Genomic DNA, 72,089 nt, shown 5'->3' on the forward strand with positions numbered 1-72,089 from the left:
ATCCTCTAAAAGGCAAGTATAGAAGTCCAATAAATCTCTTATCTTCAATATGATTGAAAATAAGAAAGTGATTGAAAGTCTCTATGATCAAAAGTTGATCAAATGACATTAATCTCCATCCATTTCATATAGAGTTAAATAGTTTATTAAACTCAAATATGAATAATGAATGAATAGAATTAGCAAAATCATGAAAAGTGCTTAAAAGTTAAGAAAAGTATCATTTTGAACCTAAGAGAAATGTTCTAAGTGGCTCAAATGGGAAGGGTTTAAGAATATATGAGGATTGCATTAAGAAGTTATAGGCTAAGAAATGCAAACAAGTAGCTACTTTTCAAACTTAGAACTACTTACATGCTAAAAGTTGTTATGAACAACAACTGTTTCCATCAATTAAATGGACCAATTCCAATTGATTAGAAACTTCCTCATACAGTTGGAAGGTAAAAGAATGGAAATGTTCCAATTAAAGAAGTATATTATAGAAATTCATTTAGCATATTACTACTTCTTGGACATGTGGTGTCATGTTTAGTTCACCCTCATTGAGAATGTGGTTAAACGAAATGAAAAAGTATGGCTAAGGGAGAAATGAATCTACAAGTTTAGAAGCAAATGTTGCTACTTCACAAGAAGAATCTGCAAGTTTAGAAGCAAAAGTTACAACTTTACAAATAGAATAGCTTGCATTTTCCACCTTACCTAGTAATTGGCTAGAATTAAATAAATTTTATTTATTCTTGCCATTATTGAAATACCATTTAATGTTAGTAATGACTAAGCATTGAATATTTGAAAACATGGAGTAAATGTTATTCTATGCTTTATTGAGTCACAATGTGTTTTGAAAAGCTAAATAGAATTAAAGTTCTATATGATAGAAATAATTAAACCATTTCTATAAGTATATTAATTGTCTATAATATGTCAAATGATTCGAATGAAAAATGAACATTGCATGCGGAAGATACAAAGGGATGGACTTTCAATATCATTAGATTGTGAATCTATTGATATATGTGAACATCATTCTAATTTGAAAATTTTGACGAAGTCACCATTTAGAGAAATGATGACATGAACTCAAGGTCAAATACATATCGATGTAAGAAAACCTAAGGTTCAACAATTAAAGACGAAAAATGATACTTCATTTGTGATATGATCACTTGTGCTTAGTTGAAGCTAAAGTGTGAAAATTTGAAAAGTTTGAAAGGTTCAGTATGAAGTTCACTATCAACTTGACAAGATAATGATACATTACAATATGATTGTAATTATAAATTTGAGTCAAGACATTTACTTGGCAATATATATTCAAAATATTGCGATATGATCGTAATAATGAGAATTTGAGCCAAGACCTTGATAAACATCCAAGTGTTGTGAAATCGTTTTACAACAAATTCCAAAGGAAAACCTTGTGAAATGTTTATGAAAGGAGCTATCAATCTATATAAGATATATTTTGATAATGGATGAGAATTACCTATCTTCCAACCCATTATTCAAGGAATTTACTTTTAAATGAGCTACAAAACTAAACAAAACTACATATTTCAAATCAAAATGTAGCAAAGGCTTCATATGTGATATGGATAAGAAATGTTCTTACAAAGTCTTTCTACAAAGCAAGGAATAATATGTATTAAATCGTTTAATGCATGTACAATTCCTATATAGAGCATGGGGTAATATTACACAACACATATTTAACACAAAATATTTTTTGCTCAAGTAGGTGTCGTTATGGAAAACATGTCATTTCCAAAAGGTCAAGTGGAAGTAGTGTAAATCTCAAAAGAGTTCGAGAAAAGCAACAAACAAACATGGTTCAAACCATGGTAGGTTCACCCTATGCTAATTACGCCTCTTCAAAAGGCAAGTGGGAGTATATGAATCTCGAAAGAGTTCGAGAGTCTTGAAAGAGTTCAAGAAAAGTGAATTTGAAATCTTGAAGAAATTCGAGAAATAATCGAGTATATGCAACAATATGAGCATGATTCACCTCATGTTATAAATGACAACGCGTGGTCTCATTAAGTGTAATAGGAATAACATCCATGTGTCGAAGGTAGTACATTCCAAGTGCACATCCTCTACTGTCATTTCTCATTAAAAGCTAAACAAAGTTGTTGTATAAGTTTCAATTGTTGCATAAAAACCCACAATAATGACTAACATACGTGAAACTTAGCTAAAGAAATATGATTTCATATTGGCTAAGAGTTCTAAAATATTATTTTGGAACATGATGGTTATGCAAGTAATAAAGATGATTTGATAAGTTATAACTTCAAGTGGTTTAAAAACCATGGAAATCCTAAATAGATTCTAAGTCTATAAGAAAGTGTATGATACTTGATTAATTTGCCTAATTAGGTGAGACTCATTATAAGCAAAATAGAAAAGAAAGGAAAATGTTTTCTAACCAAAGCAAAGGCTTGTTAAAGGATTCAACTAATTTCTAGTATTACTATGACTACTATGAAACCTTTACATTAGTCATGTTGCCAAGATATATTAAAGATATTTTAGTGATTTCTACCTTGTGAGATTTGGTAGATGGATTTCAAAACACTTTCTTAAAAATTTTCATGAAAGAAGATTTGTATACAATACAATCACAATAGTTTTGAAAATCTAATAATCCTAAAGGATGCGTAAGAGGTTCATTTATGGATCAAATAAAGCATCATGGAGTTATAATTCTTATTTTTGTGAGTTAATCAAATCGTTTGATGTTCTTATAAGATAAAGAAAAGGTCTTGAGTATACAAGATTTTTAGTGGGAGATAAGAAGTCTTCTTAGTCTAGGACAAAGAGCAATTATACATTGCTTAAAGGGTCAAGTAATGGCTAATGCATTTTGTATGAAAAACCTTGAAGAGGAAGATGAGTACAGTTGGGAGTCAAGATCTATTGAGATAGGTCTCAAAGGATGTTTAAGTTTGTTAAGAAGCTTATATTGATAAGATTCTTATGAGATTCAACATTATATTGAAAGGAGTTTCAATCCCATACAACATGTCACATTGCTTAAAGATTCAATGCCTTGAGAAAGGTTGATAAAATTAAGGTTTTGAGTGATGCTCCTTGTGCATTTTGCAAAAGAAGCATCATGTATGTCATGGACTATACTCGTATATTTGATTCACATGTTTTAAGAACAAGTGATGGTAGATTTCAATCGAAATCCAATGTAACGTTGGAATACAATTAGAAATTTCTGATTCCTAGTAGAAGGATGAAAGAAAGTTATTAGTGTATGGAGATGAATATTATTATTAAAATTTAGAAGTTGCAAAATTCATATTTATGAGAATGTCTCATGAATTATACTTACTAAACCCCTTCCATAACCAAGGTATGAGAGTCATACTAAGGTTCTTGGATTGATGCAAGTTATGTAATTTAAGTTGTATATGTTTTGAGAAAGCATATTACATAAGTAATACATCAATTTGCAGAATTATGTTTATCAATTGAAACAAAGTTTCAATCTTATTTAATTATGGTTTTTGAAATAAAATAATATGTCCAAACTAATTATGAATCGATGGGCTTATCACGTTGATGACCTGGTGAATGAAACCCACAGGTGAACTAAATTCATACATTATTTAAGTTCCTAGTTCGAAATCATTAAAGTGGACATAAATGATTTCAATGAATGAACTAGCATGTAAGATTGATTGGATAGCGTAGTTTCATAGGCTATATAGGGGCATAGTGATGCTCGGTCAATCACATGGATATGCATGAAGGATGCATGATCAAACTATTGACCTACTTTGAAGTTCAAGTACAGAGCATTTGGATATATTAGTGGATTCCTTTGACATGAGTGGAACATTGATTCAATTCAATGATTGATTTAACTATGGCACATTCAAACGTCTACCCGAAACTGGAGATTATAAAGGATGTTTCCCGGTTGCTTCAAGAGTAGAGTGGGAGCTTTAGTTGCCACAAGATTTGATTGAGTCTACCTATTTAATTAGAAATGTGTCATTGCACCTTGAAGAGGGAGAATTCAGTAAATGTGTGGCCACGCTCAAATGTATTACTTAGTAATCATTTGTTTTGTAATTCTAACTCAGATTTCAAGAAATGATTTGTAGATTAATATGATCTTGACATGTGATGCAATCATATTATCAAATTGACACATATTGACTTAAGGAATTTGAATATTTCACACTTGTCTTAGACAAGTGGGAGATTGAAGGATTTATGTCTTCATCAAGTGCAATTACTAGATATATAATGGATCAAATTACGGAGATAATTAAGTTCGTTCTTTTGGGTTGTCATTGTATATTGCTATATGTGATTAATGATCTTTGGGCTACTCAAATAGTCCAAAGCCCAATAGAATGGATCCTATAAGGTCACACAAAGGGTGATAGATTGAACAAAAGAAAGAAGCCCATTATTGGGCCTCATGGAATGGTCGTCCATATGGGATAAAAGGGAGAGTATTGTAGGCTTGGTTTGGACTCTAATTACACATATGATGTATAAATAGAGGCCTTGCCTAGGTTTTGACATAACAGACTTAAGCAGTCAATTGAGAATAGAATTGCTAGCAATGCAACCAAATCCTAGCCTCACACAATCTCTCTCCTTACTCCATTCCTCCCATCCGTACAGCTGTACGACCCCTAGTGCAAGGTGGCGCACAGTGGTGGTGTGGTGGTGTTTATGGTCGGTTTCCTCCTCCCCTCTCCGTAGAAGGTAGCTCGAAGCGTTCATGCCCAGGCCAACTACCTAGCAGTAGTGGAGGTTCAATCCTATCTCGTGGACTAAGTAGAGGAGTAACACTTAGGGATCTATTATCTCCCTAATTGTCAATCAATCTCTTACGGAAATCACGCGTCAAAGGTATGTACTATGTGATTCTTTATGTTTTATGCTTGTAGATTCTGTTTAGGTGCGAACGAATATGATTCACGAAATTTCGCACTAAAGTACCTAAAACCCTACAGTGACACCTTACCCAAAACCATTGCCCCCTCCACATGAAGTTATGCCTGGTAGACCTAGTAACACGAAGAGAGTTGGAGAAGATCAAGAAAGAAAAATTGTGAAAAGGGCAAAGAAGAAAAATAGGTGTGGAGGATGTAGTGGTGGTCTTGGTCATTACAAGACCAAATCATACTTCAACCAAATAATGAAAAAAGTGCCTAAGGGAAAGGGAAGAAATGTTGATGCTTTTCCTAAGGTCTCAGGTTCTCAGGTTTCAACAACGAAGATTACCAGCTCTCATGAACCACTGCTTCTATCACAGCTCCTCAAGCCAGAGCTTCCTTCCACTACTCAGAGAATGGGGAAGAGAGTTGCTACTTCTGGTCCTACCTCAAAGGATAAGTCTCATGTTCATGCTTCCACTACTCAGAGAAAGGGGAAGACTGTTGCTAGTGTTGCTCTTATAAGAAAGGAGAAGGGTCATGTCCCTGCTGCTGCACCAAGATAAAAAAAAAAAAAAAAAAAAAAAAAAAAAAAAAAAAAAGACGGTTGCAAACAAGCCTAGATGTAGGAAGAAGAAAGGACTTGTAAACCGATCTCAACCTGGTCAAGCATCACAGACTTTAGCCTCTATAACTGGACAGCCACCACTAACACAGTCCCAAGAACAACCTACTCAGAGTAATTATCCATGAATTTTATGCCAATTGCTCTATATCTTGCTACATGAACTTATTCACTACTACATAAACGAGCTAATGCAACCCCAAAAAATCGTTGCCATAGGGCTAAAAACCATTGATTTAGACCTATTGTTACGGTTCATAAACCGTTGCTATTGCGGCCATTGCACTAGATATAATGCGACAGTTATTTAAGCTAATGCAACAGTCTTATAACATCTACCTTTGACCGTTGGATTAGACCCTAATGCAACGGTCAATATGATCTAATGCAACAATGCTTGCAATACTCCATGACCTGTTGCATTATATCTAAAGCAACACTTGTATGTTCCTAATGCAACATTTCTTGGCCTTTACTTAAACCGTTGCAGTAGGTTTACCAATCATTGTCATGTACTAATGCAACGGTTTAATTATATAGGAATAATAAATAATAAATAATAGTGAAAATTAAATTAATATTAATCTTCCCTATTTATATTAAATTAAATTTATTATATGCGTACAAAATAATAAATAATAATGAAAATTAATATTAACAACCATAAAATCATCAATCTCGATCTTATATATATATATTAGTTGTTTTGGGGGTTTTTGTCCCTCGGGAGAGTTACAACACTGAAACTGGATTCAACTGAGGATGTCTGTACCTGCAAAGCAAACGGACCGCCGGATAGTCGGTGGTCCGCCTCCGAAGATTAAGTTAGTAAATGTTCGGAGATAAAATCCGCCTCTGCTTGGATTCCAAGCTCAGGTAAAGTGCTGTGTGTTCTTTGAAAACGACAGCTCTGTGGTAAGTGACGTATTGTCTCGTATTGCGTGTATATTCTCTCTCTCTCTCTCTCTCTTTTGTTGTTCCCCTTGTCATAAATGACATCATGTCTTGTGACCTAGGAGAATCTTGGACTTTTTGACTTAAAGAATCTCAAAATTCCCTAAGCGTTTTTCAAGCATCTGACACTCGGCTACCAGTTCGACTGTTCTTTAGTCAACCAGGCGTCTTTCTCCCTTCTTCTAAAGGTAACGCCTGTATTTTCATTTTATTCTTCATTTTTTCTTTGTTTTCGAAAAAATGGTTCCCCAATTGCATGCGGCACGGCGTAGGATAGTGATCAGCCGGTCACCGAGGACGGCTGAATCTAGAACTAGCAGTGCCGAATGCTTGGCCAAAGATCCTGCTTTGCGAACTTTTCCGAATCCGACCGTTTCCGTGTCTGTGCAGGACACTATGGCCAGGACCAAAAGAACAGCAAGGCAGTGTAGCTCCGATGGAGTTTTCTACCATTCGGACGGGTCAACTGTTTATTCAGACGGCTCAATAAGAGTGCCTCAAAGTGAGTTGTCGGAACACCCTGACAGCCCTTCCTATCTTCCTCCAACCCTCACCTATTACCATTCGCCCACATCTAGTGGAACTCCCAGTGATGGAATCCTGGGGGAGGCAGATGAGGAATATCAATCCGGGCCTTCTGGACAGGCGCCGGAAGAGAGTCTAGGGGAGGACCCCGCTGGCACCAGTCGACGGTCCCCTAGCTCTGATGAGAGCTCTGATGGCGAGTCGGCCTCGTCATCTTCTACAGAGAATGCCTCCGTAACTTCAGAGGAGGCTAGATCAAACATAGATTCTGCCAGAGAGTCCCTGGCAGTGGATAGGGGGGAAAGCTGGGCCGAGTCGAGTGCTTCTAGGCGCTTTGTCGGTCCCTAACGAGGGCGACACCATTTTGTTGTTCCGCCAGGCAGGCAGAGCGCCATGGCATCCGGCCTTGCCAATTTTAGGCGCAAGGTCGTCCTAGGCTATGGCTACACTTTGTCGGTCCCTAACGAGGGCGACACCATAACCTGGCCGAGCCTGGCCAGCTATCAAGACAAAGCGGAGACCAGCTATCAAGACAAAGCATCCAGGCTGGCCTCCGCTTCCCTCTCCATCCGGCCGTGGAGAGGATCTTGGACGGATACCAACTGGGTATCTGGCAACTTGTACCCAACTCCTGGATCAATATTCTGGGGTACGTTGCCGCCTGTGAGATGCTGCAGGTGGAGGCGAGCTTTGAAGCGTTCGCCCACATGCACTATCTGAGCAGGGCGCCTGCTAGGGGCGGTGAAGGCTGGTACACCTTGACCACTTGCAAGGGGTACATGATGGCTGTTGGCAAAGAGAACAAGTGGAAAGACTGGAGGACTAAGTTTTATATAGTCAAGTCTGTCGACAGCCGCCTGAACCAAAAGTATAACAGGTGGAATAAGGATCCACCTCTCCTAGCAGGCAGGAGCGCATTGCCGCCTATTCCCAAGCAGGCAAAGGAGGAGATCATGGACGCGGGGTTGTTTACCGTGTCCGTGTGGACGACTGATGAGGGGGATAAGGAGGTCACCCCTCAATGCTATCTCCCTTTGTACAAGTGGTTTGAAGAAGGGACATTCTTAGTCGCATGTGGGCTAAGTTCTGAGATGCCGAGAGGTAGTCGGTCGTCTGTTTTATATGCAATTTACTTCTGCTTTTCAGTACTTGTTTAATGATGCTAATCACTTGTTCATTTTTGCAGACAAAGCAATGGAAAAGCTCTCGGCCACAAGGAAGCCGGCTATATCTGCTGCTCGATACAGGTCAAATGTTTTAAATAGGGCAGAAGTAACCACTCACACCAAAGTGGACGAGCAGAAAACTGGCGGCACCTCCAAGGTAGAAAATTGTTATACTTTCATTTCTGACCAATATTAAATTTGCCCGAATGATTTCTAACTTGCGTTTATCTTGTGTTGATGTAGGGTGCGCCTTCCAAATCTCCCTCAAAACCATCCGACCCTAAAATCCAAAAGACAATGGCGGGTGATGTGAGTGCATCCGGCAAGGGCGGCTGGAAGCACGTTGCTCATAAGCCCCAGAAGGGCCCAGACGCCTCTTCTCTCGATGCTGAAAAGGAGATCAGCAAACCGGATGCCCAGAGGGCATCGAAGGGTGGCTTTAAGCAACCCACCACTGCTATCGGCTCAGCAGGAGAGAAGAGGAGCCTGGGGAGAGAGGAGGAACCGAAGGACGACGGTAAAATCCATTCGCCCCTATTGTTCTTCCATGTAGATGTACTTGAGTTATTTTTTCTAACTTTCTCTCCTTCTCAGTTCCTGTGCAGAGGCCGACTGTAGTCCAGATGGCCAAGTCCATGCTGAGGGCGGTTGATCCTGACGACAAGGCGTCTGTTAGAGGAGTCGACACCCTTGACTTGGATGGCATCTTGGGGAACCTCTGCGAGGTATGAGTCTTAGCTCAAGCAATTTTCTTTTTTTTTCAGCTTTATTTCTTTTTTCGCCTGGTTTTAACCATTCGGTTCTTTTGCAGGCCATGCTGCGCGTTCAAGGGCTCAAGCAACCCCTCAAGGAGAAATCCAAAGAGGTAACAGTCGCCAAAGCTCAGGCCAAGTCCGCCTTGGATCGAGCACAATTTGATATTGCTCAGAATGAGTATCTGACGCTTAATATGATGTATTCGCAGGCGGAAGCCAATATGCAGGTGAAGAAGGACCTGGACTCGGCCCGCCTGCGCATCACTTCCCTTAAGAAAGAGATTACAACTCTTAAGGAGAAGCTCAAGCCTCTTCAAGATGCCAAAGCAGAGGCCGAGAGAGCCAAGCAGAAGGTGGGCCGCCTGGAGCAGCGCCTCAGCAACCAGGAGCATCAGCTGAAGTCCAAGTTTGAGTCCGTGGCTGATCAAGAGAGAGAGGCTCTTGTTAAGAAAATGATGAGCGATTATGAAGCCATCATGCGGGACACTTGGGCGGCTGTACAGCCGGACTCGGACTATCAGATTTGGAAATCCAAATTTGACGAAGCCAGCAAAGCATTCGACGCTCGCCTTATTGAAGAGGCTGAGAATGCTGAGGCCGAGGAAAGTTCTAGGTCTGACTCTTCTGGGGAGTCGTCCTCGGGCGGCGAGGAGGAGGATCAGGCGGAGGAGCCAGAGAAAAAGGAGGAAGAGCAGCCGAAGGACGATAAGCCGGCTGCCACTAAAGAGGCTCTCCCCTGATCACTTAAGCTTTTATGCTTTTCTGCGGCCGAATGGCCATGTACTTTTCTTTTCCGGCCTGTGTGCCGAGTATTTGTATCTTTACCAACCGAGGGGTCGGGTAATTTGACAATCTTTCTGGCTTTGCCAGATAACAATCTTAACCAATCGTCAGGTGACGATTGGTCTTTTTAATTTGAATCATTCGGCCATTTGGCTGAAGTTATCCATATAGTAGTCCTTTGCATTTTGAATTTTTCATTGCATGTTTTTGGCTAAGTATAGTAACCTGTATATCATGCGAATGTTCTTGCCCCTGGACGGATGTCGAGCAGTTTCGGTTTATTGGATTGATTGGCTTAGAAATTTTTGATACTTAGAAGAGTATGCATGGTTTCTAAGTCAATAAATCACTATGGTGATTGCCCCAAACCACGCGGCAGACGTCCATCCAGAATTGGCAAACATAAAGTGTTCATTCGGCCATTGGCTCGAACTAACTCAAATTTCCAACTTAGCTAATTTGCTAAGGGTAAACCTCCGCTTGTTCCGCCCCATAAGCAAAAATAAGCGCCTCCGGCCATAGGCCTCTTTGAGATAAAATGCTAAGTTTGTAACTTAACCAATTTCCTTAAAAAATAATTGTCCGCCTGTCTTGCCCCATAGGCAAGGATCAGGCGTCATCCGACCAATAGCCTCAATAAGTGTTTAGTTAACTTAACTCGTATATTAATCAAATATTCCGCCTGTTTTGCCCCTGAGCAATAACAGGCGCATCCGGCTTTATGCCTCACTTAGCCTCTACTTATGAAACAGTGACCATTTCTGAACTGCACTAGATAGAAAATTCAGGTCTTTTAGATTTCACTTTCGATTAAAACAAACGACTGCGAATGCTGTCTTAGCATTCGGTAGGGCCACTTGATATATTCGTAGAGCAATGTGCCACCCAAATGGGAGATGCTTCTCCTCGACGAATTCGCCCAAATGGACGTCGCCGGTTATCTGACTCATGTTGGAGCAGACGGTCATACTCATGTTGGAGCAGACTGTGACCATTCGGTCTCTTTTTGTTTATTAATATCTGGCCATGGGCCTCAACATGATTTTATCTTGCCTTAGGCCTCTTTAATGATTTGTCAAGTGTTGGTGTAAACTTGATGAATTTCGTAGGAACGACTGTTCTAAAACAATCGGCTCCTTTAGAGGGATTGGGACGTCTGCTGTTGGAACAGACGCTTTCCAAACATATTGGTCGTCTGTATTTGGTACAGGTGACACTTAAAAAACTTAAATAAAAAGATAAGTTGGGAAATGAAGGCATTTTCTCATTAACAATACGTGAGATTTACAAAATTGAGGTCTTTTCATTCGTACTTAGAAGTAGTACTTTTTCAAGTTGTCTACATTCCAAGTTCAGGGCAGCTGCCTGCCGTCAGGTTCTTCCAGGCGGTAGGCGCCGTCTCTTACCTCCTCATAAATTCGGTAAGGGCCTTCCCAATTTGGGGTTAGCTTTCCCTGTTCATTCGCCCTACCGACTGCCTCCATTTTCCGTAGCACAAAGTCCCCTACTTTGAGAGGACGCTTGTGTACTCTTTTGTTGTAAGCCCGAGTCATTCTCAGACGGTATATCTCATGACGCAAGGCAGCATTGCCCCTGCGCTCTGGAAGTGAGTCAAATGCTAGGCGCATGGCCTCCCAATTTGCCTCTTCATCATACAACATGATTCGAAGGGTCGGCTCATAGTGCTCAATGGGCAGAACAACTTCTGCACCATACACCATTAGGAATGGGGTTTCTCCCGTTGCCTCTTTAGCAGTCGTTCTGATGGACCAAGGACGTGTGGTAATTCATCCGCCCAAAGGCCACCAGCCCGCTCAATCTTCTTTTTAATCCCGTCTGAGATTAACTTGTTGAAGGCTTCGACCTGGCCGTTTGCTTGCGGCCGGCCGACTGATGCGAAGAAGCTTGAGACCCCCTGGTCTCCCAGCCAAGTCTTGAGTTGAGACGTCTCAAATTGAGGACCATTGTCAAAAACCATAGACATGGGCACCCCGAAACGAGTGATTATGTTCCTCCAAACAAAGGAAATGACGTCTTTAGTCTTGATGTTTTTGACTGCCTCAGCCTCTACCCACTTGGTAAAGTAATCCACAGCCACTAATATATAGCGCTTGTCGCCTGGTGCAGTTGTATATGGCCCCAGAATGTCCATGCCCCATTTGGCAAAGGGTATTGGGTTGTGGATGGCCGTCAGGTCTGTAGCCGGACGATGGATGAGCTTGCCAAATTTTTGGCACTTGTCACATTTTTTCACCATTTCCATGGCATCCGACTCCAGAGTTAGCCAAAAGTAAAGCCGCCTGGCCTTGGCCGCGAGGGATCTGCCGCCTATATGGGAGGCGTAGAATCCCGAATGCAACTCTTCAAGAACTTCCTTCCCCTTTACAGGGGTAACACACTTCAGCAGGGGTTTCAAAAAGCCAGCCATGAAGAGCTCTCCTTGCCACAACTCGAAGTTAGCTGCTCGTTTTTTTAGAACAGCCGCCTCTTGTGGTGAGTCAGGGAGCGTGCCGTCTGCAAGATAGGTCCAGATGCTGTCCATCCAAGTTGAGCTTCGGTCAAGAATTCCAATGGGGTCTTCCTCAGATATACTTCTTTTTTCCATGACCTCCCAGAAGACTGACTGAGGCGTTTCACAGGAGGCGGATGATGCCAACTTGGACAGAGCATCCGCCTGATTGTTTGAAGACCTGGGCACCTGAGTTAGATGAAATTCTTCAAGTGACCCAACTTCACTCTTGACCTCCTGCAAATATTTTATCATGGCCGGATGAGTGGCCTCGTACGTTCCATTAACCTGGAGTACGACCAGTTGAGAATCAGAGTAGGCGGATATCTTCTTCGCCCCTGCCGTCTTGCAATACCGGATGCCGGCCAGCAGGGCCTCATACTCGGCCTCATTATTAGAGACCTGAAACTTGAACCGTAGTGCGTATTCGTACTTATCTCCTTCAGGGGATTGAAAGATAATCCCCGCACCACAGCCGTTCACAGTGGAGCTCCCATCCACATACACTTTCCAGACCTGGTCCGTATTGTCCGGAACAACCGGCCTTGTCATTTCGACAATAAAGTCAGCGAATACTTGTCCCTTTATTGCCTTCCTTGATTCATAAGTGATTTCTAATCCTTGTATTTCAATTGCCCATTTGAGCATTCGTCCAGAAGACTCCAAGGTTGTGAGTGGCCGTTTGATCGGTTGGTCAGTATAGACCTCTACCGCATGCGCCAAGAAGTAAGGTTTAAGCTTCTTGATGGCCATGTAAAGGGCAAGGCCGAATTTCTCAACCATGGGGTACCGAAGCTCCGCATTTCTCAAAACATGGCTTATGAAATACACCGGGAGCTGGATGCCGTCTCTTTTAGCTAAAAGGACAGCACTGAGGGCATGATCAGAGACGGCTAAGTACATGAAGAGCTTCTCTTTAGGCAAAGGGCTGACAAGCCTCGACAAAGAGTGCAGATGAGTTTTTAGCCTTTGAAAGGCCGCCTCTACATCATCCCCCCATTCAAAGTTTGTCTTCTTTTTGATTGCCTGGAAAAAGTAGAGACACTTATCGCCTGAACGGCTGAGGAATCTCCCCAGGGCCGCCAGACAACCTGTTAGTTTTTGCACTTCCTTCACAGTACGGGGCGACTGCATGTCGATTACCGCCTGTATTTTCTCAGGGTTGGCCTCTATTCCTCTTTGGTCAATCAAAAATCCGAGAATCTTCCCAGACTCAACACCAAAGACACACTTTTTTGGGTTAAGCATGTCCTTGTGCCGCCTGAGTGTGGCGAATGTTTCTCGGAGATCAGCAAGGTGATCCGCCTGCTGTTTGGATTTGACTATCATATCATCAATGTACGCCTCTACATTCCTTCCGATTTGATTAATGAAGACCGTATTAATCATTCGTTGGAAGGTAGCAGGCGCATTCTTTAAACCAAACGGCATCACCGTATAACAGAACAACCCCTGATCGGTGACGAATGCCGTCTTTTCTTGATCTTTTTTCCACAGGGGGATCTGATGGAAACCTGAATAGGCGTCCATGAAACTCATCAGGGCATGTCCGGCTGTTGAGTCGACCAGACTGTCGATCTTAGGCAGTGGATAGCTATCCTTTGGACATGCCTTGTTGAGGTATGTGTAATCAACACACATCCGCCAAGTACCATTCGGCTTTTTTACTAACACAACGTTAGCTACCCACTCAGGGAAGTTGCACGGCCGAATGAACTTGGCATCTAACAGCTTTTTTACTTCGGCAGCTGCCGCCTGACTTCTTTCTTCGCCGTGGTTTCTTTTCTTTTGCCGGATGGGCTTCTGTTTAGGATCCACGGCGAGTTTGTGGACAGCGAGATCCGGGTTGATGCCTGACATCTCTTCCACTTCAAAGGCAAAGATGTCTTTGAATTGTTTGAGCAGTTGGTGAAGGTTTTCACCCAACTTTGTAAAGGCAATCATCCCCACCTTAACAGTCCGCTCTGGACGGCTATCATCCAGAGGGATATCAATGTGCTCTCCATTAAGCTGGGGACGAAGATCATCCAACCTTTCCCCGGTCAGTGATTGCTATTGCTTTTCTTTTTTGACCACCACCAGCTGATAAGTCTTTCTTTTCTTTCCGGCTGGTGGGGCCGACTGTTCTTCCTCGACATTGTCGAGGTCAATCATTTGCTTGCCCCGGCCGGATGCTGCGTCCGCAGGCTTGACGTCCGAGAGATAATACTCTCGAGCCGTCTTTTGGTCCCCATTAAGGGAACCAACTGTTCCATCATCCTTCTCATACTTTAGTAGCATGAGAGCAGGGATGATGACGGCCTTGCACTCATTAAGAGTGGGTCGGCCAAAGATGAGGTTGTAAGCTGTGAGCTCTTCAACCACTAGGAAACGGATGGTCATCTGCCGACCGTCTCCCCTGCTTCCCAGGCGGACAGGTAGGTCGATTCGTCCGACTGGGTGCACAAGTCCTCCCCCAAACCCAACTAAGGTGTGGGTGACCTCCATCATGCTATCCGGTTTGTACTTGAGATTGGACAAGCATTTGAGGCTGATGAGGTCAGAGGAACTTCCTGTGTCAATCAGAATTCGGCCAACCAGCTGGTTGGCGACTTTACACTCAATGACAACAGGGTCATCATGCGGCCGACGGACTTTGCCTCTGTCCTGTTCGGTGATGACAACTTTAGGGAAGGTGGATGTGCTAGCTGTATCCGCCTCCTCAACAAAATTAACCACCTTTCTCAGATGGTCCTTGGTACCCCGAATGGTCGGGCCACCACCGGCAAATCCGCCTGCTATGGTATACACCGGTTCTTCATCAGTTTCGGCACTCACAGCAGGCTGGGGAGTCTTTTTCTTGGACTGCCCCGGATTTGCTTTTGAAGTCACTTTGGACTTCACATAGGACTTCAGCTGTCCTTTGTCGGCCAGACGGTCGAGCTCCCGCTTGAGACTAAAGCAGTCGTTCGTGTCATGGCCAACATCCTCATGGAAATGGCAATGCTTGTTCTTGTTCCGATTTTCAGCAAAACCTTTCGTAGCAGTCGGCTTTTCAAGAGTTAGCCGATCCTTAATTTCCAAAAGGATGGAGCAGCAGTCCTTGTGAAATTCGTACCTTGGAACGTACGGCTTCCACTCTTTTTTCTTCTTCTGGGCCGGTTGATCAGAGTTATCAATGGCCCAGACTTGCTTTTTCTTTTTGCTCTCTTCTAGCTTAGGAGCTGGCTGAGCAGGCTGACTCTCTTTCTGTCGGTCAGACTTCTTATGGTCCGACTGCTTATTGGAGGAGTAGAGTTCGGTCGCCTGTATGTAGGCTTCCGCCTCTCGCAAGGCTCCTTGCAGGGCAAAGATTTGTTTGCGGACGAGTTCGTACTTAAAAGTAGACCCGTCCTTCAGACCCTTAAAGAAGTCTGTGAAGGCGACCTCATCAGACAGCCCATGAATCTGGATTCGGACCAGATTGAACCGCCTGACGTAGGATCGCAAACCTTCTCTATCTCCCTGCTGTACATTGCCCAAGTCAAGACTTGTCTTTTTGGCAGGGATGTTCATAGAGAAGTTTGATGCAAACAAGAACGCAAGCGTCTTGAAGCTATTTATGCAGCCAGCCGGCAGGTTGCCAAATCACTGCTGGTCTATGCCCTTCAGGGTGGCTGGAAAGCAACGACACCATGCGGCATCATCCAACCCCTGTAAATACATGAGGTGGGTGTATGCTAGCAGGTGGTCTTCTGGGTTGGAGGTCCCGTCATAGGCTCCAACCAGAACGTTTTTAACTTTAGCCGGCTGTACGGCTTCAGTTATTTCCCTGGAGAAAGCAGAGGGTTGATCTCCAAGGTGTTGCAGCCTAAGCTGCCAGTCCATCGGCTGATAACCGTATGCCGCCTGTCCTCCATAGAGGGTAGGTTGCATGTAAGGTACAACTGGCGCCTGGTACAATGGCTGTGCCATGTACTGGGCGGACTGAATCACATGCGGCCCAGACTGAACCCTTTGGCTGCTTGCTGGGGTCTCATGTACAGACTGGGAACACCTCACAGAGGTATTCCGAAAGCTATCATGATAAGTCGACGTTGAAGCCGAATCTGATTGCTGGGTTCTCCTCTCCTCAATGTATTGTCGAGCGTCAGAGAACGTTTTCTTGCTACCATCCGGCTGTATGTGCCGGATGGGTTTTCTTGCGCCCATTTCTGGGAAACGGAGCCGATTAAGGTCAAATTGGGGCCTGGCCTTCTCCTTAGGAGCAGGATGAGGAGTCGGCTGACGGTCCCTGACCGACTTCTGTTTGCTAGCTTGGGCTGGCTTCTTGGCCGACTGCTCCTTTCTAGGAGTAGGCGACTTCTTTGAGGCGAGCTGCTTAATTTCACCCCTGAGGCTGCTCAAAAGTGACATTAGCTCATCCCGAGTGACGGGGGTTGATCCTGCCGCCTGGGAAGGATCAAACGGCCGCCCCGAGGGCTTCTTTGGCTGGCCAGCAGTTTTGCTTGGTCCTGCCTGAACATGGGGACACTCTCGCCGTTCCTTACTGCGGATGCGTTTAGAGATGAGGGATCCATTTGGATCCACATAGGTTTCGACATCAGCGTCGTCACCTGAGTCATGGTCCGTTTGGACCAGTACATCATTTGGAGGCCGAATGGCATCCGGATTTGGTACAAGCTCTTGTGAAGCCATTTCAGAGGTACTCTCCCCACAGACGGCGCCAAATGTTTTGGGGGTTTTTGTCCCTCGGGAGAGTTACAACACTGAAACTGGATTCAACTAAGGATGCCTGTACATGCAAAGCAAACGGACCGCCGGATGGTCGGTGGTCCGCCTCCGAAGATTAAGTTAGTAAATGTTCGGAGATAAAACGTGCGGAAGTAAAGTTATCTGCTTGGATTCCAAGCTCAGGTAAAGTGTTGTGTGTTCTTTGAAAACGACAGCTCTGTGGTAAGTGACGTATTGTCTCGTATTGCGTGTATATTCTCTCTCTCTCTCTCTCGTATTGCGTGTATATTCATCGACTACTTCATCAGTAGGTCCAACTGGTTGCCCATAAATATTCAAGATAAGGTAAGGGCGTTCCTCCCTAGGACGAGCATGAACCTTAACCAATTTTGTTGGACCTCGATGCTTCTTTTTTGCAGCAACTGTGAAGGAAAAAGTTGTAAGTTAATACAATGTTGTAACAAAAAGATTTATCAAATGACAAAAAAAACTTTCCACAATAGAAAAAAAAAAGTGTTGTACCTTCTTGTGGGCTTTTAGTTCTCAATTGAGAGTCCTCGTCTATCGCTTCAGTTATATCTTCAATTACATTGTTGCCATCATCTACAGGTTGTTCATTTACAATGTCATTTGCACTACTAGAGATCAACTGGCCTTCATATGCCACTTAAAGGTTGGAAGTACTGTTTGTTTCATTGTCTTGAATCATATTCTCTGATTGCTTTTTTCGTAGCTCACGAAAGGCAGTCAATGATCCAGGACGACAAAAAGTCTTTTGTTGATGTTTCTTTTGTGGCTGGAGAGCTTGTTTTCCTGATGGGTAATTTCCATTTTGGTGATCTCTTTGTTGAAACTTGCCTACTAAATTGACTGGAGGTAGCTCGGTATGGTTTTCCACACCATGTTTTGTGGTGTTCTGAACAAATGCAGCCATTGAGCCTGACTTGTTTGAAGAGCCCTGTGTTTAATTGCACATAAGAAAATATTAGAATATGAAGGCGACTGAATAAGAGTTGGTCCAAACACTAAGGCGACTGAATAAGACTGAAGATGACACATACATACCTTGCGAGAAGCCTTTTTGGTAGCAATATCCTTGACATGTGGCAGATGTGAAAGCGGTGGCATGCCTCTTGTTGACCCTCCACAAAATTTCCCACTCACAACAGCCTATAAAAATAGGTTTATTTATAATTTATATGGATAAATCAAACTAAGGGAGTTTATGACGGAATTACAATGTTACATAAGTAAAAAAAAGGGGGGGGGGGGAGATGTCAAAAATAATATGTATACATGTATTTATGAGACTAACCTTACGCTTGCTTGTTATAGTACCAGAGTCAATTTCATCCTGGTTACCCTCATATTCAGGTATGTACTCATCATCATTTTCATCATCTTCATCTGAAAACAAATTATTGTCATCCCATGTGCTGATAGCATTAAGGGCATATGAAAAGGCTCAAGATTTATCATAAATTTGTGATGCCAAAGTTCCTTTTCCAGAAGTTGCCATTATGTCCGCGTTACGCTTCAGCTGCTCTAGTCTTTGCCTTTCATAATCTGTTATCACTTTTTTTTGAGGGATGGATTTAGCCTTAATCCCCTTCATCTACACATATGAAAAAAAAAAATTATCTTATTAAAAAAATATTTAAACTTGTATGTTACAAGAGAAAAAAAAACAAACAAGCCATAAGAAAAGGAAAAAACTAATAAAGTAATTTAATGTATCAATCAACATTGCATATAATAATTTTTTTTAAAAAAAAAACAAGACATATAATCCTACCATCAGAGAGTTCTGTAGGAAGGTTGTGAACAACATAAAACCAACCATTCTTGGTTAAGTCTTCCACATAGAAAACTTGTCGTGCCTGAGATGCTAAAATAAATGGTTCTCCCACACCAATGGTTCTATTCTTATTAACCAAAATAAATTCATCATTCATTTCTGAGTAAAACCACACACATCTAAATAAGACAACGCTAAATTGGCCATGGTATGATAGCTCAATGATATCTTCTATTGAACCATAATAAGCAACACTTCCCATTATAGGATTTTGATCTTTTCTACTAGAAAAGCTAGGTGTTAGAGCGCTTAAAGTTACTCCATGGTTTTGTGATATAGAATTTGCATCACGCTTCATAGTGTGAAAGTGAAATCCATTCACAGAGTACCCAGTGTACCTTTTTGCCACATAAGAAGGACCTTTTGATAACCATTTCAAATGGTCTGGTACTACAGCACCTTGCTGAATCATGCAGGCAACTTTCTCCTTAAACCAAGCCATAAACTCCTTACTATGATTCTGAACAGTATCCCATTTTTGTTTCCTATGGGAGCTTAAAGTTGCCATGTGTTCACTGAAATATTAATAAAACTACACACATATTAGTATTGTAATTAATGATACGATGAAGATTGAGTCTATATATATGTAAATATGATATTGAGATTTTTTTATGAATAATTTTACCTGATGTATCTCTCAACTTCCTTGCAATCACAGTTGAATAACACGTATTGATGGGCTTGGTCCCATGTAATGTGATCAATCATAAATCCATATTGATTCTTCTTTGTGGGCTTTCCTTTCCCCCTAGTCGGTCGACCAATATTAGGAAGGAATGGTTGTGCGGTTTTTGACTTACCACTAGTTGAAGGAGTCTTTGGTCGATTTATGTATCTAGCATAAAATCGAAGACACTCTTTAGCCCAATATGCTTCTGCCATTGAGCCCTCAGGTCAAGCTTTGTTCCGAACATCATCCTTCAACTCATGAAGAAACCTCTCAATTGCATACATGCATCTATTACAAATAGGACCTCCAAGCCTGATTTCTTCCACCAAATGAACTGGTAAATGGACCATTACAGTGAAAAAAGCAGGTGGAAAAATCATTTCTAATTGACAAAGTGATTCAACTATCTGAGAATGAAGATTGTCAAGGTCTTTTGGGTCAATGGTTTTACCCCATATGCCTTTAAAAAACTGACAAAGTCTAATCAGCGGAGTTGCAACTTCCTTAGGTAAAGTTGCCTTTATTGCAATTGGAAGTAAGTAATGCATACAAAAATGAGCATCATGGCTCTTATATCCTGTTATCTTCCCCTCATTAACTTGCACACAACGAGCAATATTAGAAGCATACCCTTGAGGCAACTTTGCTTTTTTTATGGTTCGGCAAAACAAGCGCTTCTTCTCTAATGTCATCCAGAAGCGTGACCTTGGGATCTCTTCACGAAGGTCATCTATTTCAATAGGCTGAAGTTCTGGCAAAATTTTAAGAACTTTCAGATCACGACGAGCACACACATTGTCCTTGGTTTTCTTAGATATATCTAACAATGTTCCAATGATATTATCAAATATATTTTTTTCTATATGCATCACGTCAAGATTATGTCGATTTGTACAATGCTTCCAATAAGGAAGGCTAAACAAAATTGACAACTTTCTCCATGGAACATCATTATTGTGCTTTTTTTTGTTCATCTTTCTAAAGTCATTGGGAAAATCTTGTAGTAAATCTTCAATTTCAGTACCTTTCAATCTAAAAGGTTCAGTTCTCTCCTCAATTTCTCCAAAAGTTCTCTTATCATGGCGCCAAGGGTGGGTTGAATCCAAAAATATACGATGATGCCAATAGAAAAATTTACGGCTATGGTCCAACCATTATGATTCCGTATCATAATGGCAGCAAGGACAAGCCCTTTTCCCCTTTGTGCTCCAACCAGACAACATTGCATAAGCTGGAAAATCACTGATCGTAGACAATAAAGCTGCATGCATCATAAACCTCTTATCAGTTGAAGCATCATATGTTTCCAGCCCAACCTCCCATAGCCCTTTTAGATCTTTGATTAGCGGTTGTAGATAGATATCAATATCATTGCCCGGGGTTGAAGGGTCAGGAATAAGTAATGTTAACATTAAAAACTCGTGATTTGTAACCAGTCAGGGAGATAAGTTATAATTTACCAAGATAACTGGCAGGTACTATGTACGATGCTCATCGTGTGAAATGGGTTAAATCCATCAGTAGCCATACATAGCCTAACATTACGTGGATCTTCAGAAAACTTTGGATACAACTTATCAAAGTCCTTCCATGCTTGACCATCAGCAGGATGTTGTAAAAGTCCATCAGTTTCACGTCCATTTGCGTGCCATGTCATGTACCTTGCTGTCTCTTGGCACATAAATAGCCTTTGCAACCTTTTCTTGATGGGAAAATATCTTAGAATTTTGGCAGGTATTTTATGGGCCTTTTCATTTACCTGATCCTCGTCATTTGATTTACATCTTGAAGTCTTACAAACATGGCAACTCGTTGCATTTTTATTTTCCTCCCAATACAACATGCAATCATTAGGTCATGCATCTATCTTCTCATAATCCAAGCCCAATACTTTTAAAGTATTTTTTGCATCATTATAAGAAGAAGGTAGCTTTGCATCATCAGGCAATATATCCTTAAGAAACGCTAATAAAGCACCAACTGCAACATTCCTAACCTTATAATCACACTTGAAAATTAATAGTCAAATTGTAAAGACAAGTTTTGTCATTTTCTTACAACCTGGATACAATTCTTGTTGCCCTTCTTCAATAAGTTTAAAAAACTTCTTTGCATCTTCATTTGGCCCCTCTTTGAAGGTATCACTTAACAAACCTTCTATGTCATCATTCACATCATTTATGTATTGGGGTACATCAGAATCAACTACTACATCTTTTCTTTCGATGTCCTCCCTTACATCTAACAATATGTCTGATCTAGGGACAAAACCGTTGCAAATCATATGCTCTTTAATAACATTCCTATTATGCCAATAACGATAGTGACAAATTTCACATGGACAACAAATTTGATCTCCTTGTGAGCTGGATGCAAAAGTCTTTTCTATATACTTATCAACTCCATTTTCATATTCATCACTCCATCTAGCAAATGTCCACCACTTTTTATTTACTTTATCCATTACTCTAGTTAAAGCCAAGAAAGAAAAAATAGATATTCTATTATTATATATAGCCAATTACAAAAATATAAATACAAAATTCACCCTACTAACGGTTATTTGCTTATCATTTTTTTATTCCAATAAATATATATTAAATATAATATAAATATAAAAAAAAAACAAGTGAGGGAGAACAACCACCAGAAACAATTGTATATGTACAATCATGCAATACATGAAACAATAAGAGAAAGTCACACTATGATTATAAAAGTATAAGTCAAACAAGAAGTAAGAACTAAGAGTTGGTCCAAATACTAATGCATAATTTAATAAATCTAAAGTCAACTATTTAATTAAATACATAATTATGCATCTAATTCCACCACAACCCAATCCTTCATACTAGAATCAATACATAGTATATATGAAACAATAACAATACTCACATGTTTACAAATAAAAGTAATATTGCATAAATGATTTGGAGAATGAATTACCAATGATACAAAATAAGGTTGCTAACCAAGACTAGTATAAGAGTATCCAATATTAACATGCAGATATATGCATAACCCAATTTCATGTCCTAAACTAATCACAAGATCAAATATATTCTATACTCCATACTATTACTCAATGGATTAAACTCAAACTATTAGATAGTTACCTAGGCCAACTGAGGGAGTGTAGTGCTGCAAATACCGAAACTGACGTACTGCTTTACTCCTAATAAAGTGAATAAAAAACATAAATTCAATATGCATACAATTTGTTTAAAAAAATTGTCAAATTAATATATAGAATCAATAAACACTCATCGTAATTTTCGTTATCCAATTCCCCTTCCACGCAAATCAATAGAAAAAAACCATCTCATGGGCATTTGTATCTTACTAGAGTTTAAAGTCTTGTCTAAACCATTTTAAAAGGAACAATAATAGGGAGGAAATAAAAATAAAATAGAAGACATAACTTGGACACCATAATTAAAAAATATATAAACGAAAGTAATTGATAATTCAAATAATAATTCACCTTGAATGAGTGAAATTTCTCATCCCTGATAATTTCAAATATACAGAGACTCTTTAATGCACACCAAACTTGATAATTTGTGAGGAAAGCATTTTGCTAAAAGAAAATAAGTCTCAAATTCCCAAAGAAAATTGCAAAATAGTACAACATCAATTTGTTTAAATGAGAATAAAAGATAAGATATTATCCCACAACCTCGTCAAGGTCAGAGTACATGGATTTAATAACTCCAAGTTTCAAAAATTGAGAATTGATTAAGAGTAGAAAAAATTGAGAATTGATTAAGTGTAGAAAAAATTGAGAATTGATTAAGTGTAGAAACATGCATATATACATATATAACAACAACTTGACAATTCTCAACTATTGAGGTCGTAAATAAAAAAAAATATATATACATAAAAATAAAAGCACAACAATAAGAACTAAAAAGCTCAACTTGAAAAGGCTCAAGTTTGAAGCCTACGCAAATCTTCAATACTAAAAAAAACCAGCCCACCATTATTTTTACTAAAATACAAACTCCACCTCTTGTATCTTTACAAAATCCTCAATTTAAAGGTTACTTTGACTATAATTCCCTAATTAATAGACCTCTAATCTACTATAATTTGGGTCAGATGTTCTTCTTATCAATAATTAAGTAATATAAAACAACAAGATTGTTTATACAGTAAAAAGAACAAAAGGTTGAAGATTTAGATAATTTTAATTAACAAAAACTTCAATCAATGAAAATTCTAGGTCAATTGAGCATGCAAATTTGCAAACAAAATATAATGTTAAAGAAAAATTGAAACATGCATACTTAATTAGAAGCACAGTACAAAGAGAGTTTGAAATTACCTGATAATTAATCTCCAAATGGATGCCGGAGAGCCAATGTCGACTTCGTTCTGTATTGGGGGTTTTGAAAAGAGTTTGGTAATGGGAATTCTCTAGAATATAGCTGAAGTTTGGTAAATGGGAAGTACTGTACTAGAGACTTAAGAATTTGAGACTAAAAGAAATGAGGGTTTTGAAATTTTGGGGAAAAAAAGCGCACAAAAAGTCCGGGGTATAGCGCGCAACTCCAAAAATTTTATAATCCTATTTTACTTTATCAGCTCTTACCATCATATAATGCAACGGTTAAAGACCTAATGCCATGGCTAATTTTTAAACCGTTGCAAAAAACCGTAGCATTAGCCAAGACCGTTGCTACAAACAGTTGTATTATCTATAACCGTTGCAATAACTGTTGTATTAGCTTAGGTCGTTGCACTCAACCGTTGCAATACTCTTTAACCGTTGCTTAAGACAATTGCATTTGGTCGTTTATGTTGTAGTGATTTAAGTTTGGCTAGCTTCTTTTGTGATTTACTTTTGTGAGCTAAGTCCTTGTCTGTAAGGCATTGCATATATTTAGCACCTTTTAATTAGTGCTTATTTTGTTGATATAGCCAATAGTGTTTTGCTTATGTTATCATATGTAACATACCAATTAAAACACATAATTTATTTAGATAAAATGCAACTTTCATTTCATTTCTAATAATTCTGATCGAGTAAGTATATTGCAAAGTACATATAATGAACTTAACTAATAACTACCTAACTAACTTACTCAAATACTAACCAATTCTAACCAAAGAGTTTCACAAATATGTAACTCACAACAACAAATACAATGTCACACACAAAAATTATATACCCATACTTAACCCCATCCCTCTTTTTCAACCTAGTTGTAGTGTTCCTTCTCCAAATTTTGTTGTTCGGCTTCTCAACTTCGTTCTTTGGCTAGTCTATCCTTCTCATGCTCAACACATGCTAGTCTTGCTCTCATAATGGTAACATTAGTACCAAGCATATACTTCTCTACTACCAGGATATTAGTTACATCTCTCTGCCAAACAACAATACCTTCATCAACCCACTCAAATTTATCGCAACCCCTTTGCCTAGTTTCATGGTTGTAAAACTTGCATGCAATGAATTTCTTACTAGGATTATCGTGAGTCCAAGATGTCCTCTTTGCAACAGAAAAACCACAAGCACATCCGATATCCTTCAATGGAGACATGAATCCTACATAATTGAGATAAATAAGAGCAATTAGCGCAAATTAAGAAAGGGGAAATAAAACCCTAATTTTTCACATACTTGCAAATAAGATGAACTGGGAAACACTTAAACACCTCAGTATCCTTGGTCGAAAGTATTTGCCGAATACTATTTTTGCAAGAAATTCAAAAAACCATGCCCTTTCAAGATCTTCAGTTCAATGACATAGAAAAGAGAACGGAGGCGAGAGAAGGATGAGGGAAATTAGAAGAAAAAAGGGAAAAATTAAAACGAGAGAGTTAGAGTCAATGCTGGAAAAGCCCCCGTCAATGTCGGATTGTCACCGTTGGCTGTCTTCAACAAAAAAATTTACAAGCTGGTTTCTTCGTGCCAAAAAACTTTTATAAAGTTTTTCCCAACAAAAAAGTTGTTGTTTTGGGTGTTTTTTGGTCCCTTGGGAGAGTTACGTCACCAAAGACTCCGGTAGGTAGGAGCTCCGCCTCCGACGATCAAGTTAGTATTGGTCGTAGAAGATGAAAAGGTGCGGAAAAGGTAAAGATGAGATCTTCTCGGATTCCGAGATCAATTGTTTTTTCTCTGATGTGAGAGAATGTAGGTTTGTTGTAATAAATGAATGTGTCCCCAAAATGGGAGAAATCTCCTTATTTATAGGGTAATTGGAATACGTGCTCATGAGATCATTCTGACCTAATGGGTTGCGTCGTTTTACGGCGTTCTTGGGAATTGGGCCCTAAAGGCCACCATTCTATTTGCCATCTTAGGCTGACACGTGTGAGCTAGTGAGTGGCCCATGTTGGACCTACCAGAGTTGACACGTGTCCCTCTTTGATTGGGCCACGTATCTAGGATATCTTTACCCTAAACTGTTATTATAAAAGAAATTTGTAACAAAATTTCCTAAAAAAAATAACTACATCAATATAGTAACTTGACGGAAAAAATCATGTAGAGTGATATGTGTACAATTTGAGAAAGATCTAATGACATCATGTTTTGTTTTAATATTGATATACTACCTCTAGTCCAAATTACTCGCAATTTTGGAGTATTATTTGTGAGATATAGAAGATTCCAAAGTTGCGAGTAATTTAGACTGGAGGTAGTATTAGATTAGAGGGTATTGGTGCATTGCACACGCCCAAATATTACTCGTATCCCCCAACTAATAATAAACTACGGTCCTAATGTACCCACCAAATTTAAAAGCTGAAATTTGGTTTCATACTAGTACTACTATTCAAATTTAATTTAACAAAGTTGGTTTGTCCGAAGTTAGATTTATATTAATTCTGGAAAGTGACATGTAACAAACGAGAAGCAAACCTTAACCAAGTGAATGTGATATGATATTTGCTGCCACCACAAATTAACTTAAAGAAATTTCCAACGTTTATCCTTTTAATATCAGCTCCTCGTTGATATCTTTCTTTGCATCTCCACTGCAAGCTAAGTAGTTTCTTATGGCTATCACACGAGCTTCGTCGCGTCTAGCTAAGATGTTTGCCCACTTATTGGCTGTGGCCATGACTACCTTGGTACTTGTTTGGCTTTTACACTTCAGGGAAGGCCTTGCTTTTAGGTCTCACATCAAACCGCAAATTTTCAATGTAAGTCCCTTTCTATTCTATTAGTCCACAGCATATTACCTACCGTATCTCCTCCGTTTATTTGATGAACACGTCTATTTTTCCACTTTTCATTTATTTCCTTTATTTTTAGTCATTTATACAAATGATTTTTTAACACGGTAAAATACCGGGGGGGGGGGGGGGTACATGAGGATCGAACCTAGGTCACTTTTGGGAGAGATGGACCGTCTCTCCACTCCATAATCCTGCATCTATACACATGATAAAACATATTCACGGTAATATTTTGTTGCATTTGTCTTCGTACTTTTAAAGCATTGCATATCAAATTCTGCTTGCAGATACACCCGCTTCTAATGATCATTGGGGTCATTGTGATAGGAGGAGAAGGTAAGTCCACTCCATTGTAGCTTGCTTTCTTCACTCCCAACTACTTTTATACAAGTTTCTTTTAAGTCCATATTTATATGTTGGAGACAAGTGTGAAGTTAAATCAATTATGCAATAAGAAAATACAAGTTTATCATCATCATCATCATCATCATCATCATCATCATCATCATCATCATAATAATAATAATAATAATAATAATAATAATAATAATAATAATAATAATAAGTTGTTTACCTAGTGACAATTTTTGTAAATTAATCAATAACTTTTCATTAAATGTAAGGTTGACCTATATTTTTTGTTATTTTTGTTTATCATGATGATAACTAAATCTTCCTTTGCATTGCATTGCTCTTTCGCATCTAGTTTTTCAAACAATAGCAATAGATAATAGAAATACTCTCTATCATCTAAAATTTTGCCAAAACAATATATGGATATATCTTAAATTTTATTAATTTTACAAACTTGTGATAATTTTGATAGTTTGAAAGTATATAGTGAAACAAATTTAACAAGATTGTTTATTGCTACTTTATATAGTAGATCATAATAGCAAAATGCGTTATTCGTGTATAAGTTCATACTTTGTATGTTGCAATACCAAGTTTTGGTTTCACAACAATATAAAACTTGTGGATGATAAACAGGTGACAAGTGCACAATTCAGTTGGATAATTACACTCTCTTCCAAAAAAAACAATATTTGCATATTCTATTTTAGGATATTTGAAAACACTACACATTTCTTAAAATATACTGACATTTGGTTAAATTTTTAAACAAAACACGTAAAGTGGTAGAGAGAGACAATGCAACAATTAATTTTGCATAAAGAGAGTAAAAGAACAACGCTAGTGAGCTGATGCTGCTAATTCTTAAAATTGCAAAATAGCTATCATGGCATACAAGACAATCCCAGGAGCAAAAAGGACACAAAAGAAAGTGCATTTGATGCTGCATCTAGTAGCTCTTATCACTGGTATAGTGGGAATATATGCAGTTTTCAAGTTTCATAAAGAGCTATCAATACCGCACCTCTATACGTTTCATTCATGGCTCGGTATAAGCACCATATGCCTGTATGGTTTACAGGTGAACTGTTATTCTTTTTTACCATCTGAAATTCATATACTTAGTATATATAAATAGAGAATGATATAATAAAACTTAATTTTTAGCATATGCATTACAACTTGGAAATTGACCAGAGCTTTTGTTTAAATGGTTTTTCAGTGGATATTCTCTTTCATCACATTTGCATTTCCGCATTCTAAATCAACAGCCAGAGCAGCAATAGCACCATGGCATGTATTTGGAGGCATAGTCATATTTCTTCTAGCAATATGTACTGCTGTTATGGGTTTGGTGGAAAAGTTCACCTTCTTGAAGCTTCAGCGAACCCAAGAAGCGCTCGTTGTGAACTTCACAGGATTGATGATCATATTATTCTCAATTATGGTTGGACTTGTGGTCACCTTTCCACGTCTGTAATATCTAAATGTAGTGTACACAGCGCAAACAAAAATATTTTGAATCAGCATTCAAAAACTAAATTAAGGTAGTACAAATGTACAATCAGTGGTCATCATTGGAACACAGGTAAGTCAGAATTTAAATGAGAAATGAAATTTCAAATATAATTGTAAACTGTCATAGTGTCATCCCATATTGAAGACAAATCTAATGTATGAGTAGGAAAGTGATAAAATGTCTACTTATACATGAATACATATTGATAAACACACCAGCACACAAACACAATATGGAAAAACCTATGTTTAGTAATGGGATGGCACTTAAGAATATACAACTACCTTGCTGGCATTTTACTTTACCAAAATCAATCTATTGTCAGAGAATGATCTGAAGCATTCACAGAGCAATACGAAGTATAAGTATATAGAAAGAGGTTTGAGAATGGCATAAAATAAAAAGTTTGAAAGAATAAAACACTAATACATCTCAAGCAGAGGAAAAATAAGTTTATCAAGACAGATGCTAATGGAAAACATTCAATATAATGAACGATATCAACACTGTTGTCACAATCTGCTAGAGATCCTTCTAGGCCTCCTGTGGTATTCACTTACGCAAGGAAGAAGCATGGCAAGGGCAGAAACAACAATTGATTTTGTAGGGGCAGAAGAGTCAATTACTTTTATAATTCTGTTAAGAAAAGTTTGTTATAGAGAGAGAAGAATCTTTAGCTTGGATTTAGCTGGCAAGCTTATTTAAGGGAGGAATTTTCTGTTGTAATAATTATTCTAAGAATTTTGTTAAGCTTTGCTTAGTGGGAGAGTCCTTTCCTCTCGAAAGAAAGGTGTATTGGCTGTAATCTGTTGATCAGCAATACAATTTATCCTCCTCCTTCCTTCTGATTACTTGTTGTGTGGGTAGCTTGCAGGTCAGGCTAATTCCTAGCACAATCAAAGTCCATTATACCAAAGAAAGAGCTTAATATGAGCCAGCAGCTGACTGAGGTGAAATGTGACACCCCACTCAGAGTGCCCATGCATCCTAGGAACACAATTAAAGTCCATTATACCAAAGAGAGAGCTTAATACGAGCCAGCAGCAGACTAAGGTCAAAAAAAAAAAAAAAAAAAAAAGAAGCTGGAGGACAGGAATTTGTCAATGCAGAGGTCATCAGATGATTGAATCTCTTGTTAGGAATTATCATTATATCAGGCATTAAAGTTTTTTTGAGGAAAATATCAAGCATTAAAATTAATGTGACAGAAACGGCTATAAAAGAAAATTATGTTGGAAAAAAAGAAACAATCACCTTTCAAACTAAATAATCTATAAAGATTGTCACTTCTGTAAACCTCAAAAATATTTAAATCAAGACTACATTGTTCATACCTCCCAGCTCAGCAGAAGCTACACAGTTGTGCCTCCACCATCAGACATCAGAGATGCAGCAGCAGCAGCAGCAGTTGGGACTACCCCAGTAGATACACCAGGTTTTGATAAATGCAGCAGCCTGCAATTGTTCCACAACATAAAACAAGGAAATGTCATTCACAGCTTCAAGCTTTAACTTACTTAGCAGGTTAAATTGTTAAGTTCAGGAGCACAGCAGGGCTTACGGGGCAAGGTATTCACAGAAAGAAGAGACAGCAGTCACAACTTCACCATAATTATCAGATGTAGCAGGAGCAGTTACTTCAACTAATTGTATGCCTGGTGTGACTGGATCACCATCATCAACCGCATGCAACTTTGATAACTTATTAACTGACGAGACAGTAACAGTGATTCGAGCACCCCTATGGAAATGGAAGGAAAAACCCACCCGCAACAACTCATGATCCAATTTATAGCCAAGTGCATAAAACAAGCGCAGGGCATTCTTGCTAGCTTTGCTTTCTACCATGGTCCGCACCAGAACTGAAATCTGTTCGGCGCCAGCACCTCTCATTGCACCACCAACATGACGAACAAGCCTGCGTATTACACATCCTTTGTAACCTAGGATAAAGCGTAAAGTAAACAATCTTACAGAAGAGCTATTTTTGCATACCAAGTAGGTTCAGGCTGCTCCAGATCACATATAAGTCGAACCTCAGAAGAGACGAATCCTGCAAATTAATTGCAATTACTGGTTCAATATATCTAACCTATTGAAGTACAACACGTAAATTCTAGTTAAATGCAAGGAATCAGCCAAAAACACCCATACCAAATACCTACAGGAGGAGGAGAAAGGGTAATTTAGGGGAATAACTCGAGAGTTTTTAAATTGCATGTAGAATCGTGCAAGTGTCAGCGCAGTTTAAGGGAGTCTGTTATGATGTAAGAACAAAAGGCAACACTGTAGAGAGAGAGAGAGAGAGAAAGACAGAGAGACAGAGATCATTTCTAACCTCTCGAATGTGAGGACCAGGGAGGTTGTAATTAGTTTAATTTGGCTGATTAAGCTAATACAATCATTTGTTGCCTACATTTTTTCCTGCTTCATTTCTATCTAATCAAACAATAATTCCAAAAATGCAAACACAGACGAGAGATTTTGAGTTGACTTTTAGCTCAGATTTATGTTATTGAGATATAATAGTAAGAAATAAGAATCAATACAGGGAAGATAATAAGCTGATGAAGGACCATGAAAGAAACACATGTTTTATCAGCAAGGGAGCCGGTTGAATGTTGAAATCGATTGATCCAAAAGGAGTTGAGAATTGAAGCTCTTGTTGGTAGAATTTATTGGCCGAAGATGGAATTTGACAGTTGTAGTAAGATTCCCAACCCTCAGAAAGAAGGAAGAAGGAAAGCTAAGTAGAAATGGATAAAAAAGCCAGATACTACAAGAGGCAATGAAAATGTTGACAATACACAACAGATTTGTAATCTCTTGAGCTCTCTAAAGAGAACAACATTGTGTATTTCCCGCCAACAGCCGATATGTATGATATTATCCTCTGTTTCATAATGTTCTTATTATAAACTGTTTGCACAATAATTAAGAAATGGAGAGTGTGTGTAAAAAGGTAGGTAGTGTAAGAAAAAGATATATATAGCAGAGAGAGAATATAAAAAGGTGAGTGGTTGAAAGAAAAAGGTGCCCAAACTAGGAGTGAGCAGAATGGTATAAAATTGTGCGGTAAGAGGATGAAGGGTAAAGCAGTCAAAAAGAAGAGCAAAACTGTGCAGAACAACATGAAACGGATTAAAACAGAAAGTGTTAAGAGCACTATGAAACAGAAGTAGTATGATTTTATTAGAAAACAACTTAGAAAGAGTTGTTCAAAAGACCAATATGGCCATGTCCAAGTGTCTAATTGGGATGGAGAGGCTTGGATTGGGTAAATGTTTGGTACATGGACTAGTGATCATGGATAATTTTAAGAATTAAAACATATAATTTTGTAAAAACATACCTAATTTATATAATTTCTGTTTTTTAAATAATATGAAGTATACATGCCTTGGGTGCTAAGCAATTACAATTCATAGACGAGTCATAACACCGAGAAAAGTAGCTCGAAGTCTTCAACCACCTGACCACCCAGAAAAAGGTTCCCCCACATTGTTCCTAACTAAACCTCAAATTCAACACTCTTGGCATCCTTATGTAACATCTATTACATGGAAGACTTCGAAATATATGTAAAAAATAAATAAGAGTTTTGCCCATGGAAAGAACATTGTAGCTGAGAGAAGAATACTTATAGTGTGCAAAAGTTTTTCAACTTCAGATCACCATGGCTCTTGACTATTCATTGAAGAAACATAATAATACTCTGCACTTCAAAAAGTAATGACTAAAGGAGTAGCTCTTTATAATATTCTTTACAGTATATTAAGAAGAGCCTAATTCTCTGGTCATTTCCGCAATTCCAAGATGAATATCCTATCATAAACCTTTATTCAGTTCGTTCCACAATTTTCCAACAAAGCAGATTGGATGTACTCAAGTAGAATTTTAAGCTTCATTTTATCTTGAGAAACTCGCTGTAATTTCCTCTAATTTGAATACAGAAGCTTAAAAATGCTCCACCCTTCAGGTGCGAGTCATGAGACTAATTGAGAGCTGTTTAAGTTTCACTGTTTTCCTCATCGTCATAAATCATAACCATGCTTTGCTATAAGCTATCAACCAAGCTATTGAGCCTCTCCAGACAGATTTTGTATACTTGAACTACTAAGATTCTTGTACTAATTGATTGCTGGTTTCATCTCTAACACGGAAAGGTGGTAAGCAATATACTGAAAAGAATTCCGTCATAGAAATGTGCATGGGTGTGTTCATAAAAGATGGAAAATTTAGTAACCCCCCCCCCCCCCCCCCTCCCCCCCTCTTGAAGCATCAAATGGTGCAAAATTTAGTAATTCTTCAAAGCATTGGAAGGATATGAACAATTCCTTAGGCACTATAGTCAGGCAACAATCACAAGTGATTTATAAAGTGAAAGCCCAAAACTAAAGTTGTGCAGCTAATCCTTGTAAAAGCGATCAATAAAACATTACTTGAGAGCTGTAGGTCCACACAAAAAAAAGAAAAAAGAATATATATATATATATATATATATATATATATATATATATATATATATATATATATATATATATATATATATATATATATACGCTTTTTGAATCAAATGAAAGTGAAAAACATTCAAACAAAGCTTTTTGAAACAAATGAAAGTCAAATGCATTCAACAAAACTAATTGATTCAAATGAAAGTCAAACACATTCAAACAAAACTTTTTGAATGAAATGAAATTCATATATATATATATATATATATATATATATATATATATATATATATATATATATATATATATATATAGCTTTTTTTGTCCAAAACTACCTTTAATTGACAACTTTTTGTCCAAAACTACCATATTAAGCTTTTTTTGTCCACAACGACCTTTAAAACTTTATTGTTGACCACTACCTAAATTTTTTTTCAGGCGTTGACCTTAATTTTCAGGTTACTTAAATACATGTGCTGGGCACATGTTTCATTAATTTATGGTTTTGTTAATTTTTTTCCCCAAGAGAGAGAAAATGGGGGAAAATAAAACAAAATCATTAAAAACTAAAACATGTGCCCTGCACATGTCTTTAAGTGACCTGAATATTAAGGTCAATGTCTGAAAAAATATTTAGGTAGTGGTCAACAATGAAAACTCATTTTAAAGGTAGTTGTGGACAAAAAAAAATTTATGAGGCAGTTTTGGACAAATAGTTGTCAAATGAAGGTAGTTTTGGACAAAAGATCCATATATATATATATATATTTCCTCCGTTCTTTATTACTTGACCCGCTTTGACTTATACACTATTCACCATCCCTCCTTTGACCGTCTTTTGTGAATAATATGTAAGGAAAAATATATTCATGTATGATCTTTTTGGATTCGTCTCAATAAGTACTATCATAATATATAACTTTTAAAATTTTTACTTATGGAGAATTTAAGTTATTGATCGTTAAAGTTTTGCATTGGCAAGCGTGATAAAAGAAACAGGTCAAGTAAAAAAGAACAAGAGGAAGTATATATATATAGCAAATGCAATCTGCAGCACACAAGCAACAATTTTCTAGTGGTAATTTAGATGGAGCTAGCAGAACCTAAACAAAGGTAACAAATAAATGGTTGAAGAAGAAAGTAATTTTGATATCACACTAAAGAACAAAATAGATGCTGCTCTTCATAAAAGTCCTATTCACAAAAAGGCACAAGTACTTGCTCTCAATTAGTTCCCATTTTCCAAATTAATATGGATGATTTTCTTGCAATTATACAGATAATTAGCGCTGTTTAATCTATGTTACTCGGACTCTTCATTTTACCTCAAGTACCCGTGTCGGACCCTTGACCCTCGGACATGGGTATGACACATGGACACTTCATTTCAGTTGAAAATCATAAAAAAATTTCACAAAATAGCCGAGTCGGACACTTGGATATGTACCCGTGTCGGACATGGGTACCCGAGTCCGAGTAACATAGTGTTTAATTACTTTATTACTGAAGGCGTAACAAGACAAGTATGGGCTACTTCATAGACGGTCTTACATGAGGACATAGATTCATAGATGTGGGTATGGGCTTAGTCAATCATGGTAGGACATGAAATCAAGCCAGCTTATTCAAAATTTGAGGACTGGGTGTGTGATATGATTGGGGAGCAGAGAGCACATTATCTTATGCTGATCTAAAACTTATGTTGCACTTAAAGAGCTTTTTAATTGACAGTAGGTTTTGCATTAAGCAACAGGTTCAGTTTCCTATATAATAAGTCTAGTGGTGAGGTAAATTCTTGCTGGCACATTGGTTTATTCCAACTCATCAAAAAAATATCTATGGTCCTTGCAGGATGGTAGAAAAGAGGATGAAGGTATAGCAGGGGTCTGACAATTGTAGGAAGCAGATTTAATGTTGCTACATGTAGTAAAGGCACTAGAAGTAGGAATAAGTTCCTACTCTAAGAACAAAATCCTACACTCTCAAATCATCACAACTGACAAAAAGATCAAGAAGATACATATAGGAGACATAGAGCTACCTAATAATTGTCAAAACACCATGAAGAATACGCAAATTTTTTTTATTAGTTTTCATTTGTCACAATTTTAGGGAACCTCTCTCCACTATCAGGTCAAGATGGATAACCTTGCCAAAAGTGTTTTGAAAAGTATGTGACTTTCTTTTCCTTTCTGTCAAAATATTGTGAATTTGATATGATACTTCAGAAGTTATTCAGAACCAAGCATTGCAATATTTAAGTGTGTATTTTTGTTTTCCCTTGTGTTGAGGTGTGAACTCAATTTTAAGAGCCCTTGACTTGTCCTGGAAATCTAAGACATGTTTACTAGTAAATAGGTTTTTTTTTATTTTTTAAATAGTAATACACATCAAATTGATTGCTCTGCAAATTAAACGACCCTCTATTTGTTAATGAAGGAAGTAAGGGCATAAGGCCTCTAAAAGACCTCAATGATGACCTTTATATGGATTTGAATTTGAACCACTCCAGATACAAAACAGCTGAAGAACATCTCTAATCAAAATCCTACCAAAAATTCTCAAAAATGGCAAAGCAGGACTCTTTTGCAGTCTTCCAAAGGAAATTTCAGAATTAGCAGGAATCTTTTGCAGTCATTCAAAGGAAATTTCAGAATTAGCTGGACTCTTTTGCAGTCATTCAAAGGAAATTTCAGAATTATGAATATTCAGACTTATAAAAGTTTAATAGGCTGGTTGTAGAGCCAAGAAGAGAGCAGATCCAAAACTTACTGTAGTAGGTTTTAGTGAACTTAAAAAGAAAAATTATATTGAGCAGCATAAATAAAAAAAAAAAAAAACAGAAGCAAGGGTCACTGAACAAAAGAAGGTGAAAAGCAGAAGCTAAAAGCTACTCATCTTTGATTGATGCTCAATCAAACGAGTCAAAGACCACGCAAAATCAAGCTACCCTCCACTTTTCACAAAGGTTAGTATTTATATGGGCTTTGACACCTTCAAATGAACCTTCTTCAGTAGGTTATGTGTAGACTTCCCTTTCAAACAAATTTTGTGAGATGACTGCCAGAGTAACTACAAGTAGATATTATAATTTATATTCCATGATGATTTTTATTCAAGCCTTTTGATGGCTCAAGAGGATTGAAGAAGGAAGTGAATAAGAGGAAAAGTAGTACTTTTCAGAACATGGCAAAACTGCAACCACTTACAGAGTTACAGTATAGGGTTTTTAACCTTTGTTCAATTCTTATTAGCAAAGATTCAGCACAAGCACAAGAAGTTACTGGAGTTCTTGGAGAGAAGTTGATCTTCATTGTAACTCTTGAGTAGCTTAGTTAGATCTGGTGATTCAGGTGTGGGTTGCAATGACAATTATTAAGAGATATTGTTCCTATAAGGCAAGCCCTCACAATCCCTAAATTCTAACCCTCTAAAACTTAGTTGTTTGGTGTATATGCATTTATGTAGCTAGTAGCTTAGCCTTGTAAGCTATGAATTTTACGGCTTTGATCTTTTCACCTTTAAAAATAAGTTGTCAGAGCTACCTAAGTTCAATTCACCACCAAAATTTAGCAAAATAAAAAAAATAAAAAATAAATAAAGAAAAGAAAAAAATTAAAAAAAAAAGAAAAAAAAAGAAAAGAAAAGAAAGCTCCATAAGTTTAAATCAGACCAAAGAGGTTTAGTGAATTTCAAGTTAAAAGAACAAAGCCCAAATTAAACTTATTTTATTCATTCCGAAAAAAAGGCTTAAATAAATTATCACATAATATTATCTAGGATGAAATGAACTAAGAAAGGCCTTCTATTTAAAGATACAAAAGTTTCCAGAGGATTATTAAATTGCAATCTACAGCAAAGAACAAACAATGCTGCACCAAAATTACTCTAGATATCCAAACAGAGAGAATAACAAATTACCAAGGTTTGGGCTACTTTTTAAGCACAACTCATGAATCCTTAACCGCTCCTTATTGACTCCACAAAGCCCCTGAAGAAGAATCTCTAGTGCTTCCACATGCTGTAGCAAAGGCAGATATGTTAAAAAGTGAATTCAAATAGTATGAGTTTGAGTCAATTACACCTTAAAAATCCAAATTTTATCTATAAGAAATTAAGAAGCCATGAGTAAGATATTCTATCAATTCCATTGAATTACCTTTTAGGTAAAAAAGCAATCCTTAAGTTCATAAGTACAAAAAACAATAAAGAAGGAAAAAAGATGCATCCCCCTAGCTAACTACCTATATAATGAAGAACTTTAGAGATAAGGGATTAAAGATGATTATATTCTGCTTTTGAGGGAGAAGAATTATTTTTTGGAGTTTAAATTTTCATTGTTCAAGAGTAGAAATCTTAGGATATTATTTTTTACCTAGCTATCTTTCTAAGGATTTGCTGTAGTAGGATCAATGGTTCATACATGATGTAAGGGAAAATGCCATAAATACTACAATTTTGCCATCTGTTACTCTATTTTAAGCAGCCACACGAGTGTCATTTGTCTAACATCGTAAGGCAATTTCCAAAAGCATGAAGGAAGGTTTTTCTGCTTTTTTTTTTCTTTGGATAGTGCAATACACTCTCAGCCACCTCCCGTGACATTGATGTACCAAAGAAGACAAAAACAAGGGCTGCAACTTAACAACAGCAACAGCAAGGCACAAGCAGCGCAAGAGAGGGAAGAGAACCATTGAAGGAGCAGCAAGGGGACATGCAGCTTTAACCTTTTGTTGTATTAGACTAAAGTAGTAATATGACAAACAATAGTACTTGTATTAATTAAGGCTTGATTGCCATTTTGATGTTGGCTGTAGTAGTATAAGTAGTTGAAGGATAGAAAGTAGGAGGTATGCAGAAAATTGTATAAGAAACTTGGAGAGTCATGGCCTAAAGCCATGTTTATCATTCAAAGCCTTTGAGCTAATTAATTGAGAAATCCGTCCTTCTAATTAATCTGCCAAATCACACGTGTTCCGTTGCAATTGGTATCAGAGCCGTTATGCCGCCAACACCGTTATCAGTGACGCCGGAGCGGGTGGCGGCGCTGGAAGAGAGGGTGGAGGAAATTCTGGAAAAATTGGCGAAGGAGAGAATTCCCTCAAGTACGCTCTGCTTACTAAACAGAACGAATCCATTGATAAGGTGCGTCAATCTTTGGAAGGCAAAATGGATAGGTTCCGGCAAGACGTCACCCAACAGGTCAACATGACGACGAGCCGCCACGACAAGGCCTTGGAAGAAATTAGGGGCGCCCTCAAGGCGCTGGGAAAACAGACGATGCAAGGGAACGAGGAGGTGGAACAGCCGCATCCACTAGGTGGTCTCAACGGCTCCCCGACTCACGGTGTAGGACTGAATGAACCGCCGATAAGGACAGGTGGCTTCAATGGAATCCGTATTGGCAACTGGGAGGCCGGCTTCGGTGGGAATTTTCGCAACCACGACGAAAATCGGAAAGCCGAGGGAATTGGAAGTATAGAAAGTTAGATATGCCGATGTTTGATGGGTCCCGGATGGGTGGATCTTACGTGGGGAACAATATTTCCAATTTTACCGGTTGGCGGAGGCGGAGAAGTTGCAGGCTGCGGTTGTGTCCATGGAGGGCGACGCGTTGAGATGGTATCAATGGGAACATCGCCGGCGGCCGGTGACCCATTGGGAGGACATGAAGTTGCGGGTGTTAACCCAGTTTAGGCCGGTGAATGCGGGGACCCTCCACGAACAGTGGCTGGCGATGACCCACACAAGCACGGTGGTGGAGTATAGGAGGTCGTTCATCGAAAAGGCGGCGCCGTTGACTGACATCCATGAGAGTATTATGAAGGGCCAGTTCGTGAATGGTCTTAAAGAGGAGATCCGAGCTGAAATTCGATGTTGAATCCGATGACCCTGGAGGATGCCATGGATCTGGCAATCCGGGTCGAGGAGAGAAATCGAGTCAGCTCAATTAAGAAACCCAGTGGGGCCTATACCAAACCCGGCCCGTACTCGTACTTTAACAAGAGCCCAGCTTCAACCTTGTTAGGAGTGAGCCCAGCTCAATCTAGTAACCCAAACTTTCAACCCACCTCATTCACAAACACCCCCAGTCAACCCAACCAACAAATTCGAATTACCCAACCCAGCTACTCTACCCCACAAAGTTCAACAGGCTCTGTCACTCAACCCACGACACCTTTCCAACACCGCAACAACCATAGCTCCACCCAGTGGTAATGTCCGCCGATTGACGGAGCGAGAAATTCAAGAAAAGAGGGCCAAGGGCTTGTGCTTTAAGTGCGATGGTCGCTGGACCGGACCTACGCACGTATGCTCTGCCAAGGAGCTGAGCATGCTCCTTGTAGACGAAGAGGACGACGAAGAGCAAGGGGAATTGGCAGCCATGGATAACCTGGGAACCGAGGAGGAAGTCACGAATACCTCCGTTTCCATGTGTTCTATTGAAAGCTTATCTAACCCGAAAACAATGAGGTTCATGGGCGAGATTAACGGGCAGTGTGGTTGACCCCGGAGCGACGTACAACTTTATAGCGTTGGGAGAAACTCAGGCTGAATATTTTGGGTGATGGTGCTTTCGGAGTGTCGTTAGGGAATGGTGAAACGGTTAAGGGCAGAGGACAGTGCGTGGGAGTACGAGTGAAGCTCACCGCCGAGATCGAGGTAGTGGAGGATTTTCTGCCATTGAAATTAGGCAACTCAGACGTAATTTTAGGGATCCAATGGTTGGAGAAATTGGGCTCCGTCCTAACCAATTGGAGATTGCAAGAAATGAGCTTCACCTTGGGAGATCGTATGGTAACAATTAAAGGGGACCCCACCCTCGCAAAAACCGGCATTACTCTCAAAGCGATGATTAAAACCATTCGGAAGCAGGGAAGTGGGATATTGGTCGAATTGAATTTACTACAAGAACAGGGCAACTCAGAGACAGGGGATGTCGTGCCCTGTTTTCTTCGTGAGGTATTGAGGAAGTTTGAGGGGGTTTTTGAAGAGCCCAAAGGGCTGCCACCGGCTAGGGGCCACGAGCATTCAATAGTACTCAAAGAGGGAAGCAACCCCGTGAGTGTGCGACCCTATAGATACCCGCAATTCCAAAAAGACGAGATTGAAAAGTTGATTCGAGAGATGTTGGCGGCCGGAATTATTCGACCTTCTACAAGCCCATTCTCAAGTCCCGTGTTACTTGTTAAGAAGAAAGATGGTTCATGGCGTTTTTACGTGGACTACCGGGCTCTCAATAAGGAGACGGTTCCCGATAAATACCCCATTCCCGTGATTGACGAACTCTTGGATGAATTACATGGAGCTCATGTGTTCACCAAACTTGATCTTAAAGCGGGGTACCATCAAATCCTAGTCCGCCCGGAGGACACTCACAAGACGGCCTTTCGCACCCACGAAGGACACTTCGAGTTTTATGTGATGCCCTTCGGCTTAACCAATGCTCCGGCAACCTTCCAATCATTAATGAATGAGGTATTCCGTTCTTTTTTACGCAAGTTTGTTCTTGTATTTTTTGACGATATCTTGGTGTATAGTGCTAGTAAGGAAGAACATATAACTCACTTGCAATTGGTTCTAGCCACGTTAGAGAAACACTCACTGTTTGCCAACCATAAAAAATGTGAATTTGGGAAAGCTAAGGTGGCTTATTTGGGCCATATAATTTTTAGTGAGGGTGTGGCAGTGGACTTTGAGAAGGTTGGATCAATGATCAAATGGCCCACTCCAAAAACTCTAAGGGAATTAAGGGGTTTTTTGGGGTTAACGGGTTATTATAGAAAATTCATCCATCATTATGCCCATATTGCTAAACCTCTGACACAGCAGCTTAAAAAAGATTATTTCGGATGGTCAATGGAAGCCGAGGATGCTTTTCAAGCCTTGAAAGAGGCCATGGTGTCGGCTCCGGTACTCACTATGCCTGATTTTTCCAAGACCTTCATTGTGGAATCGGACGCTTCCGGTGTAGGGCTCGGTGTCGTGTTAATGCAAGAGGGTAGACCGGTGGCTTTCTTTAGCAAAGTGCTCGGCCCTAGAGGTCGAAGTAAATCCATTTATGAGAAGGAATTAATGGCGGTATGCTTAGCAATGGAGAAATGGAAGCATTATCTTTTGGGAAGGAAATTTGTAATTCGGAGCGATCAACAAAGCCTCAAATATATCACTCAACAACGTGAAATTGGTATGGAGTACCAAAAATGGGTGCGCAAGCTTATTGGGTTCGACTTTGATTTACAATATAAACCCGGGGTGGCTAACCGGGTGGCGGATGCTCTATCTAAGAGGGGTCGGGACGAAGGAGAAGAAGGTAAACTAGAGTGTGGGGCGCTTGTGGCTACACAAGCGGTAGATTGGAGTAGTTTGAAGGAGGAAGTACTAAGGGATGAAGGGTTGCAAAAATTGAAAGCTGAGATTGAAAAAGGGCAGGGGCCTCGTGGTTATGTTGTGGAAAATGAGCAAATATTGTACAAGGGCAGGGTGGTTCTTCCTAGGGACTTTGTCCACAAGGCAGCCTTACTCAAGGCCTATCACGACTCTCCGGAAGGAGGGCACACTGGAGAAACTAAAACATATTTGAAGCTTGGTGCGGATTGGTTTTGGGCCGGATTAAGGAAGGATGTGGCCAATTACATTCGAGGTTGTACGGTTTGCCAACGAAACAAGCTCTCCCAACAATCTCCGGCGGGGTTGTTGCAACCATTACCAATTCCGGAGAGAATTTGGGAAGACATAAGCATGGATTTTATTGAAGGCTTGCCGAAATCAAAGGGGTTCGATACAATTTTAGTGGTAGTTGATAGGCTATCAAAATTTGCCCATTTCATTGGTTTGAAACATCCTTTTACTGTTTTCACAGTGGCTGAAATTTTCATTCGAGAAATTGTAAGGTTACAAGGCATTCCGGCTAGCATTGTCTCGGATAGAGATCGAGTGTTCCTTAGCATTTTTTGGAGGGAGCTATTTCGCTTGCAAGGTACGGATTTGAAGCGGAGCACCTCTTATCACCCCCAAACGGACGGCCAATCCGAGGTGGTGAATAAGAGGTTGGAGACGTACCTCCGTTGTTTTGCTAGTGGGCAATCGAAGACTTGGGCTAGGTGGCTTCCATGGGCCGAATATTCATATAATACCACACCCCAATCATCCACTCAAACCACCCCTTTTCTGGCAGTATATGGCAGGGAGCCGCCCAAATTGATCAAGGTGGGAGCACGCAGTTAGTCGTGGGGTTAGCTGAGGAGTTATTGCAAGAGCGAGACATGATGCTTAATGAGCTGAAATTCAATCTCATGAGAGCACAGCAGATTATGAAGAAAAATGCGGATGGGAAGCGTAGGGACGAAGAATTTCAGGTTGGGGATTTCGTATTTCTCAAACTTCAGCCTTATAGACAGCGCTCCTTTGCAAAGAGGCCCTATGAAAAACTCGCGGCTCGGTTCTATGGACCATATGAAGTAGTGCAGCGAGTGGGGTAAGTTGCTTACAAATTACTGTTGCCACAGCAGTGCCAAATCCATCCCGTGTTTCATGTTTCTCAATTGAAGCGTGCAATTGGTGTTGTGCCTAGTTCTCCTACGATTCCTTCTCAACTCACTTCGGAGTTGGAGTTAGTGGTGGAGCCGGAGAGTGCTAGAGATGAGGAAAAAGGGGGGTCAGCATCAAGGAAGGCTCGAGGTCCTAATCAAATGGCTAGGGGTTCCGAATTTTGAGTCTACATGGGAGGATGCCGCGACAATCCAAGAGCGATTTCCACACTTCCACCTTGAGGACAAGGTGGCACTTTTGGGGGGCGGTATTGCAATACACTCTCAGCCACCTCCCGTGACATTGGTGTACCAAAGAAGACAAAAACAAGGGCTGCAACTTAACAACAGCAACAGCAAGGCACAAGCAGCGCAAGAGAGGGAAGAGAACCGTTGAAGGAGCAGCAAGGGGACATGCAGCTTTAACCTTTTGTTGTATTAGACTAAAGTAGTAATATGACAAACAATAGTACTTGTATTAATTAAGGCTTGATTGCCATTTTGATGTTGGCTGTAGTAGTATAAGTAGTTGAAGGATAGAAAGTAGGAGGTATGCAGAAAATTGTATAAGAAACTTGGAGAGTCATGGCCTAAAGCCATGTTTATCATTCAAAGCCTTTGAGCTAATTAATTGAGAAATCCGTCCTTCTAATTAATCTGCCAAATCACACGTGTTCCGTTGCAGATAGTTGGTAATTATAGCCATTTTTGTCGATCACAAGGCAAAGTTTTAAGTAGGTACAACTGTATAAGCATAAAAAAAAGTAGCTGAACAAGAATTAACACCCAACCGCAGGATGAAGTATAGTAAGTGATATAATCCTTTTTTAACTTATTACACCATTAAGAAAAGGTGGCAGAAAAAGATTTTCTCCACAGCCACATACAGCAAGGAGAAGAGTCAGATGATTATCAAAAAAAGTTACATGTGCAGCCAATTATAGCCACAATATGGTCATGAAAGAGGAAAAAAATTATGTAATTCTCTCATAATTATAAAAGAGACAGCAAGCTTTGAATGATCTACCAACATTGATGTCACAAAATTTGTTTTGATTGGTTATTTTGGTCCAAAGACAGTGGCGAAATTGTGATTAGGATAGAGTAGCAACATATTTTCAGCACCATAAATATGAGCTTATCATGAGCTTTGATCCAATTTTCCCTCTAATTTCCTTCTCCCCATCTTCAAGGATATGATTGTTGTCCTTGCTTATACATGAATTCTGTATTGAAAAACATCACAGCAGACTTGGAAAGTACCCAGCAGGAGAGAAAATAAAACTAGATGCTACTTGTTTACCTTAAGCACCCCTAGAATTTGAATTCTATACTTATAGTCCAACACAGTGTTCATTTATTAAGAATTCTGCTTATGTGATAGAGTTCGAATACGAATTGTAAGCATGTAAACCCTCGTTAAACATCCCAGCTTTTATCTCTAAACTTAAGTTCCAGAATACTATATGTTGAAAACAGGATTATACACGTGTGATCATCCATGTAGTAATCGGTTTCACTGATTCGAGAATTTTTGTAAGAAGTCAATGTCAATGAACAATGCCCAAAATAAAATAAAATAAAAAAATAAATTAAAAAAAAAAAAAAAAAAAATTACTCACTTAATAAGTAGGACGAAGGCATTAAAAAATAAGAGTGGAGCTAAGGCAATCAAAGGAAAGTAGCGAGGAAAGAAAGTTAAAAAAAAAATAAGTAAAATTAGGTGTTGCTTAACGTGAAAATATGAAATACCAAGATACATTAAGATAAAACTCCAAAAATGGTTACTAAATCAATCAGGTCACCAAGGGCATAGAGAAGTAGAGGTAAAGAGAGAGTGGGAGAGAGAGAATAGAATAGTGAATTCGAATTTTCAAAATTAAACAATGCTTTTTTTGGGATAAAGGCCTAAGCAGCAAAAAAATCACGAGGATTTGTTGTACACTTAGCTTCAAAGTACCAGAGCATGAGGTTTGAGGAGCTCTGGTTGCGCCAACCATCAAGATTGGTGTAGCAAAGTTTAATTGGTTTACACCACATGCCACCAAAACTAAAGCGTGAGGCAAAATGCATCGACCATTTCTTTGCTTGAAGTCTGTAGCTTTCTAAGTCAACAAATGAATTTTTTTTTTCCCCTGAAGGAACAAAATGAAATTGAAAACAACAAAAATAAAGGAAAAAGAGCATGTGCCCCTTGAGAAGCTTTCTTACTGGTGCTCATTTTCTCTCACTAAAGGATTTTTTTATTCATTTGGAGGGCTCCAAATTGACAAATAAGCAAGAGAATAGCATTGGGTGTACCTAAAAAGATCTTCAAACCAAGGAGGAAATTTTTGAGGATAAAAAAAACACTTTTTCGTTGTGTATAAGCAGTTATCATATCCAAAACTACCTTCAGGTTTTGACTATGAGAAAATGAGGTGGAAAAAAAGGATTCCAAGGAGAGTAAAATGCCTTTTCATCTCCATAAGAGGACATGCATTTTTCTAAGTTGGTGTATTCGAGATATCCCCAAATCATTTTGGGACTAAGAGTCTAAGACTTTGTTGCTGCTGTTGTTGGTGTGTTAGATAAAGATATTAGTAGTCCCATTCTTTGTAAGCCCGTGTTTATACTCGAAAGGAGAGCAATATTTATGTTATTATTGTGCTCAACCTACGTCTTTCTACAAGCCAAAAGATTCAAGGACACAAAGAAAAGATAGATGTGCATCAGCTTGTTTTAATTATTTAACTAGAGTGTTGTCCGTTACTAATCAAATTCGACTATTTAGATAGTAAGACTTGTTTTTGAGTTTAAGTCTTGCTATAAACATTTTTTAGTTGTCGAATTCAATCATTACATAATGGAAACAAATTGTATAATAAGACACAAATTAACATATCTAAGTTAACTATAATTTTGTTGGATAAATATACACAATTAATAAATGGCTAAGATGGTAAGACTCTAAACTTAAGAATTGTTGGTCATGTGAAAGTGACATGTCATGTTTATAATCACATGTGGCGCATATTGCTGACATGTTGAACTTGAAAAAGGTGACACGTGGAACACATTCTATTTTAGAAATGTTTTTTAATATATAAGTATAGATCAATAGCTCTTTTGACTCTAGGGTATGGCTGATATTGCAAATTATAAAGGATCCTCCTAAAAAATTGCTTGTTAACTTCTACTTCTAAAGGTGCGGCACTGCCTGCAAATATAATATTAGTGTTCAGAATATGAGTCTCTATTATAAACATGGCAAAGACCACATGTTATTGAAGCAACACAAAGTTGATGAAATCGACATTATATTAACAAGAGAAGCATCAATATAGAAGTGGGCAAATTATAAAACCAAAAAAGAAGTGTGAAAATTATTAAGCGCAGAGGAAGTATTAGCCTCATCTTGTTGCGTTATAGGCTCTGATAAAACAAATGCAGACACACACACCAAAAAAATAAATAAAATAAAATAAAATAAAAAATAAAAAACAAAAACAAAAATCAGATTGCAAAGTCATGTAGGTTAAGATTAACTACAGGAAACATTCAAACATGAACAAACATTAGATTTAAAAAAAAAAAAACGCTATAAATTGTACCTGGGTCTCAATTATTCCCTGAACCACACACTCCATAAAAATTGTTTCACCAGACCCTAATCAGAAACATTTCCAACATTTTCAGGATTAGGATACGGTCGAAAATCAGAAGGGAAAAAAAAACAATACATGAATTGCCGTAAATGAATAAGGTGTATAATTAAGTTGCATTGCCATTGGCTTGGTTTCGTTTTCTTTAAGCTAAGCCCTTTTCATAATTCCATCTTAAACAAAAGCCTGCAAAATTTCATAGTTGAATCCTAACATTAAAGGGTAGTGCAATGCATTCGCAACAAAATTTGATTCAATTATCTCGAAGATCACATAATTTTAGGGATCAATAATCAAATTAGGCTCATAATTTTCTTTTCTCGCAAATAATTGCTGGTTATCTTAGAATTTAGAATCAATAGTTGATATTTTCGAACCCTAAACTTAATGCACTGACAATAAAATTAGATTGTGAAATTGATATGATGATAACAAAAATAAACAACTTACCTCAGAAGCTGCTTCAATGGGGTATACAATCATACAAGTGCTAGATTCAACGGAGACCGCTTCAATGGAGAACGTTGCGTGTGTTTCAATGAAGTATATATATATATACTTCCTCCGTTCTTTATTACTTGACCCGCTTCGACTTTTACACTATTCACCATCTCTTCTTGACCGTTTTTTGTGAATAATATGTAAGGAAAAATATATTCATATAAGATCTTTTGGGATTTGTCTCAATAAGTACTATCATAATATATAACTTTTATAATTTTTACTTATAGAGAATTTAAGTTATTGATCGTTAAAGTTTTGCATTGGCAAGCGTGATAAAAGAAATAGGTCAAGTAAAAAAGAACAAGGAAGTATATAGTTTTGTATCCGGCGATGTCCAGGTTGTTTATCGAATTTTAAAATAAATTTATAGTTCGAGTTAACTCATGACTAGACCTAACAGGTCTATATAGTAATAAAATTCTATTAGATTGTGAAGTATATATGTTATTTTAACCGATTAGTACATATTATAAATGAATTATTTGCGCTTTGAACTACTTCATTCGTTCCAAAAAATATTATGATACAAAAAAAAAAAAAAAATTTATATGATAATTTTTTAGAATTATAATCTAATAATTTTTTTTGAATAAAATTATAATTCAATTCGTACGTCTGAAATATCGGTATTTTATCGAAAATAAAACTCTAAACCAACAATTTTATCCTAAAATTCTATCTTATAAAGTCTATTTAAATCTATCCAACGTGGGACGACACTGGTGAAAAATTGGAACGTCAAGTGTCGCTGTCTCGTGACCTGGCTAAAAGTTTAGCTTTATATATTAGTTATATGATACATCGCCAAGTGTCGCGCCACCTTGGATACATTTAAATAGACTTCATAAGATAAAAACTGCCAAGTATCACGCCACCTTGGATAGATTTAGATGGACTTCATAAGATAAAAAAGTTAGTTAAAAATTTCATTTTCAATCAAATTAGGATAGAATTTTAAAAGAAGATGGTTAGGTTAGAGTTTTATTTTCGATAAAATACCAAATAATAAACTTATAATTAGGCCACAAGACAACATCATATATCGTTTTAACTTTTCGTGTGTGTGTGTGAGAGTGTGTGTGTGTGTGTTCTAAATTAAATCAAATGTTTTAATTTAATACTCACATGTTCTAAACCATAAATTAGTTAAGTTCGATGTCATAAATTTTAAATTACTTGTTCCAAAATTTTAACTTGTATGTTCTAAATTTTAAAACGTGTGATGATTTTTAATTATATGTTCCAGATTTTAAAGCGTTTGTTCTATTTTTTTACTCGTATGTCCTAAATTCTTTACTTACACTTTTTATATTCTATATCAATTTGTTCTAAATTTTTATTCACATGTTCATAATCTTAAATCATATGCCTAAATTTTACTCATATGCAAATTTTATAAATTTTTAATCACTTGTTCTAATTCTTAAATAAGATGTTCTAAACATTTTACTCACACAAATGTTCTAAATTATTACTCATATGTTCAAAATTTTAATTTGAGTCACATGTTCTAAATTTTAACTTGCATGTTCTAAATTTTAACTCACATGTTCTAAATTTTAAATCAGTTCTCGTATAACTATGAATTCTCACATATGGACCTATTCTCACCGGATCCTTCTTATATATATATACACACACACACTAGAATGTACCTGTGCTAATGCACGGGTTATAATTAAGGATAGGATTTAAAAAATACAAAGTATGTAGATGCATATAGTATTTAATTAAACCAAAAATAATAACAACACAAACCAAAAAAAAAAGAAAAAAAAAACAAATTGATTACAAATTAAAAAAAAAAAAAAAAAAAAAAAAAAAAAAAAAAAAACCAAGTGTTGAATTCATATATAAATAATAATAATAATAATAATAATAATAATAATAATAATAATAATAATAATAATAATAATAATAATAATAATAATAATAATAATAATAAAGTCTTTAAATATTATGCTGAATGAATCTAAGTCTACAATTAGATTGTCCACGCATCTCTCGTTTCAGATAGTAGAACTTTTCCTCCCATCTTACTTGTAAAATATATGCAACTATGATATCATCATTTTCTATCTCAGGAACATGTAGTATAAAAGTAAATGTATTCATCAAACGTTCACTTAGATACTCCTCTAAAAAGTAGTCTCCAAATTCCTGCTCATAAATAACAAATGTAGTCATTATGCAGGTGAGTAATTCCTTAATATATATGATTAAAGGATATACTTACATTATTTGTCACCGCTTGAATACTTGATATTGGACAACCGATAATCATCTCAGCATATTGGCCAAAGAGTGTAATAGACAATGTATTTGTAGCATCACCAATTTTTACATTGATTTTATGTCTGTTATTATTGATATGATATAATTAGGTATAATGATATGTAAAGCACGTTATAATTATATTTTTTAAATAAAATAAAAAAGGTGAAAATGTCTTGGCCTACTGAAGGAGGGGTCACACTCCACGTACACATCATCTCTCCTTAAGTGCCGAACACATAATTCATACCAAATAGGCATAGAAGAATCTATGGATAACACTTTTGCTAGTTTTCGAAAATATTTAACCTGAAAACACACATCAAATATTAAATACCTCATGTATAAGAAAGTGAAATAAATAATTGTTGATATACATACATTATGAGCAGCTGAAAACTGGTTTAACTTGATCCTTTTAGCATTAAACACCATTTCCATTTCAGAGATACTATTGGTTAATATCTGACTCCATCTGATATATTTTTGGACATATCCATCATCCGCATACCTATATGAGTTATATAAGTACATAAGTATGCAACATAAACTTACATTGTTGATTATAATATTTATAAGGCTTACCAGCCATGTAGATCGTCAGTTTCATCAATATCAGGATCAATAAAAAGTCTGGTACGTCCAACAGTCGAAAGACATACACCTATTGGAAGGTTAGTAAAAGTATCCAAAGCAATGATAATGATGAAAATGACACCATAGTCTTTCTATGGTTATCTAATTTAAAAAACTTATTTTACCATAATAATAGGAGCCAACTGATACCATGGATGCACCCAACACATGATCCTGATTAAGCTCATAGAATAAGAAACAACCTTGATCATGAGCAAACCCTTCCCATAAAGCTAGCCTCATTGTTTCCATGCTGTAAATCAAAATATGTTATTTGATTTAAAAAACCAAAAAAACTTAACATTGCATACGTTGTTATAATTACATAAATATATTGTAACTTGTGTAATATGCTCTTACTTTGTGTTGCAAAGTAACACATCTCTTTTGAATTGTTGTCTCCCACCCGAGACTCTATATGATTCAGACACATATATAACCAATCCAATAACATCTGTGACATTCATCATCAAGAAAAAAAGATCGAATATGACCATTAAAACTCAATAATTAATGTTAAAAAATGCAACAAAAATTCATACTATTTATTTTAAATACTAAAAGACACATATATACCGATGAGAGGAGAATTGCGCATGTGAAGGTATTGTGGAATGTGGCAAAATTCAATAAACCTGAAATTGTACCTTGGGATATCATCACAATCATCAAGAATTTCTATTATCATGGTCTTGTTGCCAAATTTCAACCTCATTTGGTTATTGGCATATTTGTAAGATGTATCTAGAGGCATAAGTTCTAGCTGAGTAATTGAATAAACCTTTCCTTGTTTCAAGATCTCTTTATATTTAACAATGTAATCATTAAATAATGTAATTTGAACTTCGTCCCCCTAGAAGTTGAAAGGTTCATACATGAGTGTGAAATAAATGAATAAATCGAAAAAATAAAGTAAGCACTAAGTAAAAATATAGTTCAAACCTTTGAGTCAATGAATACCATACTCCATGAACGATGGACGTAATTTGTACCTCTAGCTCTACTTTGTTCATTGACCATCCACAATAAACGCACTCTCATATTCACATTCAATTTCGTAAGGGTAATACAATGACATGGTGTGTATCTTGTGTTCATTTTCTGCATTTTAACATCATTAAAGTGGGCATAAAAAATAATTTACATAATATCTCAGCATTTATCTAACTTCGCACATGTATAAATAAAGGTTATATAAATAGTATAGATAATGAAATAAATCTTTAATAAAGTAAAATGGAAGCATTAACATGACAAAGAAAATGTAATATGTATTAAAAAAAAAAAAAGTGTAGCTTTGAAATTACACTAAAACAAACATTGCTAAGAGTTACTAAATAAATGTTATAACAAAACTACATACATAGCTTATTTACACTGTTTAATACTTCCTTATACACAATATTTTTAGTCAAACTGTGAGAAACATCCTTCTTATTTTGTAATAAGATTTTTAGCCCGGAAGGAGATGTAACTCGTGACATTGCAACATATAATTAGCCATGACTAAACATAAGCCTAGGGAGAAAAATGCCAACTTTGTTCAACGTTTGTCCTTGGCTTTTATTTATTGTTATGGCAAAGGCTAATTTTAATGGAAATTGCCTTCTTTTAAGAGGGAGATCTATCTTCTTGTTGGAGGTGTTAAATCAATTCGCGAAATTAGAACTGATTCTGTAGCTCTTGGACCTGTGTTCACTTGTGCCTCAATCACTCTATAACCCAATTTCTTGATTATAAGGTGTGTTCCATTGCACAACCCTATGGATTGGTTCATATTTTGCATCATTATTACCGAGGCACCAACTTTTAACTCTAAGAAATGATTAGGAAGACCTGACAAATTTAATGAGTTTAATAATTCCATAGGCTCCATGTTATCAAGGATCCTACCATCTCCTGTATGACCCAAAGTATCCGAATTATAGTATCTCAGCACGTTTCCTGGTAGCATTGATAAAATTTTCGAATTTGGCTCATCTACATCATTGTTTGTTGGTGCTAGAATTCCGCGATACTTAAGGTACTCCCAATCCGTGTAATTTGAAGGCAAGTTTGGGTAGACAAAGTTAATAAGATTTTGCAAACCATGTTCATCATTGGTTATATAAAAATCACGTGGTATTTCAATCCAATTTGGTTCACCTTCCTCTGTAATGGGCACTCTTACTATATCTCCTTCTCCAACTTCTGTTGTCCAATCAGCAAATTCTCGAATTTGTTCAAGGGTATTGGAGGGAACGTCACTTCGACATAAATGCATGTTAATCCTTAGGCACATAACTTGGCAATCTCTCCAAAAGGACGCTCGATTCAAGGTAGCTGCAACAATAGATTCTCGTCCTTCATCTGGCACCATAAGAAGTATCTGTCTAAAGTCTCCACCAAGAACAACCAATTTACCTCTGAAAACTCTATTGTCATTACAAATATCCTTGAAATGTCGATCTACAACCTCAAATACTAATCGATGGGTCATTGAAGCCTCATCCCATATAATTAATGATGCTTCGCGGATCAAATCAGCACCGGTTGAGTCTTTTTTGAAGTTACAAACGGAATGTTGATCAAGATCAAAAGGAATCTTGAAAGTTGAATGTGCTGTTTTGGGACATAAGGGCAACTAATGAAGTGTGTGGGTTATGGGACAACGACTTTCAAGACTTATATGTCTCTATGTATGCCGCCGTCCCACCTACATCTTGTCTCCAAAGTGAGACAAATGGAGCGCTTGGTTGGGATCATTTCTTAAGGAAGTCACAAGACTTATCAAATCTCTTCTTGGATGAACAATGGCATCAAGCACAACTCATGGAACATCTTGAAATGGAGGCACATTCAAAGCCTCTAGAAGAAAGTTGGTTCACAAGTCCTATAGCTAACCCAAACGAAATAGATTATCTAACTCGTTCTGGGCGAGTTTACCAATACCACCAAATGGATCTTCGACCACACAAAATCAAACTCAAGGTCAAGTACAAAACCCAATACCACCTCCACTTGAGGTGGAAGATCCATTGGTCAAACAACTTCGCCAATCCAAGGCAAATGTTAGCATTTGGGAAAAACTAAGTACTTCTAAAGAACATAAGATCGAATTCTCTTATGAACGCTCTAACGGCTTTGTCTGTAAGTACAGACACAACCCCCCATGATCTCGTTAGCTTGCTTACTAGCGAGAAATCCGAATAATCAATCATTTTCACTAATGATGATTTGCCTTCAAAAGCCACTACCCACAACAATGCATTATACTTAACTCTGGGGTGCAAAGGGTACAACATCCCTCTCACTCTAGTAGACAATGGGTCAGCTGTAAATGTGTGCCCACTACGAACAACAAAATATCTAGACCTTAATCCAGAAAAAGATTTTCATCTAACAACACAAAGCATTAGGGCCTATGACAGCTCGAGGAGATCGGTGTGTGGAACTGTTAAGCTACCAGTCACCACAGGCCCAATTCAAAAGATGGTTGAATTCCATGTCATGGATATTAAACCCACATTCAACCTTCTACTTGGAAGTCCTTGGATACATAAGCTTGGTGCAATTCCATCCTCACTTCATCAAATGATTAGGTTAAACTATCAAGGGCATCCTATGACTATACATGCTTCTCCTCTCAAAATAGCTATAAATGACCAATCACTTCTAGAAATAAACCATGATAATGATGAAGAGGACATGTGGGGATTTTTCGCCGTGCCAATCTGCACAATTGAAATGGAAGAAAGCCTTGAAGAATCATTCAAGCTTGATCAATACTCCACCTGGGGATAGTAAACAACATCTTGTTTAAGAGTAGTTACTTTCCTGGGATGCCTTTGGGAATAGGAATGAAGAAATCTCTTTTACTTACTATCCTAAAGAAAAGTCTCTCTTTTGGATTAGGATACAAACCAACCAAGGAAGAACTAGAGTCTTACGATGCTAAAAAAACAAAGCACGTAGAGACAACGATTAAAAGGGGATAATCACTTTGCTCCCATCTTACCAACAAACCCTTAATGGACAATTCATTAGGGAGGGAGAAGATTACCCTTGCTATGACTTTCTAGAACCATTAGTTCTGGGAGGAATCAAGAAGCCTGGATTTGAGATATTTCATGATTGCTACTTCTTGAATGACGATCTTGGAATCGTTGAATCAAACACCCATCCCCAGGGTGCTATGATAGGCAAGCATTCAACTTGCTATTTGGACTAGAGCAAAACCATGTTGCTACCATGACTAATCAAAATGCCATCCAAGATGAAGCTTTTGACCCAACCTCGTTGATCACCCCTTCTAATGAAACCTTTGAGCATGGATGGAGGAAACTTTCAAGTGAACTAATAATAAAGGTGATAAGCTGGAGATCATCACAGCAGAAGGAAAGATGTTCAAAGAATGGGATGATGAGCTTAGCTTAGACTTTAAGGAAGCTGAAAATTTGAGCCTTGTGGCTATTACTGAGTCTTTATTTTCTAGTTCTAAGGACGAAGATCCCAAAAAGGATTCTTCTCTTGATGTACTCTCTTTTGAATTCAATAATATGAGCTCTATTTTCGAGTATATGCCTTCTCTCGAATCTTTTTAATGCTATAACAATCAATCTAATGAAGGTGATAATATTAATAAATTGGTTAAACCAATGAATGAACGAGAACAAAAAAACCCTATAATTGAAGAAATTGAAACAGTCAATACAGGGACTAATGAAAACAAAAGAGAAGTCAAAGTTGGATTAACTTTAAATCTGGAAGAGCGATCGACTCTTATATCGACGCTCAAAGAATTCGAAGACGTGTTCGCTTGGTCATACAAGGACATGCCTGGATAGATAGGGAAATTGCGAAACATACCATTCCCTTGAACCTACCTCTAAACCAGTAAAACAAAAACTTCGACGAATGAAACATGATGTCACTTTGAAAATAAAATAAGAATTACAAAAGCAATTAAACACAGGTTTCATTCGCGTATGTAATTACCCAGAATGGGTAGGGAACATCATCCCAGTCCCTAAAAAGGATGGACGAGTTCGCATGTGTGTCGACTTTAGGGACCTTAAAAAGGCTAGCCCTAAAGACAATTTTCCTCTACCTCATATTGATATATTGGTAGATAACACGGCTGATCATGCGATGTTATCCTTTATGGATGGATACGCAGGTTACAACCAAATCCTAATGGTGAAAGAAGATGAATAAAAGACATGCTTTATCACCCCTGGGGTACATATTGCTACACAGTCATGCCATTTGGTCTAAAAAATGCAGGAGCTATGTACAAAAGAACGACTACGACTCTCTTGCATGATTTGATGCATAAAGAAATAGAAGTGTATGTGGATGATATGATTGTAAAGTCCAAAGATAAAATGGGACACATAAAAGCTTTACGCAAATTTTTCACTCGCATAAAAGAATATAAAATGCGATTGAATCCACAAAAATGCGCCTTCGGAGTAAATTCTAGTAAGTTACTCGGATACGTAGTAAGCACACGTGGTATTGAGATCGATCCCTCTACAATAAAGACAATCATTGATATGCCTCCCTCTCAAACAGAAAAAGAAATTAGGGGGTTTCTTGGCAAACTACAATACATTAGTCGGTTTATCAACAAATTGACCATGACTTATGAGCCAATATTTAAAAAATTGAAAAAAGAAGAAAAACATGAATGGGACAATCAATGCCAAAGGGCCTTTAAGAAAATCAAAAGTTATATCAAAATTCCACCAATTTTTTTAGCACCACCAGTACCCAAACTTAGAGCTGTCAATTCGGGTAAATGGGTCGGGTTTGAGTCGGGTTAGTGTGGGTCGGGTCATCTCGGGTCGAGTCAGTATGGGTTAATATCGGAACCTATGCGGGTCGGGTTCGGGTTGGGTCATGCTTGAGTCGGGTCACGTCGGGTCATACATCTTATCGGGTTTGGGTCGGGTTTAGGTCGGGTCAATAAAAGGTCGGGTTACATTCGGGTCAGGTGAAAAACAGGTCGGGTTACATTCGGGTTTTTACGGGTTTAAACGAGTTAGGGTCCTGTTCGGGTTCAAGTCGGGTTCGGTTCAAGTCAATTATTTGCGGGTTATAATCAGGTCGGGTCATTAACGGGTTCAAGTCGGGTTCGGTTCAAGTCAATAATTTGCGAGTTATAATCACGTCAGGTCATTTCCTAGTCGGGTCATTCTCGGGTTCGAATCAGGTTCGGTTCAAGTCAATAAATTTTTTTTTTATTTTTTTTTAAAGATCTAAATCAAATTGCATAATTTAAAACATTTTAAAAAATATTAAAATAAACAAGTGAATACTAAAATTTGAAAAAAACCAAAAAAAAAAAAAGTTTTTTTTTTTTGGTGTACAGAGAGCCACAAGGGCGGGGGGTGAGAATCGATCCCAGGACTTCTTGGAACCGGGAGAGAAGCTCTAACCACTATAAGTAGTTATATGGAAGTTTATTTTGAAGATAAATTTAGAAAAAAAAAATCATTTGGCTGATTTAATTAGACTAAATCACTATCATCGATTCACCTCACTCACCTCATATAGCCTCAAATATGTTTAAATTCGGGTTAGTAATAGGTCGAGTTTAAATTCAAGTTAGTAATAGGTCGAGTTTAAATTCGGGTCGGGGCAATAACAAGTCGGGTTGAATTTGGGTCGGATCAATAACAAGTCGGGTTTATTTCGGGTCGGGTTTATAACAGGTCGGGTTTAAATTCGAGTCGGGTTAGGAACGGGTCGGGTTAGTAACAGGTCGGTTTGAATTCGGGTTTTGACGGGTTAAATCGGGTTTGGGTCATTCTCGGGTTCGAGTCGGGTTCGGTTCAGGTCAATAATTTACGGGTCACAATCGGGTCGGGTCCTCTCTAGGTCAGGTTATGGTCGGGTTCGGGTCTCAAATACTCGGGTCAACTCGAGTCTAGGGTTGGTTTCAGGTCGGGTTAGGTCGGGTTTGGGTCACCATTTTTTTCGGGTTCAGACGGGTTAGGGTTAGGGTCGGTATTTCGGGTCGGGTCAGCTTTTGACAGCTCTACCCAAACTACCTCTTAGGCTATACTTCACGGTTAAAGATACGGCCACGGGTGCCATGCTAGCACAAGAGGTAGAGAAAGTCGAGCGTGCAATATACTACATAAGCAAAAAATTCATTCAATATGAAACAAAATATAACACCTTGGAAAAAAACAAGTTTAGCATTAGTGTGGACAACTAAAAAATTACGACATTATATGTTACCACACACCACTCATGTAATTTCTCAACAAAATCCGATAAAGTATTTGTTTGAACAACCATCTATACAAGGAAGAATATCCAAGTGGTTGGTGATGTTGGCCGAATTTGAATTAAAATATATTCCTAAAAAATCAATAAAAAGAAAAGTAATTTCCGATTTTCAGGCCTAACATCATATTCAAACAAGTCATGCAGAACTACTCATCTTCCGGATGAAGAGATTCTCATAACACAAGTGTACAAATGGGTAATGTACTTCGACGGTGCATCCAATCAAAAAGGGTGTGGCGTGGGAGCGTTACGCCTAAGTCCAACGGGGAGCACATACTCCAATCTCTATCAAACTAGACTTTGAGGTTACTAATAATGCCACGGAATGTGAAGCGTGCATTATTGGATTAAAAGCAGCAGCTAGCATAGGTGTGCAAAAATTAGAGGTATATGGAGATTCTAGTTTGATTATAAATCATATACTAAAAAAGTGGAAAATAAAGAACTCCATAATGATATTATACCAAGCACACCTAGAGCAACTCATCGAACATTTTGAACATATTGATTTAAATACCTCCCAAGGGATGATAACCAATTTGCCGATGCTCTAGCAAAATTAGCCTCAATGATCAACATTCCAGATCAATTAAATATGATGTCATTATGCGTTGATAGAAGAGAAGAACCAGCATATTGCAACGCAATGGAGGAAATAAATGACATTGAAGGAGACAATCCTTGGTATGATCATATCCTCCAATATATTACCCACTGCACATATCATGAAAATACTTCATCGAAAGACCAACGAGCCCTAAGAACACTTGCGGCCCAATATGGTCTATCATGCAAAAAGGGGCCTAATGGTCAAAGCTTATTGTATATAGATCAACATAAATCCACACGCCTTATGGAGAATACTCACAAAGGTGTTTGTGGATCTCACATGAATGGTAAAATGCTTGCTAAAATAATTTCATGACAAGGGTACTATTGGTCCACTATGGAACATGATTGCATACAATATGCTAAAAAATGTCTAGAGTGTCAAATGTTTGCTAACTTACAACACCTTCCATAATCCAAACTATATAATCTCACTTCCCCTTGGCCTTTTTTGACTAAGGAAATTGACATAATTGGAAAAATATCTCCAACAGGAGCAGGAGGGCACGATTACGTATTAGTAGCCATCGATTACTTTACTAAGTGGATTGAGGCCGCTTCTTACGTGAACATCACTTCTAAACATGTCGTAAAGTTTCTCGAAAGAAACATATTTTGTAGATATGGAGTTCCACACAAACTAATTAGTGATCAGGGATCTCAATTCAAAGCTGAAGTTGAGACCCTCTTAACTCATTATAAAGTAAAACACCATCATTCATCCCCATATAGACCTCAAATGAATGGAGCTGTAGAATCGGCAATAAAAACATAACCGTCATCATTAAAAAAATGGCAGAAAATTATAAAGACTGGCCGAATAAACTACACTTTGCTCTATGGGGTTATAGAACGTCCATAAGAACATCAATAGGAGTAACTCCATACTCCTTAGTTTTTGGAATGGACACAGTTCAACCAGTCAAACTGGAAATACCATCCCTACGCATCGTACTCGAAAGTAAGCTACTGGAAGCTGAATGGGTAAGAGCGAGGTATGAAGAGCTTTGCATCATGTACAAGTCTACCAACGACGCATTGCGCGATATTTTAACAAAAGGGTACGACCCAGAAATATCAAAGAAGGTGAATTTGTACTAAAAGAGGTTAGAGGCCAACCAAGCGATCCAAGAGGAAAATTCAAACCTAATTGGATAGGGCCCTACCGCGTAATTGAAATTCTAACAAGAGGAACTATCAGATAAAAGGATATTAGAGGTGATGAAATTCTCTAACTAATAAACATTGCCGACTTAAAAAATATTACATATGAAATTCGGATAAACTCGTTCATTCATTCAAATAAATCATTTTTTTAGCATTTAATTAAAAGATTCTAAGTGTTACGCATTTTACCGAATAACACGGTAAAGTTCATAACACTTGGGGGGTATTTTAAAAACAAAACATATGCCATTCAAGTGTTCAGATTTTTTCAAACACCACGAAAAACTCTTCACTTGGGGGGGGGGGGGGGGTAATAATGTAAAAAAAAAAATTTAACACTCGTAGCACAGGTGTCGCACGCAACTAAATTAGTTGTGCGCGGATGTCACGCGCAACCTTAGACGTTGCGCGCGCCACCTGATGACGAACCCAGAATTTTTGCGCGAGAATAAAATTGCGATTTTTACCTGCGATAAAAAAGAGGACGTTTCTTGAAAATAACATATACTCGGAAAATAAAAATTAAGCTTTGATTTAAAAAGTTTGATTAATTTTTTCATTCATTTTCTACAGAAGAGGTTGAAGAAAAAATGGATAAAAAATAATACAAACATTGCAAAGAACTACGCATAGACCTGATTTCGTAATACGAATACGTAGGCAATCTTTATGATTCGGTCATATAAAAAAAATATATAATAAAGCTCATTTTTATTCCATTCAAAATTCAAAAAAACAAGAGGCATTGTTGAACTAGATAATAATTTTTTTTAAAAAAAATAAAAGTGATTACACTTTATTTGAATTAAACTAATAACATATGGTGTAACATTCTAAGGTTTTTCAATATCCTCAATTGTCACAGTAGATGGAGGATTAGTTTCCATCGCAGTAGTTTCAGCGACCTTAGAGCTTTCCCCTTCACTCTTCTTTTTAACCCAAACATTGCTATTTAATTTAAGGATTTGGGCCTTTGCTACCTGTTTTCCTTTTCCTTTAACAATTGTTGGGGCCTTCTTGTGAGTATTTGGTGAAGGTTCTTTAATCTTCACCCCTTGTTGCGCATGTTTAGGAGGAGCCTTTCTCTTTGGTTCCTTCGAACGAGCCTTAGGAGATGAGAAGTCTAATTTTCTTCTCACTCCTTTTTTTTGGCCACTAGGAGGAGTAGTGGTGGCCGAATGCATCAAAGGTTTGGGTGGATTGCGAGCCGAGGTGGATTGATTGTGTGATTGAGCCTTGTTTAGCTCACCCTTGTCCGCCGCATTCATCCAAGCCTTGTAGAAAGAGGATAACACAATGCTCGCATTAGGACTTTGTACTACCCACCTTGGGAGACTTGACCAATATTCCATCCAACGAGGGATCCTTTAAGGTTTAAAAATTACATCTTTAGGGGCAACACAATCCTGAGGGGGGATAACTTGTTTCATTCGGTATTGTCTCATCACCCTACAAGGAAACATGCAAGTAGTACTAGATAGGCCTAAAAGCCTAATATAGGTGTTTAGGGTAAAAATACCCCATATACAGGGAAGGTCTCCGAGGGTCCCATGGATGCTGGGAACAGAGCAACCAGAAAAGAGGGAGAAAGAGCTCCAAAGAAAACTCAGAATAGAGTAACCAATGCAACAGTGCTGAGAACACCCCATTTCGCCGGCCGCAAGGAAGGTCTCCGAGGGTCCCACGGACGAATTTGTCTAGTTTATTGGCAAAAACCCAGTCGGCTGGGGGCGGGGCACACAACCTCGAAGAGAGGAGACAGAGTCATCTCAACGCTGGAAGAACGCAAGAGACTACCTTCGATATAAACAACGAGAACGTGCCCGACCTCCATTCCCACAATGCTGGATAAATTTTCTAACCACTCTTTTTCCCAACATAGCAACTCAACCATCTTCAACAGGAGTCAAGCTGTTCGTACTCTTATCCCCATTCTAGTAAAACTGCTTCAGTATCAGTCCCCTTAGGGTTTCAACGGCATTCTGCAGCCGAGTCCCCAGGTCTTCGAACAATATGGGCCATACGGCCAGACGTTCGGCCAGGCTCCTTATTTGGTCGGACCGTCTGTGTAACCCCAGCCAATTGATTGGCAGATGCGCTTGCTGAATCTTGGAGATAAGCCGCCTCTGTTTCTGCAAGAACTTTTAAGCTCTCCTCAGCCGCTGAAGGTGAAGAGTGTACTTGCAGGCGCCTATGATGGTACGGGCAACCCTAAGGAACACATCACTTCGTACAGAAACCTGATGTACTTACAAAGAGTAGATGATGCTACTAGGTGCAAATGCTTCCCGGCCACTTTGAAAGGTGTGGCGCAGGATTAGTTCAATAGCCTTCCGGCCGAGTGTATAAATTGCTTTACCACACTCAGTTTGCTGTTCGTGGGGAATTTCTCTTACAACATACCACCTCGAAAGACAAGTCTCAATTTGGCAACAATTGTGCAAGGATAAAACGAGGGCCTATGTTCGTACGTCCAAAGATTTAACCAAGAAAAGTCCCAGATTCATAATCTGCCGGATGAATGGCTTACTCTGAATTTCTCCTAGGATTAAGGCATAATGGTTTTAAGTTTGATTTGGTAAGGAAAAAGGTTCGGACATACGCAGGCGTTCTGCGGGAAGCCAAATCCTACATTGAAGCATCGGACTTTTGTTCCCTTACAAAAGCAGAGGTGCCGGCCAAGGGGGCTGAGAAGAAACAATCTACTCAGCAAGACTCGACCGGTAAAAAGAAGGAAGGAAACAAAAGGAAAGAAGTTTGGGTGGTCGATGGGAAACAACCAAAATCAAAGAAAGTTAAGACGTACGAGCTCCAGTACGAGTTCAACAAGGATTGTTAATCTATCTTGGTGGAAATCAAGGATAAGTTCGAGTTTGAAAAGCCCTAACTGTTAAGAGGCTTGGCCCAGTACAGGAACAAAAACAAGTACTGCCACTACCACAAAGATGTGGGGCATGACACGAACAATTGTATCAATATGAAGAGACTGTTAGACAAGCTAGCCGAGAAGGGCATGTTGAACTCTTATGTGATGAAGTCCAAGTTCACTTATACACGAATGGACAATACGTCTGAAAAGAAAAAGAAGAATGATAAGGAAGATGATAGGAATAATACTAATTCAGGCTTTGTGGCCGTAATATCGGGGGGATTCACCTCAGGCGGCCTCACCATGAAGGGAATCAAGCAGAACGCCTTGAACTTGGGAAAGGTGATGCAGACGGACGTGGTGAAGGTTGAACCCTTCCTCGAAGTAACCGTTATCGAGGATGATCGGGGGGAGGTCAAAGCCCTGCAAAAGGATCCTATGGTATTCATCATGAAGATAGCCAACTTGAAAGTGGGTCGAATACTGATAGATACGGGCAGTTCGTCCGTTATCATCAGCCTAGTTGCCCTGATAAATTTAAAGTTCCCAGAAGATTCTTTGAAAGACATCACTCATCCATTAGAAATATTTTGGGGAAGCATCCTTCACCCAGTTGAACAGATAGATTTGCAAGTCCGATTTGAGTTGAAAGGGGAAGGAAGGGACAAGGTCGTTCGATTCTTAGTGGTGAAAGAATTGACTGGATATAATGTCATACTCGACCGTTCCACCCTAAATGCTGCAAAGGCTGTGGTCCCCCATCTGATGATGTTAAAGTTTGAGTGATCGGACGGAAAAATCGGTTCGATTTAAGGAAGTCAGAAAATGGCAAAAGAATGTAATAAGCTAGCTGTAAAGCCAATGATTTTTATACATGGAAAGTCGTCCGAATCAAAAGGGAAAGAACCCCCACTCCAAGAATACCAGGTCGACCAAAACCAAAAGCAAGCCATGGTTGACCAGGCGTAGCAGTTAATGACCGTCGGTCGGCCTGAAGGGCTGAGACCTCAGCCGACTGGCGATCACTAAGATGTAGTGCTTGACCCCAATCGACCAAGTCGGACGATCAGTGTGGGAAATATAGCTACGGGTCTGCTTGGAGATGAGTTAGTTCAGTTGTTGAGAGAATTTAAAGATGTGTTTGCATTCGAAGTTGTTAGTGAAATGCCAGGCATAAGCCCTAACTTGTCCGTACATAGGATGGATGTGAACCCAGTCATTAAACCTGTCCGCCAGAAGAAAAGAAATCATGGAGAAGAGAGGAATCAGGCGGCCGCAACAGAGGTGAAAAAGATGCAGGATGCTGGTTTCATTCGGCAATGCTACTACTTAGATTGGGTAGCTAACGTAGTTCTTGTGAAAAAGCCGAATGGGACTTGCAGGATGTGCGTGGAGTATACAAATTTGAACAAGTCAAGCCCATAGGATAACTTTCCCTTTCCTAAAATCGACCGCCTAGTTGATTCCACGGCCGGGCATGCTCTAAGGAGCTTCATGGACGCATACTCCGGATTCCATCAAATTCTTCTATGGGAAGAAGATCAAGAGAAGACTTCATTTGTGACCAAGTAGGGGTTATACTATTACAGAGTTATGCCATTCGGCCTCAATAATGCCCCTGCTACTTTTCAGCGGCCGGTCAATACAGTCTTTAGAGATCAACTCGGCCAGAATATGGAGGCGTACATTGATGACATGATTGTCAATTCAAAGAAGCTGGACGACCATCTAAATGATCTTCGAGAAACATTTACCGAACTTAGGCGGCATAGGATGATGTTAAACCCGAAGAAATGCGTCTTTGGTGTTGAGTCCGGTAAATTTCTTGGGTTTTTTATTGATCAACGTGGAATTGAGGCTAACCCTGAAAAAGATCAAGTCGTCTTGGACATGAAGTCAACAAGAACAATTAAAGAGGTGCAAAGACTGACCGGTTGTTTAGCAGCACTCGGTCGATTCTTGTCAAGACCAGGGGATAAATGCCGATACTTTTTTCAGACTATCAAAAAGAAATCCATGTTCGAGTGGAAGGAAGAAGCTGAGGAAGCATTTGTGTAGTTAAAAAGTCATCTGCATACATTGCCTCGGCTCGTCAGTCCACTCAAGAATGAGAAGTTATACATCTATCTCGCCATCTCTGAACACTCTTTGAGTGTTGTCCTTCTTGCTGAAAGGGACGGCCACCAGATTTCAGTCTATTTTATTAGTCATGTATTACACAACGCCAAGCTCAGGTATCCCCCTGTTGAAAAGTTTGGCCTAGCATTGTATATTGCATCAAAGAAGCTACGACCGTACTTCCTGGCACATTCAATTGTGGTCTACACAGATCAACCGCCCAAGAAGCCGTTTGCAACTTTAGAAGCTAGTGGTCGCATGCTTAAATGGGCTTTAGAGTTGAGAGGCTTTGACATCACGTTCGAGCACAAAAAAGCTATAAAGGGGCAGGCCTTTGCTGATTTTTTTGCTGAGATGACACGGCCAGACTTACAGTCGGCTGGAGACCAGATCTGGAAAGTATATGTAGATGGTAGTGCAACGGCAGCCGGATGCGGCGCCGAGATTATATGTCAATATCCCGAGGGAGATAAGTTTGAGTATGCACTGAGATTTCAATTTCAAGCCTCTAACAACGAGGCTGAGTATGAAGCCCCTCCTGGCCGGCCTTAGAATGTGTAAGGTGGCAAGAGCAAAAATGTTAATGTGAGCTCGGACTCCCAGCTAATAGTCGGCTAAGTAAATGGTGACTTTGAAGCAAGGGAGCTGGCCATGATGAAATATTTGAAGAAAGTCAAAGAAGAGGCAGAGAGCCTAGAACACTTTAATCTACCACAAATTCCTCATTCGTCCAATCATTAAGCAGACGCCCTCTCCAAATTAGCATCCTCAGTATCATGTGATACTCCCAGATCAGTGTTTTGGGAAGTAAAGGAAAAGAGGAGTATTGATGCCGAGCTAGTACAGATCATTGATAGAAGCTCAACTTGGATGGATGGAATCATCTCCTACCTAAGGGATGGAATTCTCCCAGCCGACCCGAAAGAGAGCTGGATGATGAAAAAGAGAGCGGCCTGGTTCGAGATGAAGAAGGGGGAGTTATTCAAGAATGCTTTTGTGAAGCCTTATCTAAAGTGTATTACCCCTGAGAGGGGGCATGATGTGCCGAACGACCTCAACTAGGGGCATTGCGGCTCCCACATTGGAGGGCGAGCCTTGGCTGAAAAGGCAACCTACCTAGGATATTACTGGCTGAGCTTGAAGTCAGACGCCATGAAAATGGTAAAGAAATGTGACAAGTGTGAGAGGTTCGCAACCCTAATTCATCACCCAGCTAACAGTTTGTCGGCCATAAGTAGTCTGCTCCCCTTTGCAAAATGGGGAATGGACATCTTGGGTCCGTATACGCCAGCGTCTGGTCAAAGGCGATATGTGTTGGTAGCAGTTGACTACTTCATAAAGTGGGTCGAAGCCGAGGCCGTCCGAGGCATTAAGTGGACGGATGTGTCAGCCTTCATATGGAAGAACATAATTACTCGTTATGGAGTACCTTAGTCAATAGTATTCGATAATGGACCCTAGTTTGAAACGCGCTAGCTCAAGGGGTGGTTGGTAGGGGTGTTCAAATCCGGGTACCCGGGTTTTCAGGGTACCCGGATTTTCGGGTACCCAGAGTTTCGGGTAGTTGTAAATTCGTCCCATGTCCCGACCCAAATATCTCGGGTACCCGGGTTTCGGGTACCCGAATTATTCGGGTCGGGACATTGGGTACCCGAATTTTTTTTTTTAAAAAAAAAATAAACATTATACTTGTATTAATTTTAGATTTTTATACTTGCTATAATTTAATTTTTTAGTTAGGTAAACACATATTATAACCATTGATTTCCCAATTCACAAGCATATCATCATAAAAAATAACAAGAACACAATGTAGAATCCAAAATTAAATTTACAATTTCTGGGAAAAATGTAGAAAAAAATCCATGGAATTAACAGCTTAAAGATTGAATCCTTGATGCGAAAAATAAACAAATAAAAGGGGTTGACAAAATTTTAATGAAATTGGAAAATAAAGAGGACGACGCATATGGCGATGAAGCCGGAGTAATCGACGGAAGTTCACGCCGAACATCTTGAGGAACTTTGCTGAATGGCAACCAACCTCACCTCGCCGGAGCTACTCTCCCGCCTTTGCCGCCTCTTAGTCCTCCGCCACTTCGACACGGCTGCCAAACTCCCCATCATTGATATCCTTACAAATCTTCGCTTAAATTCTGATGCTTGTCTTGGGTTAGCTTCGAATCACCCTAAGTATCGCCCTGGTTATAGATGTTATTGTATGATTCAAATTTTCTCTAAGGGCAGGAAGAGAGAGAGAGGAGGCAGGGAAGAGAGAGATGCAAGAAGAGCGAGAGAGAGGCAGGGGAGAGGCGTGAAAGAAAAAACCCTAACTAGGGTATATTCTGAATGTCTAAACTATATAAATGGGCTAGGCTTAGTTTGAGGGAGGTTTTTTTTTTTAATTTTAATATCGGGTAATCGAGTACCCGCTAAATAAAAAATGCGCCCCATGTCCCGACCCGGATAACATGTGTAGACACCCATTTGTGTCTCTCCAAAACCAAACCCAGTGATGAGTACCTTTCACGTTGAATCATAATCAAATGAAGTGAAAGTGTGGAAAGTTTAGTGTTGCGGATAGTTTTAATTTCTCTTCTCTTCTCTCTATTTTTGAAAACTTATTTTAACAAAATAGCCAATCCAGTTTGGTTGGTCCATGATATGAATCCAATAGTAGTGTAGTTGGATGGGGCTTGACAAGAGCTTTCCAACGATATATTATAAGCCCAATTCCGATGAATATTGAGGAAGTTATGGCCAATTTACCAAACTGGGCCCGGTTTGAGCCTTATGTGCGGCCCAATGATCTTGGGGAGGGCCTAATATGATTTATCATTCCTAATGCAATTAGGAATGGTTTTAGTCTTTTAGATTCTTCTAGAAGGTTCTTTTCATTCCTAATTCAATTATCATTGATAAATTGACTTTTGTTGACTTTTTAGAGTTTTAATTAAAATTAAAGAACATTTTTGAGGAAAAGATACGATTTTATCCTCCTGTACGACAAAATTTATCTGATTTTAGAAAACACGTCAAAAACAGGATTGACGCCTAACGCCAGGCATTGGCTCCTGGCGCCAATCTCGTTTTGCGTGCGCCAGACTCTGTTTTGTTAATTTTATCTTTTTGGCTGATTTTCTCTATAAATAACGTATTAAAAACTTCGTTTTCATTCACCTACAACCAGTTTTCATTCATCAATTTTCTCATTCTCTTTAATCATTCACCATCTCTCTCTCTCTCTCTCTCTCTCTCTCTCTCTCTCTCTCTCTCTCTCTCTCTCTCTCTTTTTCTAAACTTGCTTTTCACATACAAAATTCCGCATACATTAGATCTAGACACACCTAGCCATATTCGAAGTTGCCTTCGCCCTAGACGTGAAAGGTTTTAATTTATGAGGGTTTAGTCCCAAATCTCTCTTTCAATTATTTAATTTAATTGTTTTAATTATTATTTTCCTTGAAGTTACTAACGTGTGTATTTTGTTATTAGAAAGAGGTACGAGGCATCAAAGTAAGTGCTTTAATGGTTTTAATTGATATTATGATGTAGAAATCATGTTTAAATTGTTATTATGATATTCCTAGTATCATGTTTAGGGAAAAGGTTATAATATCAAATATGCTTATTATGATTCCCGCGATGCTTCTTATGTTCTTCCTGATGTTAGTATCATGATAGGGTTAAAGATTTGATTTTTATTGCTTAGTGATATGCTAGGGTTTGTTATTAATCTTGTTAGTATCAGGCCTAGGATCTTGCTATTTTTATTATGCTTTAACATGATTTATGATTATTTTTATAATTGTTTTGATTATGATTATAATTTTTTTATTGTTATAATTATTATTATGATGATTATTGTTTTGATTATTATTATGATTATTTTAATTATCATTGATTATCATTATGTTGCTTGATACATTATTTATTGTTATTGCTTGATCACGCCTTTTATTGCATGTTTAAAGGGAATTGGTACTTGTAATCACGCTTAATAAGATAATTAATAATCTTGTTTAGGGTTATTGTGATTATATTTCAAGTGATCGCCAATAATAGATTTATTTGTGCATTAATATTCAACCAACATAGATAAACAGGTTTAGGTTGAACCTATTGATTGCATGTTAGTCAGAAAGCGCACATGAATACGATCAGAATAAAGTAGAGGCCAATTATTAGGGCAGGTTCAATCTCTTTTAGGTTGCATTTGTACCTTCATCCCCAAACCGTTATTTGGTTCTAGACCTTATGGAGTTGACGATCTCTTGGATCGTTAAGGGATGTAACTTTCACCCTGTGAACGGTTTACAAGTTCCTAAAACTTGTTGGCGACTCTTTTGCTCTATCTTCTTCCCTTTTGGACGCCACCGTACTTTAGTGTATGATCATAGTGGGGTTCAAGCTAGGGGATTAATGCTTGAAATTTATTCAGGATCAGTCCTAAAAGAGGTCCTAAAACTTATTGGGGAAATATATAATGATCCTACAGAATAAATTTATTCAAGCTAGGGGATTAATGCTTGAAATTTATTCTGTAGTAATCAGTCCTAAAACTTGCGTCATGCTGTGTAGGTCCAATGGGAGTAATCAGTCCTAAAACTCCATGCCAAAGGACTGATTACTCCCATTGGACCTATTCAGGATCCCCCACTTGAGAAGAGATTGCTTAGTTGGAATCCAGACGAACACTGCAAGTACCATCAAGGTAGGGGTCATGCTACTGAGAGTTGTTGGAAGCTAAAGGAGGCTATCCAACATTTGGTTGATAATAACAAGCTCCCCATACCTCCAGTTTACAAGAAAAGCGAGTGATGATAAAGCAAACAACACAAGACGAGAGGCAAGCTTCAACGACAAGATTTTGTGACCTCTTTTTTCTATTTCTTTTTTACCCTTTCCCCAATAAGTCTAGCATAGGCACCTTTTTATTCTCCTTAGATTTATTCTGTAGGATCATTATATATTTTCCTTTAATAAAAATGAGCATTCATTTCCTTACATATGATCATTTCATTACATTGCATTAAAAAAAAAATCCATGTCGAATTAAGCACAAGGCATACCAATGATTTGAGGCACCCCTTGTAGCCACATCATATCTCCTTTCACCTTTAAATTATACATCCTTTCTTCATAAACCACTTTGAGCCTCGTCTAACGATAGACCTTTCTTTTTTCAACCTACATCTACCTAAACTTGGGATGGGATGGTGTGTAACTTATGCAATTCTAAAAAGGCTTGAGTGATTTCAAAAGATCAAAATAAAAAAATAAGCAAAAGCAAAAAATAAATAAATAAAAGTGTACAAAAGGGCAAGTGTTCCAATGTCTTTGACATGAACATGTCTTCGATATGAACACGTCTCAGATTGCGTCTCTTATCGAGTGCTCAGTACCGTGCCTGAGAAACATGAATGCCAAGTGAGTGATAGATCGCATGATCGGGATTGCCCACACTTATAAAAATAAAATAAATAAAGCAAAAAAAAAAAGAGTAGAAACTCAAGCATAAAAATATAAAGATTCAAAAGCGAGGTTGCACACCTTGGGGGCTTATCTAGGGTCTTGAACCTTTATTCCCTTCTTCTATAACCTTTAGCCTAGCCACATTACAACCCTTAAAAAGACCTTTTTGAGGTATACACATACTTGTGCGAGGTTCGGCTAGAGCTACGTTCGGCCTGATTCCTAACAGATACGTAGGCAACCTCACATCGAGGTGCGGCCGTAATAAACATTCATTCATATTCACATTTACACACTTACACTATGATCATATCAAGGGATCTCCTATGCTCATCCCTATTCATTTAGAGCTAGACTTGGGGGCTTGATCCTTATATCATTAGCTTACCTAGCCTAAGAGTCACCACCATTTGACTCTTTTAACAAATAATATTCTTTCCACACACTTAGCTCTTGCGGCCTAACTTTAGTGTCACTATCACACACATCACACATACATGGCCAAATATACTTCCCTTAGGAACCCTTTGTCATGAAATCTTAACACAACGCTGAAGCATGCCTTGTCACATCACTCATCACTCATCACTCATCATTGCATCACGAAGTATGAAGTGCTTAGCCTCCGTGCTTAAGTTACCCAAATGCTTTCATCATGGAGTCAACCATTGAGATATCCTAGGATGGATTAATCCTTGAACCTTGAGAGATAGTATCAAATGACATTTGACTAAGCTCATTCAACATGCATCTTCAAACTTTAGATTCTTTTTTCGCGTCTTTCTTTTTCGGGAGAAAGTCGGTACCCTCCACAAAAATAACGGAAATTTTTTGCTTTTTTTCATTTTTGAGTCAACACTATGCACACATGGGTCATGCGTCACACGTGTCATTTCACTTCGAGTCGAGTCAACCTCGAGTCAGTCGATCACAGCAAGTCAAGTTTATGCCTTGAGTCGTGTCAAGTCAATAAGTCAAGCGACGTTAAACCTTAGGTCAACCCTAAGGTAATTAAGCCTTAGGTCAACCCTAAGAGATTAAAGAGATTGGCAAAGTTCTATAGTCAAAATTAATACAGGTGCAGCAGAACAGGGAAGACCCTACTCCAGCGCCTTACGCTAGATCTTTTCAGCAGCGACAGAGATCGAAGCCTCTCAAAAAGATTATTTCAACCTCTTTCAGCAATTTCGGGTTCCTTGGTACGCCAGTTAGCCCCTATAAGCAATTTGACATGATTAAGTAGTCAGTTTGATTACAATCACAATAAGTGGTCGACCTGATGAAAGATCGTCTCACTTAGCTTAAAGCGCCTAAGAATTGGCTCATCACGGAAACACCAACGTACTGGTTTTAGCGGAAAAAAGTTCAGGCGATCTTTAGAGATCGACAAACGTTGGTCTTCGAAAATTTTTCTTCAGAATATTATCACAACAAACGCTCAAGTAGCGAAGCTCTATTGTTTAGAGACGCGTGAACATCTCCATCAAAGCTCTTTGCTCCAGAGACGCGTGGGCATATCATTAAAGCTCTTTTGTTTAGAGACGCGTGGACATTTCATCAAAGCTCTTTGCTCCATAGACGCGTGGGCATATCAATCAAGCTCTTTTGTTTAGAGACGCGTGGACAATCCTTTTCAAGCTCTTTTGTTCAGAGACGCGTGGACATTCCTTTCAAGCTCTATTGTTCAGAGATGCGTGGACATATCACTCAAAAGCTCTATTGTTTAGAGACGCGTGGACATATCACTCAAAAGCTCTATTGTTCAGAGAAGCGTAGACATTTCCTTCAAGCTCTTTTTCTTAGAGACGCGTGGGCATCCTATTATCAAGCTCTTCGTTCAGAGACGCGTGGACATATCATTCAGAAGATCATATAAAAAAGAAGCTCTTTGTTTAGAGGCGCGTGAACATATCAAAAAGAATCTCTTTTTTCAGAGACGAGTGAACATCGAAACAGCAAGGTGGCGTTCCCTAGATTATGGAGAGTTGTCATAAACAATTGAGGATTGTTTCAAGAGAAGCAATCTTCGATAGTATTCCCATGGACGTGGAATATTATCATAGCGGAGGAGGATCGTTTCAGGCGAAACAATCTTCTATGTTGGAAGCAGTTACAGGCGTAGCAGTTTTCAAGCGGGATGGCATTCTCTAGCTTGCAGGAGGTCATCAAAACAATCGGTTACTTTCAGAGACGTGTGCTCGACGATGCAAGATACGCGTTTCTTAACTCTTTTATCTGTTTAACTAACACTAGTTTCCAGGTATCGGCGTTACAAGAGTGGCTTAGAATCGCAGAACGTTATGAACCATTCTCCGTCCCTATCGATACTTTGACTTTTGTTTTCGAAACTTGCGTTTCTCCAAACTCAGTCAAAGTGGGGGCTTCTGTAGACACCCATTTGTGTCACCCCAAAACCAAACCCAGTGATGAGTACCTTTCACGTTGAATCATAATCGAATGAAGTGAAAGTGTGGAAAGTTTAGTGTTGCGGATAGTTTTAATTTCTCTTCTCTTCTCTCTATTTTTGAAAAATTATTTTAACAAAATAGCCAATCCAGTTTGGTTGGTCCATGATATGATAGTAGTGTAGTTTGATGGGGCTTGACAAGAGCTTTCCAACGATATATTATAAGCTCAATTCCGATGAATAATGAGGAAGTTATGGCCAATTTACCAAACTGGGCCCGGTTTGAGCCTTATGTGCGGCCCAATGATCTTGGGGAAGGCCTAATATGATTTATCATTCCTAATGCAATTAGAAATGGTTTTAGTCTTTTAGATTCTTCTAGAAGGTTCTTTTCATTCCTAATTCAATTAGCATTGATAAATTGACTTTTGTTGACTTTTTAGAGTTTTAATTAAAATTAAAGAACATTTTTGAGGAAAAGATACGATTTTATCCTCCTGTACGGCAAAATTTATCTGATTTTAGAAAACGCGTCAAAAACAGAATTGACACCTAACGCCAGGCATTGGCTCCTGGCGCCAATCTCATTTTGCGTGCG

The 72,089-nt window shown here is 38.5% G+C and overlaps 2 protein-coding genes and 1 long non-coding RNA gene across 3 annotated transcripts; 1 reads left to right on the forward strand and 2 right to left on the reverse strand.

Annotated features, from left to right (window-relative positions):
* Window positions 1-17,481: 17,481 nt before the first annotated feature.
* On the reverse strand, window positions 17,482-23,976 carry LOC145637853 (uncharacterized). The gene is made up of 5 exons (XR_014114516.1): window positions 23,784-23,976; window positions 22,570-22,628; window positions 18,238-18,537; window positions 17,988-18,092; window positions 17,482-17,880 (listed from the first exon to the last, which is right to left on the reverse strand). It is a non-coding gene; the product is annotated as an uncharacterized LOC145637853 (long non-coding RNA).
* A 2,370-nt stretch (window positions 23,977-26,346) lies between these two features.
* Window positions 26,347-28,630, forward strand: LOC145639028 (putative ascorbate-specific transmembrane electron transporter 1). The gene is made up of 4 exons (XM_081690126.1): window positions 26,347-26,611; window positions 26,935-26,983; window positions 27,883-28,082; window positions 28,224-28,630. Exons 1-4 carry the CDS (start codon window positions 26,465-26,467, stop codon window positions 28,479-28,481), a joined length of 654 nt encoding a protein of 217 aa, XP_081546252.1. The 5' UTR covers window positions 26,347-26,464; the 3' UTR covers window positions 28,482-28,630.
* LOC145639027 (mediator of RNA polymerase II transcription subunit 18-like) lies at window positions 27,938-46,692 on the reverse strand. The gene is made up of 7 exons (XM_081690125.1): window positions 46,602-46,692; window positions 46,101-46,156; window positions 36,899-36,998; window positions 30,516-30,573; window positions 30,082-30,438; window positions 29,855-29,975; window positions 27,938-28,484 (listed from the first exon to the last, which is right to left on the reverse strand). The coding sequence occupies exons 2-6, from the start codon at window positions 46,134-46,136 to the stop codon at window positions 29,873-29,875; spliced, it is 654 nt and encodes a 217-aa protein (XP_081546251.1). The 5' UTR covers window positions 46,137-46,156; window positions 46,602-46,692; the 3' UTR covers window positions 27,938-28,484; window positions 29,855-29,872.
* Window positions 46,693-72,089: the final 25,397 nt, after the last annotated feature.

Source organism: Chenopodium album, chromosome 7 (assembly GCF_948465745.1).
Source record: "Chenopodium album chromosome 7, dcCheAlbu1.1, whole genome shotgun sequence".
Lineage (NCBI taxonomy): Eukaryota > Viridiplantae > Streptophyta > Magnoliopsida > Caryophyllales > Amaranthaceae > Chenopodium > Chenopodium album.

Excerpts from the sequence above, each read along its gene's own strand:
- LOC145639028 (XM_081690126.1), top strand. The coding sequence starts at position 26,465 with ATGGCTATCACACGAGCTTCGTCGCGTCTAGCTAAGATGTTTGCCCAC. Across the intron at positions 26,612-26,934 it reads TCAAACCGCAAATTTTCAAT|ATACACCCGCTTCTAATGAT; the intron begins GTAAGTCCCTTT and ends TTCTGCTTGCAG. Across the intron at positions 26,984-27,882 it reads CATTGTGATAGGAGGAGAAG|CTATCATGGCATACAAGACA; the intron begins GTAAGTCCACTC and ends ATTGCAAAATAG.
- LOC145639027 (XM_081690125.1), bottom strand. The coding sequence starts at position 46,136 with ATGGAGTGTGTGGTTCAGGGAATAATTGAGACCCAG. Across the intron at positions 36,999-46,100 it reads AGGGAATAATTGAGACCCAG|CATGTGGAAGCACTAGAGAT; the intron begins GTACAATTTATA and ends CCTTTGCTACAG. Across the intron at positions 30,439-30,515 it reads GAGCAGCCTGAACCTACTTG|GCTTGTTCGTCATGTTGGTG; the intron begins GTATGCAAAAAT and ends TGTAATACGCAG.